This window comes from Cornus florida, unplaced genomic scaffold (assembly GCF_030987335.1).
Source record: "Cornus florida cultivar Cherokee Brave unplaced genomic scaffold, ASM3098733v1 CherokeeBrave_3.0.0_Hap2_Chr07, whole genome shotgun sequence".
Lineage (NCBI taxonomy): Eukaryota > Viridiplantae > Streptophyta > Magnoliopsida > Cornales > Cornaceae > Cornus > Cornus florida.
The window spans coordinates 68,872,437-68,944,525 of NW_026775577.1; the positions used below are offsets into that span (position 1 = coordinate 68,872,437).

General features: G+C 35.6%; 4 protein-coding genes across 4 annotated transcripts; 3 read left to right on the plus strand and 1 right to left on the minus strand.

Moving 5' to 3' along the window:
• Positions 1–15,940: 15,940 nt before the first annotated feature.
• On the plus strand, positions 15,941–16,732 carry LOC132267686 (egg cell-secreted protein 1.4-like). The gene has a single exon (XM_059768805.1). It carries the CDS (start codon positions 16,209–16,211, stop codon positions 16,608–16,610), a length of 402 nt encoding a protein of 133 aa, XP_059624788.1. The 5' UTR covers positions 15,941–16,208; the 3' UTR covers positions 16,611–16,732.
• Positions 16,733–17,978: 1,246 nt separating this feature from the next.
• On the plus strand, positions 17,979–18,401 carry LOC132266287 (egg cell-secreted protein 1.1-like). Its single transcript, XM_059767139.1, has one exon. It carries the CDS (start codon positions 17,979–17,981, stop codon positions 18,399–18,401), a length of 423 nt encoding a protein of 140 aa, XP_059623122.1.
• A 1,596-nt stretch (positions 18,402–19,997) lies between these two features.
• LOC132266288 (egg cell-secreted protein 1.1-like) lies at positions 19,998–20,439 on the plus strand. Its single transcript, XM_059767140.1, has one exon. It carries the CDS (start codon positions 20,020–20,022, stop codon positions 20,437–20,439), a length of 420 nt encoding a protein of 139 aa, XP_059623123.1. The 5' UTR covers positions 19,998–20,019.
• A 254-nt stretch (positions 20,440–20,693) lies between these two features.
• LOC132267285 (uncharacterized) lies at positions 20,694–21,895 on the minus strand. Its single transcript, XM_059768422.1, has one exon. It carries the CDS (start codon positions 21,715–21,717, stop codon positions 20,821–20,823), a length of 897 nt encoding a protein of 298 aa, XP_059624405.1. The 5' UTR covers positions 21,718–21,895; the 3' UTR covers positions 20,694–20,820.
• Between the last annotated feature and the right edge of the window lie 50,194 nt (positions 21,896–72,089).

Below are 72,089 nucleotides of genomic sequence, written 5' to 3' on the forward strand. Positions count from 1 at the left end.
TAGTGATAAATATAGCTTTGTCACAATTGAGGGCATTATAAAGACAAAAATTGTTGTCGCTACAAACAACCTTCTAGCGACAAATGATGCATTGTCGCAAAAGATTGAGTTATTGTGACAAATATAACTTTGTCACAATTGATGGCATTTTAACGACAAAAATTATTGTCGCAATAAACAACCTTCTAGTGACAGATGATGCATTGTCACAAAAGATTGAGTTATTGTGACAAATATAGCTTTGTCAAAATTGATGGAATTTTAACGACAAAAATTGTTGTCACTACAAACAACCTTCTAACAACAATTGATGCATTGCCGCAAAAGATTGAGTTATTGTGGCAAATATAACTTTGTCACAATTGATGGCATTTTAACGACAAAAATTGTTGTCGCTGCAAACAATCTTCTAGTGACAAATGATGCGTTGTCGCAAAATATTGAGTTATTATGACAAAACTCACTTTGTCACAATTAATAGACTTTTAGTGACAACATATTGTCACTAATTATTATCATTTAGCGACGATGAATTTTTGTCCCAAAAAACTACACTCTAGTGACAAAAATTGTCTTTGTCGCCATTGATAGATTTTTAGTGACAAATTATTTGTCGCCAATTTCTATCTTTTAGTGACAAAGGATATTTCGTCACAAAAGAGTAAATTCTTGTCACAAATTGGCCTTCTATCACCATATACTTGTTTGGGAAATAATAAGAAAAATTAAAACTTATCATAAGATATATTTTTAATATATAAAAGTGTGTGTATATATATATAAATATATGGTAAAGTGCAAAAAACTTCCTGAACTATGTTTGAATTTGTAAATAACCCCCTTGAATTATATTTTGTGCCTAATACCACCTATTGTAAAAAATGCCCCAATGTTCTAATAATAAGTTAATCATTTTATAAAATGGTAGTTATCATTTTTTTTTTTAATGATAAATTAATTCTAATAATAAAGTTAAGGGGTAATTTGTATAATTCATATTTAAATTTAAATAAGAGAATATATATATAAAGAATTTATTAATTGGGATTAATTATTTTTATTTTATTTTTAAAATGATTTGTTTTATTTAATTGAGTGCTTAGATTAATTATCTTATTTTAATTAGATTATATTTCATTAGTATATTTGTTAAATTGATATGGTGTTTTGCTTTGTGGAATGTTATGATTAAATTGTCTATTTGATTTATGTGTATTTATATTTACGTGAATTGTTTGTTAATTATTTGTAATTATTAGATTAAATTTAATTATTTTATTTTAATTGGATTGGGCTTAAGAGGAGTGTGACCAATGGATATGGTCTTGGGCTTGAAGGAAGCCTTGTTGGGTTAATTAATAAGGGCCCACGGTTTTAAAGATATTTAAATAATTATCTTTACATAATTATATATATATATATAATTAATAATTATTGTGGAATGATATATATATATATGTGTGTGTGTGTGTGTGTGTGTGTGTGTGTGTGTATAATTTAATTAGTTAAGGATTATCATAAAAGGAAATATATGTATATATTATATAATATATGTGTATATATATTATTTAAGATAATAATTATTTCTTGTATTTGGTAGTCCTAGTAAAAATATGATTTTGATTTAATGTGTATAAATATACACATAAGGCTATGGGGTTAAAAGTTTACATGAATAAGAGAGGTAAAGAGAGAAGAAGAGAGGGCTGACAAGGATGAGGGTCGAATCTGAAAAAGAGGACGTCAGAATTAGAAGAGAGAATCAATGCTTGAAGGGTCGGTTTCAGTTTGAAACCTTCAGGGAAGTTATTTTCTAACTCTGCTCTTAGAGCTCATAAGGATTTCACCTTGAGTATCAGTATTTAGATTAATTTTATTTGATTAAATCAGAATTAAATCGGAGTATTAAAAACATGTTTTATTATTATTTTTATTTTTAGAATTGTTGAATTTTAATTATATATATATATATATATATGTTGTATATATTTAAAATCAACTATATGATTGATTTGTGACCCAAGAGGGTTATTTAGGATTTATAGAATTTTTGGGAATTTTCTGTAATTTTTTAGAATTTTCTGGTATTTTTCTATATTTTTAAAAATTTATTATACTTTATTTTCCTATAATTGTTGGAAAATTATATATAAATATATACTATTTATATAGTATTATATATAAATATACACACACTGGCGTATTATTTTATTTTTATATGAATAAAAAAATATTTTTATATTAATAATTCTTGTCTAATTAGATTTTCTTTTATTAAAAAATTCATAATAAATAGATAAATAGGTAATTTGTGTTACAGTTTTATAGAAATTCTTTTTAAAAAAAATTTTATATCAATTAATAATTATTTTTAATCATTCTTGTCTAATAAGATTTCATTTTATTAAAAAATTCATAATAAATAGATAGATAGGTAATTTATATTAATTAATAAATATGTTTTATATTTAATAAATTAATACTTGAAACACTGAAACTCTTTATACTTTTAATAATTTTTATATTTTATTCATATGTATTATTATACATATTATATATTTTCTTTAAGTATATCTTTTTTTAATGTGATAGAGTTTTATAGAAAATAAAATAAGTAATTTGTGGTACAGTTTTATAGAAATTATTTTATTTTCTTTAAATATATTGTTACCTAATTAGATTTCCTTTTATTAAATAACTCATAATAAATAGATAAATACAGGATATATGTGATAGAGTTTTAAAGAAAATAAAATAAGTAATTTGTGGTAGAGTTTTATAGAAATTATTTTATTTTATTTATATATAATCATAATAAATAGATAAATACAGGTTATATGTGATTGAGTTTTATAGAAAATAAATAGCTAATTTGTGGAAGAATTTTATAGAAATTATTTTATTTTCTTTAAATATATTATTGTCTAACTAGATTTTATTTTATTAAAAAAGTCATAATAAATAGATATTGGGATAGAGTTTTATAGAGAATAAAGTAGCTAATTTGTGGTAGATTTTATAAAAATTAATTTATTATATTATTAAAGTATAAAGAGTTTCAGTATTTCAATATTTAATTATTTATTAATTAATATAAAAAATGTTTATTAATGAAGTAAAGATTGAATCTTTAATTGAAATTACCTCAATTATAGTACTTATTATGTCACTAGATCTTTTTAATGAATAAAGATTAAATATTTGAAAGAAATAAGAGTTTTGAGTTAAAACTTATTCGGGAATCTCCTACTACCACCACCCCCCTCTCCACCAACCACCATATTTATGGACGCATATACCTTGGTAAGGCTATGCACCTAAAACTATATGTATAAATCTAATTTGAACAAGAACCAATATATCCACGCAAATACACTCGTAAATAAAAATATATATATATAAACATATGTATAATCACACATTGTTCTTCTTTGTTAAAAATTCTTTAATTTTTTTCAATTAATTTTCTTCATGTTGATTTATTTTGAGAGCTGATTAATATTCCAAAAAATGCAAAACAGACTATTTAAAGGAATGGACAAATAACACCTTAATTAGTTTAATGTGACCGCCAACTATGCCTCCAAATATTAACGTTTTAAGACACATGATAGGTATTGTGATTTCCACCACAGGACATAGTATTTTGTCATGGTTAGTATCTTATACAGTTAAAATTTTCAGACTATTTTGAAATATTCATTTAATTTGGGAAATCTATTTTTTTAAAATTTTTTAGTAAATAGATTAGTTAATTGTTGTTTGTAATCTACGGATTTATAATCTAAAACATAGTTGTTAGATATATAAATTTATTTTATTAAATCATTTAGCTATAAAACTAAATTCATTATGAAAAATTCAGAATTTTTAATTTGCCCACCCCCCCCCCCCCCCCCCCCAAATTTTATACCGTGCAACTTAGAAATGAAATTTTAATTTGCGGCCCCCACCAAATGTTTAATGGCGCTCCTTAGAAATTCTAAGGCTATGACTTCATTTCTACTGAGACGGCTCCCCATGTTTTCCTAACTCTCGGTATCACTCTCAAAGCGGTTCTCTCACTCTCTCAAAAACCTAATCACCATTGTATCTGGTGTGGTACTGTCGCATGCACCAACAAAGTTGCAATAAAAGTGTGGCCAAGTTTAAATTTATAAGTGTCACTATTACCTCTAACTACTAATATAACTAGGGTGAGTAGGGATCGTCCCAAGGGATTGGGAGCTATGTTAATATAGAAACAAGGTTGGATTGGTAGGTCGAGTGATCAAAAGATTGTTTGTTTGGTTAATTAAACTAGAATGTAAATTAATTCAATACTAAACAACTAAAATAAATAAAATGGTAGAGAACAAGAGAGAGAGGTCTTGGGATCTAGAGGTCACCACTAAACATTACCATTTTAGACACTCAATGTATAATGAATGAGGGGAAACATGTGTTGCAATACAAAGAGGTGTGATTAATTGAATTAACAAGCATGGATTGACTAATTAAGTATATAATGTCTAGACAACCTACTGAATAGCACAATATATCAAACTAAACCATTATTCCTTCCTTTAAGCTCACAATCAACACACTAATAAGTTAGAGAATTATACTACTTGCATTTATAAGTATGAAAGATCAAACAATAAGCATGGATTGTCCTCACATCTAAGAAAGTAAAGCAACTACACTACTTCTAAGCTAAGGACATTAAAATTAAACTAATTAAACTAATGTAGAGACAGAATCCATCAAGAAATGAGTATGAACCATCAAATAAACCACAAGAGTATTCTATTTAATCACTATGCCTTGACAATCTCTAGATTCTTAGCATCAATACACATAGATATGCATCAATATTACAAAACCAAGAGATAAACATATGAATATCTACTTTAGCATACATAGACATATGGATAGAATGAAATGATTAATTAGAAGTATTAATCAACACAAATCATTTTAAGAACAAGATTCATATATAAATCAAGTGTCAAGACAACATTACAACACAAATCCCCTCAAAATACAAAGCATTAAGGTCTAGAAGGCATGTTTAGGGCTAACTCTAGCCCCAAGAAGATGTTTAGCCACTCATTGATGTAGTCATCCAATCCTTAAGGATCATCTCCATGGTAGAAATGCTTTTCTTCTTAATGGAAACCCTAGAAGAATAGAAGAACTCCCAAAAATAGTGTATGTATCTCTAAGCTCTAGCGTCCTTTCCAAGATATGTGATATGAGATGTATTGAGATATATGAGTTATGATATAAAAATGGCTCAAAATCCTTTTATAAGTAGCTCAAGTGTTACACTCAATGGTCAGGTCTCGTGCACTAGGGTCCCTTTAATGATTGCACCACAAGCCATCTTTTAATGAGCTGGACTCTGTTTAATTTCGGACTTGAGGAGGTTCGATCGATCGAATTCAGATGAGATCGATCGAACTGTGGCCAGATCCATCAAAGTTAGGCCAGATCGATCAATCCTTGGCGGCGCCTTTTTAGAATAAGACAAATTTGAGATATTTTTGGGGAAAAGACAAAAGTGGTAAGTAAGGATAAGATCAAGGAAGTTCGATCGATCTGAAGAAAGTTGGATCGATCGAAGATGGAAATTCTTTGAGGTTAAGGACAAGGGGACTGATCCATCTTGGTGAGGTGAGATCGATCAATGTGAGATCGATCGAAAGTATTCCTGATCGATCGAAGATTGCTGATTTCCACCACTTTGCTTCCACTTTGCTCAATTCTTCCATCAGCTTGATATTACTTCTTTCATGCTCTAATTTGGCTGAATTGACTCATTTTAGGGATAAGCACCTGAAAAGGGTAATAATATGAAATTAGTCTAAAACGAGAAAGTAAAATAGATAAAGGTCCTAGAATACTCGATCTTAAGGGGTTTAAATGCGCACTTTTCAGCACTCATCAGTGTCCATCAAGATGAACAGGGATTCCAAGGCAATTTTGGAGAGACCCAATCACCCTTGTCTCCGTTAAGGTCACCAGCGAGTCAAAGGCTAGTCGTATGTTCTCTTTACCGGTCGCAAAGCGAAGCTTTTGACAGTGGGTATTCAACTACGTAAAGGGGCGATTCAAAGATGTTTTTGGAATTTCAAGCACAAGCAACTTCAATCGATTTATGACTCCTCATTACAAGGTTGGTATTTCAAAATATTTTCTAAATTTTTTGGGTATATTATTTTTCCTAAATTCAATTTGAAAGCAAATGTAGAAAATGGTTGTGATTGCTGCTTTGGTCATTCTTATCATGTGCTTGAACTTGTATATTTGCACTTGTTTGAACGATCAGTTGGGTATTATGAATTCATTGGTCACTGATAACCAACAATAATCCCTTTGACCATAAAAAAATAAGTTGGGGGTATGGGAATGAAAAAAATAACGAGGAAACATGTTAGATAACAGTTTCTAAGTTTCTACCATTCATCGGAACGCTTAAATGTTTTTCTGGGGACCAAAATAAATTTTTTAAATGAAATTGTTGTTTTGTACAATAATTTTTCAAAACAAAAGCATTTATATTGAGACATATTTATACAAACAAAGTTGAAACAGTACTAACATATAAAGATTTGAAGTTGGTCAAAGGGACAGGGACAGAAGGTCAACATATTTCCATAGAAACTGCTGAACTCATTGCTTTATAGTTTATAAGGTATATATAAACCAGTATGACACACACACACACATAGGAGAACTGTTTTTTCTTTGTATGGTTGTTGTTTATAAGACTAAAACAGTAGTGCAATAACTCTTTTTTGTTTACAATGTTGAAGTACCCCCGTAACCTTCCGTTAATTAAGGCGACATGTTTTTCCTTTGCTTATAGCATTGTACTATATTGTTCATATCTACATTTTTTTTTTTTTCATATTACCCAGGGAAAAAATACTAAGAATTTGCCTCCAATCCCTCTCTCCAAAATTAAATTTCACCAAATATTCCTTCTATCTGAGTGTATGAGTATCTATTAGAGTCACCGGGCCTCGGAGAAGAAATTTTTGGTTCGCTAATATCAGGATCTTACCAAATATAAATCTGTCTACCATTGCCATCCCTCAAAAATAAATATTTTTTTTTCACAATTTCTGTCTACCATTACCAAATATTTTTTTCACAATTTTTGATTTGCTAATAAATAAGTATTTAGGAAGAGACTTGAATTTTTTGAGGGAGTACTTGATGAACCCAACTGTTTAGTTTTGTTTACGTGTGAAGTTTCTAAACTTTAAAATTGGAAGCAAATAATGGTCACTCTAGTTTGTTAATTTAATGGATAATGTACTAACTTGTATTTATGGAATATTTGAATTATATTATTGTGATACTGGATTGAGGACTAATGGATAGTCATCAATTTACTTTCTATTCTGATGGATCTCTTCTATGTAACACATTCCTATGATTCTTTGTGGTTTATTTGCTGAAGTATAAAGAATTGCTGAGTAATAAGTTTTGAATTGAGTTGGTCTAGGTGTAAACCAAACTTATCTTTAAGTCAAAATACTTTTCGGATTCTCCTAATGTTTGTTACCTTTGTTACAAGATCTATAAACAATGAACCAAATAGATAAGATCTTTTAAATCAAATAGACAAGATCTTTTAAATCTAACCAATGAAAATTATGTTTAAAGCTATTATTGTTTTGATTTTACAAATTCAACTTACTCAAACTGTTCAATAGGATAAAGTTCAGAATAACACCCCTTTCAAACTTTTGATTTAAAAAAATTTTTCATCATTTACTAAATGAATAAATATTTGTAAACTATCTAACAATGTATGTAAATTTGAATGAACACAAACATAAATAAATGACTCAAAGTGAGAGAGCCCCCACTCATCACTGCTAGGCAATGCCTTCAACTTTTCTCTATAACGAAAATGTTTTCATATCATTAATTACACACTTTGACTTAAGTCCCAAGTGGATTTGATTTAAAAGATCCTATCTGTTTGGTTCAAATTTAGTTTACTAAAATTGCACAAGTAATTTGGAGTCTTGAGAAAAACAAGCTGAGTGTTGTACTATATTTTTTCACTTATATGCTCCCCCAGTGAGTTACTCCATTGCAAATGCCTTTCATCTAGACCCAAAATAAGTCCAGCATTCTTGTCTGTCCCAAATCTAATTGTTAGTTAATAGTTACATTTGGCTAATATGTGCAATTCGTAATGGCCTGAATTTGAATTGCCCCTTTTTTTGTTTCATTTTATTTCTCATACTGGAACCACCTCTACGTTTGGCTTAGATGAAAACAATGGAACTATTCAGTGATACCTGTTTACAGGCCTAAAGTGAAATGCACATCACTTTAATTAATACAAATGCCTTGTTATATCATTTGGGGTTACAAAAAGGCATACATAAAACAAATTTAACTTGTTATTTGGGAGCAATTTCAAATTTAAGAAACCATATATTCCAAGATTCTATGATTGGTCTCTCTCTCTTTCTCTCATCTCTACAACTCAATTTCTTTTGATTTTTGTATATCTTGTTATTTGATATAATGGGTTTTGAATCTGGGAGTTTTGCTCTTTGATTTACATCATTAGAAGATTTATGTAGTCATGCATCATGAGTTACTCAATCTAGGAGTCTTGTTATTTGTTTGTTTGTTTATTATTATTTCTTTTTTTTCTATTTTCTTTTGAGTTGCTTGAATTTTTTTTTTTCTTCTCATAAAAATTCTAAATTATTGTATTCTTGATATAATTAATCATTCATTCGTGCATTTAACCTCAGGAATAAAGGCTATGCATTCTTGAATATGATAAGACCACAACACTGCTGTTTAACTTATGGCAAGGTGATGGATCGAAGTTGGATTCAAATTAAAGAATGGAATGGCCTTGATGGCCTGTTCCAAGGATCCTATTAGAAAATCTTCCAGATTCTATTTTTACCTTAAGAGCTGCTTACAATTGCATATATACTTGCGTAGAATAAACTGTTGGAAAAGAAAAAACAAAAGATGAAGATTTTACTTTTATGCAATGATTGATTTTTATGATATTCATGGTACATATGAAACTTTGGCCTTTTTAAAATATTTAGATGATATTTAAGCTATTTAAATAATTAAACTATTTTGTACTAAAAATTTTTATAATTAAAATTTTTTATTCCGCATTAATTTTATTTTTTCAATTTTAAAAGGCACATCTGATTGTAATATCACAATAACTAACTGGTCTTAAATTAAAACAATTGTAAGAAATATTTAATGGTAGTTATCTAATTTATCTTTATTTTTTTTGTTTTTGGGTGTTGTCCTTAACCCTATCTCTCTTTTTAAGAATATTGCTAGTCGAAATTCAAAGAATATTGCTGACTGAAATTCAAAGAATTGTGCATGGATTCGGGAGGCACCTACAATACCTTTTGGGGAGAACGTTCTAAGTCATCTAAGAAATTAAGTATATCTAAAATGTGAATATAAATGTGAACATGGAGACTTGAACTCAAATAACTTTTCAAATCAAAGTACTAAAATCCAATTGCTCCAAAAACTTGGTTTTAGAGTTATTGTTAAAATGGTTTTCAAAATATTGGTTTACATGGTCTTAGGTTCAAGACTCTTTAGTTTGATTTTGTTTCCAATTTTTCCTTCACCTTGATGATGTTTGGATTTGTAGTTGTTTGATTTTCAATAATTTTTTAATGTTATATTTTGAGTGTTTTTATGTATTTTCACAAAGCAGTGGTGGTGATTTCATCCATGTATTGCACTAGAATTCAAAAACAAAATTGCTTCAATGTTCCTAGTGATTGTCTAATAAACTTTAGACACATGTTTAAAGTATACAAAAAATTCATCTTAATGTCTTTGAGGTTTTGGCCATATGATAAATGTTGGGGTTGATAATGAAAGCATTGAAAATGAAAGCATTGAAAAGTTAATTGTTATGTGGACTTGGAGTGTCATCTCTATTGATAAAAAATAAAAATAAAAAAATAAAAAAAAAATAAAAAAAAAGGTTACATTCAATCAGTATCATAGAAAAATATTTAATAATAGTCAAATTCAATATTTTATTGGAGTGCTAAGGTTTTTTTTTATCTTTTTTGAGGAGGGTTTTTTTTTTTTTTCAATGAAAATAGTGACTAACAGTCAAATTCAATATTTTCTTTGGGTGCTAAGGTTTTTATCATTTTAAAGAAGATTTTTTGGAATTCGGAAACTAGGAATCTAGAAAAGAAAGGAAAGTATTACAAAAAGATACTCTCAGTCTATTGTGAATTTTTGAAATCTTGAATGCTATTATTAACTGTTCATGTCCTTATAGTTATCTTTGAAAAATTAGGGTATTTGAAATTAAACAGAAGAAAACAAGGAAGAATTTAAATTTGATAGCATTCTAGACTTCTAGTTGAGGTAAGGTATTGAATAAGAAAGAAGGTAGCTGGATTAAGCTTAAAGATGCTTCTGAAGAAGAAGAAAATTTTATTTCTACTCACGTTAAAATGGATATATTGTAGGAAGAATAGGAAACAACAAACGGCCGGTTCAGAGCCAAAAAAATATAAAAGAAAAACAAAAGGCTGATAGAAGACTTGGTTTTGAATCTTCCATAAAGTGTGAAATAATAAGAATCAACAAGGCATTTGAATCAAGGAATATCATTTGTTTCTTTGTAAACCAAATTTAAAAGGTAAAACATCTTGATACCTTTTTATATTGGTTGCGTCAACTTACAAACACCATCAAAACACTAGCTTGTGCTGAACTGCATAAACCATATACGTAACATGCATCTAATGCATTTTGTGCATAGACATATCAACTCATCAAGTGATATAGCACGCCCACTGCTAATCCATTTAAATATAGATAGTGCAAATAATACATGCTTTTTTAATTAGAGAAAAGTAATTATCTACATGCCTCAAGTCAGTTTCAGTCTTCTATACTTGCAAAATCAATTTTTTATTTTTATTTGATAAGTGTGTACTTGCAAAATCATTATTATTTTCATTTAAAAATTCAGTTCATTTACTTATTCTTTCACTATAACTGCAATGGTTTTGTTTAATATTTAATTTCTTGTAAGGGTTATAACTGTTTTTTTTGTTGCATTTACATATGGGGCTTTTCCTTTTGAAGCAACAGAACCTTGGATTTCTTGATAAAGATCAATGTATTCATCTGTTTGAAGAACTGGTTAAATACAGGTATTGCTTGTATTTCACTTTTTCTTATAGGCGTTTAGGATTTTTTAGAACTTGTTACATTGTTGCTGGAATTCTGTCATAAGACTCGTAACGGAGGATGAAACAGAAGCTCAGCTTCAGTTCGGAGAGGGGTTGCAAAAACTTAAAAGTTTGAAAAAGTGATGGTATTTTATCTTTTAGGTGGATAGTTCCAGAATGTCTTGTTGTATTTGATTGAAATCTTGAATGCTATATGTATACTCTTTAATTTCCATTTCCTGTAATGTTGCTAATACTTTCTCCTGTATAACCAATTTGACATAGTTTAATCAGAAAGCATGGGTCATACTAAAGAAACAAAGAACACGTGTAAATTTCTTAATTTCATGATAACTCCAACGCAGATTATAATAACCCTAATTCCTGCATTATTGACCTGCATAGCAGTTAATTTTGCACAGAATACGCATTAGCAATAAATTTGGTAGCCAAAATTTCTTATACACACTATACAGTCTCGTTGTTCAACTCTTCATTTGTCTATATGTTATCAAATTGAATACATCATACTAAGTTGTGTGTGTGTGTGTAAATTGCTTAGTATAATAAGAAAAGCCAAGTCACTTAATTCCAAAGAAATGTCTTGTTCTCACCCGCATATAAAGTTTTCTAAAATACTCTTTAAAAAATTTATTTCAGTCTTGAAATTCTAATCTCAATTTTTTTTCTTCTAATTTATTTTATTTTAGTTTGCAGGTTTCACATTGATTGCAATTTGGCTCCCCTTTTGAATTCGGATCTTAGATTTTTTTTTTTAATTTTGATATGCTAATATGATTAGTTGTGTAATATTGGATTTGGATATTAGCATTTTGATATGTGCTGGAATTATCATTTTAGATTTTGGATGATTTGTACATTTTAATATCTAAATTCTTAATGGAATGTGTTTTATATTCTATGATTGATTATCAAATATATTGATTTTGAGTGAGATGCTTGGATTTTAGTTTAGATTGTTTAGTTTATTAATATTTTAATTTAAGTTACAGGTTTCAAATTTTATGCTTCAAATAGATGAAAACAAAATTATATTATTGTATTTGTTGCAGGACATGTTATTTTGTCACAACAAAATAGCTTATAGTGACAATAATTTTGTCGCAACATGTTAAATATATTGTGACAAAAGATTTTGTTACAATAAAATAGCTTATAGTGACAATACTTTTGTTGCAATTTGGCACATTTATTTTGATAAAATACTTTGTCACAATAAAATAGCTTATAGTGACAATAATTTTGTCACAATATAGAACATATATTGTGACATTTTGTCAGAATAAAATAACTTATAGGGACAATATTTTTGTTGTAACATGATATGTTTATTGCGACAAAACATTTTGTCACAATAAAGGAGCTTATAACGACAATATTTTTGTCGCCACATAATATGTTTATTGCAACAAAACATTTTGTCATAATAAAGCAGCTTATAACGAAAATATTTTTTTCACAACATGGTATATTTATTGCGACAAACATTTTGTCATAATAAAGTAGCTTATAGCGATAATATTTTTGTCGCAACATGGTATTTTTATTGCGACCAAACATTTTGTCACAATAAAGCAATTTATAGCGACAATTTTTATCACAAAAGAGTACACAAATAGTGACAAAAATTCTTTTCGTCACAAAATAATGATGAATAGTGACAAATTTCATAAGTCTTAGGGGGTATAAGGCGACAATTTTTGAATATTTTACAACAAATGTTTTATCGCAATTTTTACTCATTTTGTGACGAAAGTAATTTGTCACAATATATCATACCTTTAGCGACAAATCATAATTTGTCACGAAAAACATATTGTTATCGGCTTCTAGTGACAACCTGGTGACAAAATTTTTTTTGTTGCGATAATATTTTAGCGACAAAATATGGACTTTTAGCGACAAACTCTATTGTCGCCAAAGACCAAATTTGTTGTAGTGATTCCTACTAAATATGTCCTAACGTCAGTAACAATGGTAAAAATTCATACATCAATCTGATGAAGATGCCGATTTCCTCTCCACCACCACGCTGTTGAAGACGCCAATTTCCTCTCCACTACCACACTGAATCAAAGATCAACTCTAACCTACACTTTGAGACCCAAAATCACAATTGGGACAAAAATTTGATGACCATCACCTACAATATTTAGTGTCAATCTGCAATTCGACCCAATCAAGCAAGAACACATACAAATCTCCATAAGTCCATGACCGCCACCTACAACAACCTAACACCATCTCAACAGTAAAATATCTCCCTCTCTCACACGCACACATCTACAATTCACTACCTTTCCCCTCTTATCACCAGCTAGAGATTTGATTAGTCGGCGATATCATTGGCTGCCGAAGAACAAGAGCGCAGAGTGGGAACGGTGTTTATATATATATAGATATAACACATTTAATGCTCATGATTGACCCTCCGACATCAGAACTGAAACGATCTGAGTAGTTGAAGGGGTTTCCACGGAGATTGCCATTGCCTACCCAGCAACGGTGGCATCATCCAACCGATGAGTTTCAGAACAATGATTAAATCGTAAAAGCTTTTGTACCCAATTGTCAGCTACACATTGGTAAAGCAAACAGAAAGAAATCCGAACCCCAAATCATTCGTTTGAGGTTTTGGATGATGTTGGTTGGTGGAGAGGATGGAGACGGCTCAACGATTTGGACTTTGGATGATGTCAGATGTGATGGACGGCGAGTGGTGCAGCGGCGGTGACGGACCGACGAGAACATCGACTGACGACATGCTCGGTCTTCTCATTGACCGACGATTTGCTCAGTCGAACCACACACCACAAGTCGTCAAACCCTCTACCACCGTCAATCTCAGATTGAAAACGAAGAAGATGATGTTCGTATTGCCCGATTATGTGCTCGGTCAAACCCGATACAACCCTTGGAAATAATTCATACCCAACCTCACCACACGCCGTCAAACCCAATTGAAACCATAAACCCTCTGCCTACTCCTGCCACCACCATCATCGCCTCATCCTCACACATATATTCTTGAACCCAACAAGCCCGATGCCTCTCCTCCTCCAGTGCTACCATCGGTGTACCTTTTCTCTCTCTCTGGTCCCTTCTTTCTCTCTCTGTGTGTCTTTACTTTGTGGTTTGGTGAGGGGTAAAATGGACTTTTCTAATTTTCGGTGATATGAAATGACCGGAATAACCTTCTTTGTCCTAAGACTACACCAAGACCATAGTTGAGAGGGGTTATTTGTAGTTGAGGGGGTTAGTTGCACTTAGGTTATAGTTGGAGGGAGTTTATTGCACTTTACCCTTTTTGTTATTTGCCTTTTGGGCTTGTTTGGCTGTTGATACGTTGGCCCTTGGGGTATGCACCAAGTACACCTATATATTTTTAAGTTTTATTACATAATTACCGAAAAAAAAGGAGTAGTGATACATACACTTGGAAAAAAAGGAAAAAATCCTCTCCATTTACTCTCTCGACGTTGCAGTGAATTGCCTAACAGAATAATGTTTAATTGGCTATTTATACCAAATTTCACTTCCTTATTTGTTGCATAATTGACTAATTAAAAAAGTAAGTCTAACAATTCACTGCAATTATTAGATGCAAGAATCATTTTCTAAAAAAAGAAAACACTTTAGTTTTTCCTTCTTCCTGGTCTCTAAAGACTCGTCGACGGAGATGAACATATAAATACCCAAAATAAACACTAGCTTTAGTTTATTTTAGATATTTTTCCTTTTAACATAATCTAACAAAAATAATTGATAAGGAGGGTTCATGAATCTTTATTAAATATCGTTTAATCGATATTATACATGTATAATATATGCAATATAAATATAATAATGATATATTATAGGGGGGTATTATTTATTTATTTGATTTTAGCTTCACAAGAAATTCACTTGCCTATTTTATAGGACCCTCTATCTTCTCCGGAGCCCGTTTGATTGTTAAAAGTGCTTTTATGATGCATTATATAAAACACTTTTTATATTTAAAACACTTTTAAAATTGTTTGGTAACAGTATTATTTAAAATACTTTTATTATTAATTTTACTATATTACCTATACAGTAATAAATGTGTGCATTACCCAAACGTAATTTCTCATTTGACAGCATTGCCATCATCATGATCACTAGAATGTGGTGGCGAGAGAGGAGAAGAGGCGACATAATATAAATATTTACAAAGTATTTAAAGATATTTTAGTTTGTTTATCTAATTCTTTAAGGTTAAAGAGTCATTTTTAAAAAGTCAAAGGGAATTTAAGTCATTTTATATGGTATCATTTGTAGGTAACCGTTGGAGTGTAAATGAAAGACGAAATAACGTTTGTAATGTGAGTGATCTGTAAGATTTGTCTAAACTTTAATGGATGTCAATGAAATTAACTCTTTTATTAAACCTGTAATTCTTAAAAGCGCGATTATTTTTTCACCAAACACCACTCAATACTCTTTTTAAAATTAAACGCCTAAAAGCGCGATTATTTTTTCACCAAACACCACTCAATACTCTTTTTAAAATTAAACGCACTTTCTTAGTAAGGTGAGAAACTACCACTTCTATTCTCATTTGTTATTCGTGGCAACAAAATTCTGAATACTAGTTTTGGGGAATCCACCCAAGTATAAGTGCATTTGTGTGTGTGTGTTTTTATTTTTATTATTAATTTTTTATTTTTGGGTATCTCAAATATAACATAATGCACACAATCCCTTCCTCATCTTGTTTTATGGTGAGTAAATTTCATGGTAAAATTAATACAGAGGCAATGACAATTTTGGAACCCATCTTTTCATATGCCCTCTGGATTATGCATAAATTCCATTGCAATTCATCTTTAGTAATAGTCCTCACTCTCCTCCTTCACCACTCTATAAATTCATTTCCTACCTGCAACTTAACCTCTCTCTGTGTGTGTAGTTTATCTCTAATTAAAACAATCATATTATACTATGGCTCTCAGATGTGTTGTTTTCTTGCTAACAACCACATGCTTCTTCCCGGCAAACGCGCAGCTCCCAGTACCACCCGGATTCAACGTCACGGCCAGACTGAAGAGCAGTCGAGGATCAGATGACTACTGCTTGAACGCGCTCATAGAGATAAGATCGTGCTCCAATGAAATTGTTCTCTACTTCGTTAACAGCCAAACTGATATCAGTCCGACCTGTTGTCAAGCCATCCAAACGATGATCACCCATCACTGCTGCTCAGATATGATGACTTCCCTCGGTTTCACAGCCGAAGAAGGCCACATACTAAAAGAATACTGTGATGAATCATCATCCTCTGCTCCTGCTCCAAGCCCTTCTGCACAACCTGTGTCTATGGCAAATTTGATGGAGATGGTTTAGTATGGGATTGTTTGGTCCTCTAATATTTTTAGTCTCATCAGTTTAGGTTAAATTATGTCTGTTCTGGAGTTTTTCACTAGTCTTTTTTATTGTTTTTTTTTTTTTTTTTTTCCTAGTTGGAACTCACATACACTGCCTCCACTGAGGTTCGAATCCCTGATCTCCTTTTAGGAAGTAAAAGCCTTATACCGCTAGGCCACAGGCCTATTGGTCACTAATCTAATCAGTGTGTTGAAATTTTTCTTCCAATGTGTTATTTGTGGATATGAATGGCTAAGTATGAAATTTGGTTAAATCTCTATGTGCCAAAGCAGGATAATATTTTCATTAATGTGGCCAAAATATGGTCATAAAATGGCAAATAGCAAGTCAGGACCAAAAAATTCAAAGATCAAGACAGTTAAAAAAACAAATATAATAATAATTTACCCTGAAATTGATTAATTAATATTGATGAACTTTGGTGGACAAGGTCCCAGATAAAGGGAATAAATAAATAAATAAAACTTGGCAACCAACGTATGTACCATTTCTTATCAGAAAATTAGCTTGGAATGTGTTTAGAATTGCAAGTCGACTAAGCTAAGCAAATGTGAGTCCAATTGTAAACCAAACTGTAATTGAGCTCATTGGAGATCAACCGAGCCTAAGAACTTCAGTCGAGGAAGCTAATATCAGACCAAAGGTACTATCAGATCGAGCTGAACTGATGAGGAATCTGATTTTAGAACTAAAGAGAAAAAAATTTAAAAAAAAATTGCTTTGAAGACAAATGTTTCATATATTAAACTGAATATATATATATATATATATGAAGAAGAGGTAGTTAAAAACGGAATAGAATCACAGAGTAGCACAAGCCATATTCCCAATTGGCGTGACCACTAGTCCTATATCAATATAGATAACAAAGACCATTTAGAGATTTAAATCATATTTAATACAAAAAAATAATAATAATAAACATTACTGAGCAACTAGTTCAATCAAATAACAAGTATAGTGCATAGTTTTATAATGCAGACCATTTCTTATCAGGCACTCATGTAGCTTCCTCGTTAGAATTAAACACATCTTATAAAGACTAATTAGTGAATAGTTATTTATGCCAAAAAAAAAAAAAAAAAGAACAACATAATATTATTAGCACATAGCCATGTGCATTCAGTTACATCAACTGTTCATCTAACAACTCGAGCTAGACATAATGTGCAAACCTCTTGGGTTACCCAATTGAATTCCATTGCCTCTTGAGTCTTGACATCCCCTAAACATAACGTGCCACAGCCCCTTCTCTATATAAACAAACACATGCCTCCTGTGTGCTGCCACATTCACACCATCTCTCAAAGACAGGCACTCACGACAATGGGTTATTCGTTGAAGCTCATTATCACAGTTTTGGCACCATGCTTCATTGCGTCTATGGTCATGGCACGACCAATGAACTCCAAATCAACCCTAATGCCTCGACTCAAATTAGACGAAGAGGGCTCATCCTGGTGTTGGGACTCTCTGTATGAGCTCCAATCCTGCACTGGTGAGGTCATCCAGTTCTTCCTAAATGGCGAGACCTATCTTGGCCCGGGCTGTTGCCATGCCATCCATACCATACAACACCAGTGCTGGCCTAACATGCTTGGTTCCCTCGGCTTCACCTCCGAAGAAGGGGACATCCTGCAAGGCTACTGCGACGCCACAGAAACCAACTCCAACTCTAACTCTACCTCTATAGCACCATCACCACCACCACGAACTGTTAATCACACTATGCCCATGTCCCACAACTAGGTTCCCTAAATATGTGTTACTTATGAAATCAAAATAAAAGAGACTCTCTGGCTTCTACTATCTCAGTGTCATGTGTTTCGAGTCTGGTTGGTCTTCAGTGATTGTTAATTGAAGCCTATATATATTGCATCAATATGTGTTTCTCTGAGGTTTTTTATCAAATGATTATACATCAATTTGTTTACTTTCCTCTGGAATGTGAAGTTATACCAAAATGTTCTGTTGAAATTTATGGAATGGCATACATTGAGAAATTTGATTCATCAGTATATGCAGTTCAAATCAAGATCAAAATGGGTTTATCAAAGGACTAACGTGTCAATTGCTCTGTACGTATACCTAACAAGAACTGTTGAGGAATCTGTAATTGAGATAATTGGAGCTTAACTGAAATCTGAAGAGCTTATTTAGAACTAAAGAGAAAAAAATAAAAAATGCTTTGCAGACAAATGTTTCGTATATTTAACTAAAAGTATATATATATATGAAGAAGAAGTAGTTAATAATGGATCAGAATCACGGAATAGCAGCAAGCCATATTCGCAAATACGAGTAAGAAAAGTGAGGTTTTCCAAACTTTTAGTCCAATGATGCCCAAACGAGTTTCTAGTTAAGAAGTAGGAAGCTCAATAGCCTCAAACATCACCATTGTAGATATTTCTTAAAGAAAATACTCATGTAATGAGTTTCCTAACCTTACTAAGAAAAAGAGATTAAAAGAATTTAAAAAGAACAGAAAAAAGGCTACTAGTCGAGGTAAAACTTAGCCTGAGATTGAGCAAAGGCCAAAATAGTTGAGCAATCTTCAGCACAGATCCAATATCAATATAGTTAACAGTGAGCAATTAGAGATCTAAATCATATTTAACACACACACAAAAAAAAAAAAAAAAAAAAAAAAAAAAAAAAAAAAAAAAATCACCGAGCAACTAGCTCAATCAATGACAAATATAATGCACACTGATAGATTTATAATGCAGATACTTTCTTATTAGGCACTCAAATAAAGCTTCCTCGTTAGACTTAAACAAATCTTTGTAGACCTATAATAAGTGAATAGTTTTATTAGCACATAGCCATGTACATTCAGTCACGAGTCTATGAGAATGCCAATACACAAAAGCTCAAAATAAACAGATCTTTTTTCATAGCATCCTTCAGGACTGGTTTCATGTGATCCATCCAGTACTGGCCAATTGGTCCGACCACTAATCGAATATCAATATAGTTAACAAAGAGCAATTACAGTTCTAAATCATATTTAATACAAAAAAACATTACTGGGCAACTAGCTCAATCAAGTGACAAATATAATGCAGACCTTTCTTATCAAAATAACTGGTTTTCCATATAATTAAGTAGAGGCACTCATGTATTAAACATATCTTTTTAAGACTGTAATTATTGAATAGTTATTAGCATATAGCCATGTACATTCAGTTACATCAACTGTTCATCTAACAACTTAAGAGCTAGACAAAATGTGCAACCTCTTGGGTTACCCAATTGAATTCCATTGTCTCTTGACATCCCCTACCCCTTCTCTATATAAATGAAACACACACCTCCTATGTTCTGCCACATTCACACCATCTTTCTAAGACAGGTACTCAAGACAATGGGTTATTCACTGAAGCTCATAATGACAGTTTTGGCAACATGCTTCATTGCCTCCATGGTCATGGCACGACCAATGAACACCAAGTCAACCCTAATGGCTCGACTCAAATTAGATGAAGAGGGCTCATCCAAGTGTTGGGACTCACTGTATGAGCTACAATCCTGCACTGGCGAGGTCATCCTGTTCTTCCTAAACGGCGAGACCTATCTTGGCCCGGGCTGTTGCAGTGCCATCCATACCATCCAACACCAGTGCTGGCCTGACATGCTTGGTTCCCTTGGCTTCACCTCCGAGGAAGGGGATATCCTCCAAGGCTACTGTGATGCCACGGAACCCAACTCCAACTCCACCTCTATAGCACCACCACCACCACCTCCACAAAATGTTAATCACACTATGCCCATGTCCCACAACTAGGTTCCCTAAATATGTGTTGCTTCAAAATAAAAGACTGTCTCTCTGGCTTCTACTATCTCAGTATTGTGTGTTTCGAGTCTTGTTAGTGTTCAGTGAGTGTTAATTGAAGCATACATATATCGCATCAATATATGTTCTCTGAGGTCTTTTATCAAATGGTTATGTATCAAATGGTTATGCATCAATTTGTTTACTTTCCTCTGGAATGTGAAGTTATACCAAAATGTTATGTTGAAATTGATGAAATTTATACATTGAGAAATTTGATTCATCAGTATACAGTTCGAATCAGATCAAAATGGGTTTATCAAAGGACTATGTGTCAATTGCTCTGTGCGTATACCTAACAAGAATTGTTGTCACAACAACTGCAATTACATATCAAAAGTCATCTGATAGGTGACGATTGAACTTGGAAAACTTACTGTGTCGAGTCTGACGATCGCCGACCTCCTTATCGACCTTTTTCCGGTGACCGTGGACTCTGCGTTTTCCATGAGTGTGATGATGACCCTCGTGCCTTTTCCCGCGGTTTCTGAATCTTGAATTCCGTGAGCTCTCTGGCGTAGATCTTGACATGATCACCACATTCGGAGCAAACGGAGGTGAATTACGAGAGATATACTGCCCAGACCCAATCGGCGGTAACGGCACAAACCCTAGTTCGCCGTAAAAATCGGAAAACTCGAATCTGGGTGCAAGAATTCCGTCGAGTCCATGGACGGCGATTCTTGAGCCGATGTAAAGATCCGGATGTGCGATCCGGACTCCGTCCACGGTAACATCTCCATCCACGGTGACATTGTTGGAAACTCCGTCGTCTGGTGGCGGCTGAGAATGATCTATCAAGAGGCTGTAGTGAGGAAGGAAAGTCTCGACGTAGATTCCGGGAGAGGAGAGGTTGCGGAGATCGGCGACGGAGAGGCGGACAGGCACGACGTGGTAATGGAGGATTTGGATATAGACGGTGGCGTCGGAGGCCATGTCGAGAGAGAAGACGTTGGGGTCGCGGGGAGAGAAGAAGGTGAAGAAGTCACCGTCGGGGATCTGGTACCGGAGGTCGGTGGTGTCAATGGCGTTGGAGAAGAGATTGTAGCCGTTGGATCGCAGAGCTGCGATCGCGTTCTGGAGTTCTTGGTCTAGGACTCCGCTGGCGACGCTGTATGCCGTGGGGGTGGCAGCGGTGGCTGAAATGAGGAGTAACAGAGCAATGAGAATCACCAGGGCTGAGAATTGGCCGTGCAATTTGGCCGGATATGGCCAGAATTGTTTCTCCATGGGTGAAGAAACAGAGTCAGAGAGAGAGAGAGAGAGAGAGAGAGAGAGGGTTGTGATTCAGTTCAAATTGGTTCTCTTTTCAACGGAGAGTGAGGAACGAAGGTGCAAATAGGGCTGAGTTGGGCCGAAATAGATTTGCAAATATACTGGCCAGCATACTCGGGTATAATTTTGGGCTCCATTTCTTATGTCATAGATAGATAGATATATATATATATATATAATATTATTTTAAGAAATATATATACATATATATATATATATAATTGGTTTTTTTTTTTTTTTTTAATTTACTCTATTTATTCAATAATTTAGGACATAAGAGCTAAGTCACATAAAGCGGAGCGAGAACAAATTCGAGAGCGGGAAGGTGAAAGCCGCAGAATTAAGTCATAAATAGTGAGAATTAAGTCATAAATAGTGAGAATTTGAATTAAAGCGCACGCGGAACGTGAGAGCGGGAGCGCGCTCAAAACGTGAAAGCGACACCCACTGCACTCCGAGTGTGAGAGCGACACCCATTAAAAAAGATTGTGTGACTTAGCATAGGAGGCAAGATGGCGTTATTTTTATTAATTTTGTATTAACCCATATATGATTTAAAATAATTGGAATTCCCTCCTTTTTTAACCCCTTGTAGCCAATTGTATTCCTATTGCGGTTCTATTATCAGAATCAGTGGATCAGTGGAATAACAGGTAGATGACATTCTCTTGGCAACACATCTTTGTGTATCTTACCCTTTATTTTGAAAGAGTGACCAAAGTTCAGAAAAGATCAGTTATAAATCGTTCAGACCACCATAAAATATAAAGAGCAGTTTTGATGAGCGCGTTTTGATCCCAAAAAGAACAATTTTTTTTCAAAATCAGGCCAACTCGTAAAATAGTAACTATGTTGTTGAAGTAATCTGTTTTTTAAATTTCATGTTCGTTTAGTATTTCAAAACTATTTTTTCCATTATGTTGAATATTTAGAAATTTTTGTTAATCTGTTTTTTGAATTTAATGATTGTTTAGTATTTCAAAACTATTTTTTCCATTAAGTTAAATATTTGAAATTTTTTGTTAGAAGTCAAAACAACTTTCGTTATTCTATTAGATTATCTTATGCTATTTCTTTTATATAAATACATTGTGCAGGGGTAATTATGGGACAAGTGCATAAAACACCCTTAAAGTATACTCCACATAGCACATTTACCCTCTATTTGAAAAAGTGTGCAAAAAATACTCCTAATTTTTTGACATTGTGCAAAAATATCCCATCTGCCATAAATTAGTGTTATAATACCCGTTTTGTCCTTTTATTCTTCCAAAAATATCCAAGGGGGTATATATACTTCTAATCTAATAGTATAGGGGTGTTATATGCACTTTACTTTGTATATATATATTTTTGAAACTTTTTTTTATCTATATATATCTCTAAACAATGTTTTTTTAAAAAAAATTTTGAAAATTTGTAGAATAAGGATTCGAATTTTTTAAGATTTCAGTTTACTCTTTTCTACTAATTTTTTTCTTTATTTTAATTTTTTTTGTACCAACACTGTTAAATAAATAAATCCCAAGTGTGCACTGGTTTTCGGAGTTTGAAATTTTTTTGTTTTCTTTAGTTTGCACTTTATTTTTGTTTTTTATTTTCTATTTTTATCTTTACTTTTCTATTGTACTTTTATTTTTATTTTATATTTTTATCTTTACTTGTCCATTGCCGACGTCCTCCAATAATGTCATTTTCGGTCATTTTATAAATAAATAAAAAATTATTTTGATATATTTTATAAAATAGTTCAGTAAGGGTAATTTAGTCAATTTAAGATTTAAATTTGTTAAAGGGACCTATTTGCACCAAATTGAAACTTTAGGGGTGTTTTTGCACTAAAGGGGTATCTTCCATTAATATCCTTTTCGGTCTATTTTACAAAATTATTTATTTTTATATATTTTGTAAAATGATCCAATAAGGGTAATTGTCACGACCCTAGACCGTAATCCAGGTTGTGAACATAAAACAGAACAAAGAAATACTCATATTCAGAAACGTCTGACCGAGTCCTGGAATACTGTCCAAAAATTTTAGATAAAACTTTAATACCCAAGGCTGATAATAAGAAAATCTCTTGTTTCAAAAGTCATTTTAAATAATGTATCATGTCCTAGCATGCACACACAAAGTCCATTTCCCTGTTCACACATTATCTGAAAATATAAAAGTAGGTTTCATAATTAAAATCCCATAACCCTTTAATTACAATATTTTAACACGATTTGTTTTGGAAAAATATTTACAAATATACATGTTGGTCTCAAAATATACATTTCCCATTTATACAAAGATATATAACCAAATAGAACCCAACATCCATCCATGGCTGTGGAGGAATTCCCTCCACGACCTCTTGTCCATAACTTGAAAAAAATGTATATATAATAGGAATGAGCAACCACAGCTCAATAGGAAATGCCTAACCACGACTCCTTAATACCCCCATGAATCCAAACAAAGAATAGGAATCAGAAAGTGAGTCATGCAAATTAGGGGAAAAATAATCATCACATCATCATGCTGTCTCACAAAACAGTCAACACAGAAGAATATGAAGTACCATATACATAGAGTCTAAACCATTTCCCTTATTACAACTTTCTATACAAAGAATCACATTTCTCATTATCACAACCATCAGTCTAAAGGTATGCCCCTATACTGTGAAAAGACTACCCCTCTATTAATACCTAAGGAACCCTTTAGTATTAATGATTTACTGCACCTAGACAAAAGGATAACTACTCATGTCTAATCATAAACACAAACTGAGAATATCCATCTCTATTACTCCATAAATACCACATTCTTTCCAATCAATATCTTAGATGATCCTATGCTATGCCGGGAGAAAAATAACCACAATATCACATTTATAAATCAAGTCATGAATGGATATGTCATGCAATGGGTGCAATGTTATCCGATGTCGCTCCCCATTATTTTTTCCAAAACCAACCGTCACTTTTCAAACCGTTAATGTAACCCTCTTCATTAACCCCTTATATGACGACCCTGGATTTTTCAACCCGGTGTGTCTAGTGATGAACCAAAAGATGACCCGATAATGGATCAGAAATGCGGAAGCGAAAGAAGCAAAATGGTCTCAAGAGAAATACGACATCCCTAAGGCACCAAAGTGACTCCCCATGAAGCCACGGAACACAGTTGAGCCAACAAATGAAACAAGAATGCCAACCCGAAAAGAAATAAGCCAAGAGAAACTGGAAGGGGAAAGTCCCAGGGAGAATCGGTCAACCGAAAGTGCATCATCGGCCGGCCGAAACCCATTGTTAGCCGGCCGAACCCCCATGGTCAGCCGACCGAAATGCCAAAAATCCCAAAAAGGCTACTGGAATAGTCTCGAGGGCTTTGTCAGCCAGCTGATGGAGCTTCACTAGCCGACTGACACATCTGTTGCAGCTATGAAAAGCTGCTGCAATGTGTGGAAATGGTGCTTGGGCCAATCCTAGTGTTCTACATGCGTTCTACATAATCCGAACAAGTTTTAAAACACTTTCTAGGCCCGTTCAAACATCAAAAACATTACAAAACAAAGAGGAACTCAATTGACAACCCAATGCAAGGTTTTCGCATAAAAAGCTTATGAAATTACCCAAAAATAGTTCCAAAGTTGAAACTTAAGAGTTTTGTGAAATGTGGACACGCACGTAAACGTAAAAAGACATTTAGGACGCGTCCCAATGCTCCGCGGCCTCAAAATGACCCCAATGCAAAATATGACATCTTAACGGCCAAAAATGCAATAAATGGAACTCAAATGCAAAACCTAGAACGAAATGGTATTTGGCCCTTGGCCACACCTCATACATGATCATAGAAACCCTACGAAAGAAAAAAAAAAATGGAATTCCCACATCCGATGCAAAAGTTATGAGATAATGACTTAGCATTTTCTGATATTTTCATAATGAACCTTAAAAACAAAAGTGCATGGTATACAAGATACATGTCATTGGCCTCCGGCCTCATCTTATACATGTCAAATACATTAAAATGAGTGTAGTTATGTACACTTTACATATACAAATCAAAGAATATGAATTTAGACAAATAAGGCTACAAAATGGCATTTCATGCCAACTTTTACAAGAATTGAAAACCTTCAAGGCTACAAATCATCCAAGCAATATGAGAATCTCGAACCTTGATTCCTGTACCTTGAAAAATGTCCCCACTACGTGGGTGAGTAACATAAAGCTACTCGTAGGAGATGAGCATGCATCGACCTAACATTTTACAATTTTATCACCTTAAGGTGAAACATGTTAAAGGGGCTCATGCCACCTAACGCCTATGTCAAAATGAGACTCTGGGATCATCTTAAGCTACTCATGTAATTGAAATGAACAACGACATACAAGTATATATGCTCAAGCACTAAACCGTATTAAAACATAATACATGACATACAAGCATACATGCTCAAGTACCCTAAATCATGTTAAACAAGTTATGCAGTGTCTAAGCATGCATATACAAACATACAATTAACATGGAAAACTCATAAATCAAGTATACAGGCACAAGTATACTAAGTTAAATGAATTACGCATAAGACAAGCATATACGACACAAGTACACATAATGGAGTCCGATTGCACAAATCAAACGTACAATGCGTAAGTATACTATCTAGGGTTTAGATACACAACCAAAGATACAAGTTCAAGCATGATACATGAGATCTAAATACACAAGACAAGTATACAGTTTCAAGTATACAAAATAAGATCTAAATACAAGGAGCAAGTATACAGTTTCAAGTATACAAAATAGGATTCAAATACCCAAAGTAAGCATCAATTCTCAAGCTACAAGTAATCCATGATTAACAACTTGAAATCAAATAGTGGAAAGACTAGGATCCTTGGCTGCAGACCAATCAAGTTATTCCGGGTTACTAGCCTGCAAGGTACTAGCTAGTGTGGACGTGTATAAGTTATTCCGGGTAATTACAACCCACAAGGTACTACCTACTGCGCACTTCATATGACTTAGGAAACTCACGAATCCGTACTAGGGCCAGACCCTAGTCATCATATGAACATGATCCTTACAAGCCTCCAAAAATAATAAGTTTAAAACTTATGCAACATCAATAAGTTAAACCAAACTTATACATTTCAAATAATGTCTAGGAATCAATTTACATGCACAAGTAAGGTTGAATCTACACAAACCAGGTCTTAAAATTCAAGCCTAAATAGCATATGACGTGTTAAGTCTCCATTATGCAATTTATACACAAAGTAAGAATATTTTACAACAATTGAACCACATTACCATCCTAAGCCATAAGTACTAAATAAGCTACAATTTAGTAACAAGCTCCCAAGGTAAGCAATTGTAATATTCTAACAAGTTATATACCTACACAGGATATATTTAAACGAGCTATTCAAGACAATGATATCACCTATCATGCTAAGTGAAATTACTATCTTTAGGGGCTACAAGTACTAATTCTACAACAAGTTAGTAGCATGCTCACACGGTAATTAAACGGACTACATTTCAAGGAATTATCATCCTATTACATCCAATATCAATTTAAGTGACTAACACACTTAGAACAAAATTAATTAAGCTAATTAATTAATTTTTCTCTAGATTTTCAAACATATCCAAATATCCTCAATTTAATATATGTTAAAGAACTCACCAAGGCCTACTTTAATATCATATTACAAGTTGATTTCATGCTTGATACAACTATTTGAATTAATCCTTCACTAAAGATAAATATTAAATAAATTTTGCAATTCTTAATCAAATGCCCCAAATTTAATATATGTTACATAACTCACCAATGCCTGATTTACTAGCATGCCACAATTTAATTCTAAACTATATACCATCATTAGAATTAAATCCTAAACAAAGAAAATAAATAAATTAAATTCTAAAAACTTGAACAAGGCATGCTCACAAGTTGTATATGCTTATAAAATAATCAATACAACAATAATATAAACCTAAGACATCCCCTACGTCAATTTGAGATGAAAATCTCAAAAGCCCACCGAAAAAAAAATGCTTCAAATCAGACGATACCGAAGGGTTTTGTCGGGGACAACACGATCTACATGAACCCATAAGAAGCTCCATCAAAATCACAACTTGACTTCAAACCTGAACTCAAGAAATGGTCAGAAATGAATTCTAATAAGGGGAAAAGGTAGAACACGTTGAGCGAAACGATAAACGTTAAGGCCGAAGAGTTTCCACTAAGGAAATCAAGTGGAGGAGAAGAAAGAATGAAGGAAGCCCCTTGGGCTCCCATGGCTGCCGGCCAAGAGGGTGAAGAAGAAGAAGAAAATATGATTTTTCTTCTTCAAGTCACTTATTTATAGAAAAACCCTAAAAATGCCCCGAAAGGGCCCCGCCGGGTCCGGAAAAGTGGAATTTGAGCAGATGTGCTCAAACGGTGAAACTCCGTGAACAAAAAAGATTCAAAATGAGAAAATATGAACAACAGAAGAAATGGTGTCAAAACCGAGTCTCGAACAGAGAGATATGCCCCAAACAAGTTTGGCGGCAACTGGGTGCAGAAACCCTGAAACTGGAGAAAAATGACCAGAAGGAAATTCTATGAGTACACGACTCGACGAAATGTGAAAATGAATTCCGTACGAGAATCCAAGCCCTAGACGAGATATTTTGCAATAACTTTCGTTAATTGCACAATAGTCCCTCCAAAAAGGGTTAACTGCAAAACTACCCCTGAATGAAAATATCTTCCAAAAGATATTTTTTTAGATACCCCGGAAATAAAATATCTTCAAAAGATATTTATGAAAAATACCCCAATAAAAGAAAAAGATTCTAAAGAATTGTGCATCCATGCCCCTATGGACTCCGGGAGCAACTAGAGTACTTTTATGCAAAAGTAAAGATACGTATTTCATGGAAACCACTTAGAATGATGATACATGAAATCAATAACCAACTCCAAACACAAGGAGTGAGGTTTTGCCAACAAAGTGACAAACTGGGAAAAGACAAAATAGGAAAAATGACAAAACAGGGAAAAGGACGAAAGTGAATAGTATCAAAAAATGAAAAATGTGAAAATGACTCGGTCCTTAGAGGAAGTTGTCAATCCAAAGGAAAGAGTCTCGGAAACCATTTTCGAGCACTTAAGATGACACTAAACGATGAGAAACCAAACTTAGAAAAGGAATTTCAACGAAAAAAAAATTAATCTGTAAAATTCTGAGGAAAAGAAAAGGAAGGAAATGACTGGGTCATTACAACGTACCCTCCTTAAAGAGATTTTGTCCCCGAATCGGGAACATTGGCAGAAGAACCGAAGAAGGATCGTGCACAAGGTCACACCAAGGAATAGATCATAAAGTACCCAAGGACAACTCTAGATGTCTCGTGATTAGCGAAGAGATACGAAACCGTGAATAGTGAGACACCTCTCCAACGAATTGACATACTAACCCAATGTCAACCACCTAAAGGAGATCAAGGAAACTACATATCGAAACAAGGAAAACAATCAGAAGTAATATGGCAGCACGAATACTGACTAGAACCCACCCACAACGTACCCAAGGTGTGGTAGCATCCACAATGTCAAGTGCCCGCCCACTGTAATGACCCGGTCATTTGACTCCCTTTCTTTTTTTTTCCTGAAATTTTACGGATGAATTTTTTCCGTTTAATTCTCTTTTCTGAGAATTGTTTCTCATCGTTTAGTGTCATCTCGAGTGCTCAGAATTGGCTTCTGAGACTCTCTTGTGTGGATTGACAACTTCCTTTGAGGACCGAGTCATTCCCGCATTTTCACTTTTTGGGACACTATTCACTTTTGTCCTTTTCCCTATTTCGTCCTTTTCTCTATTCTGTCTTTTCTCCGTTTGCCAGTTTTTGGCACAACCTCACTTTTCGTGCTTGGAGTTGGTTTTTGACTTCACATGTCTTCATCTTCAATGGTTTCCTCGAAATACGTATCTTTACTTTTGCAATAAAGTACTCTGGTTGCTCCCGATGTCCATAGGGGCATGGATGCACAATTCTTTGGAATTATTTTCTTTTCTTGGGGTGTTTTCATAAATATCTTTTGAAGATATTTTATTTTAGGGGTATCTAAATAAATATCTTTTGGAAGATATTTTCATTCTAGGGCAGTTTCGCAGTTAACCCTTTTTGTAGGAGCCATTGTGCAATTAACGAAAGTTATTGCAAAATATCTCGTCTGGAGCCTGGATCCTCGTACGGGATTCATTTTCACATTTCGTCAAGTCATGGACACTTGCAATTCTATTCTGGTCGTTTTTCTCCAGTTTCAGAGTTTTTGGACCCTGTTGCGCCGAACTTGTTCGGGGCATAACTCTCTGCTCGGGACTCGATTCTTGATGTTGTTTCTTCCGTTATTCATTTTTTCTCATTTTGAATCTTTTTCGTTCATAGATGTTTGCCGTTTGAGCGCGTTTGCTGAAAATCCACTTTTCTGGATCCAGCGGGGCCCGTTCGGGGCACTTTTTGAGATTTCTATAAAAGGGCGATGAGATATTTCATTCTTCATCTTCCCTACTCCCCTTGCACGACCTGAAGCATCCATGGATGCCCATGGAGCTGCCACCTTCTCTCTCCTCCTTTGATCTACTTTTCCTAAGTGAAAAGTCTTCGGCCTTCACATTTTTTGTTCCACTCGATGTGTTCTACCATTCCCCCTTATTAGAATTCATTTCCGACCATTTATTGAGTTTGGGTTTGAGTTCAAGTTATGATTTTCATGGGGCTTCCTTCGGATTCATGTAGATCGTGTTGTCCCCGACAAAACCCTTCGATTTCGGCAGTTTCAGAACACTTTCCTTCCGGTGGGGATTTGGGGTTTTCATCTCAAATTGAGGTAGGGGGTGTTATAATTTAATTTCTTGTATATTACATGCTTGTGATGCTTATACAACTTGATTACATGCTTGAATAACAAAATTTAGAGATTTTATTATTTATTTTTCTTGTGAACGATTTAATTTTTTCGGTTGCCCATAGCTTTGTTTAAACATGTAGCATGATAGAATATTACCCCTTGATATGTTGATTGACATATATTAAATCTAGATTATTTGGACAAATATTGAAGATTTTATTTAATATTTATTTTGAATAAAATATTAAATCATGTGGCCTTAACTAGCTTGAAATCAATATGTGTTAGAATATTATATTAGGCCTTGGCATGCTTTTCAACATAGGTGAATTTGAGAGAAATGGGAAGTGTTTTGAAATCTAGTAATATTTAATTAATTAGATTAATTAAATTACTCCAAGTGTACTATTCATCCCGTTGAAATTCTGACTTGAAATTCTTGATGTGCATGGCATGTAGTTTCATATATATTAAATCTAGAATATTTGATTAGGTTTTGAAACCTTTCAATTATTATTTTTGTAGTATTAAGGTTTAATACTCGTGGCCGTACCTTGCATGAAATGTACTTGTATTGTGTTCTTAAATCAAGTTATGACATGTTGTATAACATATATTAAACTGAGGTCATTTGGATGACTTTCAAAATCTAGGGATTTTAATTAAATGAAATAATTAAAATCCATTCGATGGTTCTATGCACTTGATTAAGTTTCTAACCTTGTATTCATGATTTCCTTGATAAGTTTCTTTACATGTATTACATTGAGCATAATCGGATAAATTTTGAAACTTATATTTATTCATTTCTCTTGTATGGAACTTAACTCACATGGTTGTGTCGTGTATGAAATGAACTCAAAACTTGACATTGAACTTGGCCTTGACATGATCTTTGACATAACTTGTTCGTAGAATATTTGGACTTGCCATGTAACCTTGATAATTTAATCCCTTAAGTAGATTAAATTTCCTTTTATGTCTCCCTCGAGTTAATCACGCCTTGATATCATGTATCTAGACTTCTTGTATCTTGGTTTCATTAATGTACTTAATGAACATGCTCATTTGTCATGGAACGGTTTATATACACATATGTTGTTTTGTATACAATTGAATCATGTATCGTATACTTGTAGTATATTTGCTTCGATGGATTTCTTGTGCTATATATCTTGGTTCTAGTTTATATAGATGTACACTTTGACTTCTTGACATTTCTCATGCCATCATAGTTGAGAACTTAGGGTATGACTTGTGTGTTCCAAAATCTTGGTTGTGGATGATATGTAGTTAATGTATTTCTTGTATTTTGATATAATCTTGACTTGCACAACTTGTTGATTTTGGGACTTGGGATATCAATCAAGAATTGTCATGGCTAGGACTTGGTTCTAGTACGGGGGATTGTCTTCCTACACTATAGTGCGTACTAGGGGAAAGGTAACTATAGGTTAGTAGTCCTAAAGTGATCTCAAGAGTACGGTTTTAATCCGGGCGATATCCGAGTTTTCACATTGGTTTATTTCGCTCTTTAAATTTCAAGTTGCTATTCCTTGAAGATTTAAACTTGTCGTGTTATGTGAAATGCACCAATCTTGTTAAATCGCATAGATTTTATGCTTTGATCTTGATTTTATGTATAATTCATATCTTGTAAGTTGGAATGCTCCAATCTTGTTTAATCACATAGATATTATGTCTTGTTCTTGACTTCATGTACTATTCCTATCGTGTTAATTGGAATGCTCCAATCATGTTAAGTTGCATAGATTTTATGCCTTGCTCTTGATTTCATGTGTTATTTTCGTCGTGTTAATTGGTATATACTAATCATGTTAATTGCATCGATGATGTAATTCTTGTTAACTTGTATTTAAGTATCCTCCTTATCGTGTTATACAGATTATAATAAACCTTGTTTAATTACATTAATAGCGTGATTCATGTTAACTGTAAAATTGTTGTATTCAGTGGATTGTTCCATTCTTGACTCGTTTCATATATGTATATGTATCATGATTCTTGTTGATATTGCTCCATGGTAGCTTAGGATGCTCCCTGAGTCTAACCTTTGACATAGACGTTAGGTGATGTGATCTTTTTTTGAAATGATTCATGTTGTGTAAAAATCTTAAAGAAATTGAGTCATGCATGCTCATCCCCTACAAATAAACTTGTTAGACTTGTTTATTCACCCCGAAGTTACTGGGTGTTTTGTAGGTAAAGAAGCTTTGTTGTGGGATATACAACACTTTTAGACATGCTAGAAGTCTTGAAGTATTTTTTATAACATTGAATATGCACATGTTAGCATATCATGTTTACTTTTGTTTATTTTCCTTTTGACACTTTTTGATATGTATGTAATGAGGCCAATGGCCAAAGATACTTTTATGCCATGTATATTATTTCATCTTAATAGTTTGTATGTGGAGTTTAAGGAATTTCATCCATTGAAGGGTCATATTTTGCATATGACATGCCATGAGGCCGTAGGCAATCCTAGCGCGTCTAAATCATCATTTTACACATGCGTGCATGTTCATATCTTACAAAATACATTAATTCCAACCTTTGAACTATTTTTGGAGGATTTTATGAACTTTCATGAAAAATTCATGCATTGGGCTTCATTCAAAGTTCTCTTTTGATTTGGCATGCAAAGGTTGTTCATTTAAGGTCCAATGTTGTTTTGAAGCTTGTTTGAATCAATTAAAAAGCATGCATAACCTTAGAACTGATCCTAGCATCACACACACACATTGTAGCAGCTTTTCTGAGCTGTAGCAGATGTGTCGGTCGGTTGATGAGGCTTCATCGGTCGGCTGACGATTCCCTCGAGACCATTCCAATAGGCTTTTTAGGAAAAACCTTGTTTCGGTCGGCTGATGATTGGGGTTCGGCCGACTGACGGTTGAGTTTCGGCTGGCTGATGGTTGCATTTCGGTCGACCGATCCTCCCTGGAACTTCCCATTTCAGTTTTTCCTTGGTCAGTTGTGTTGCATTGACTTTAGAAGATCATAACTCCTTCATTTCAGATCCAAAATTTGGTCATTCTTGATTCTAAGTTCAAGAGCTCGAAGTTAGCTTTCCAACGGTGCCAACCATTCATCAAAACTCCACCTATAGTGTGAGTCATTCCAATTCTAGTGTGATAGGTTCGTGGTAACTCTAAACGGAGGAAGCCACTTTGTTTTATTTCATAACCTTTCTGTCCAGACTCCGAATCAGATGATTATTGAGTCTAACTTTGTTCATTTTTCATTGTCTTTCCAATGGTGTGCACGGTGGCACCCATTTCAGTGTGAAATGACTATTTTGCCCTTGGTTAATTTCTTTTCAAGTTAGGCATTCTTGCTTCATTTCTTGGTTCATTGTGTTTAATGACCCCATGGAAAGTCATCAAAGTGTCTTAGAGGTATGTTGTGCCTTGGAAGACCGTTGTCTTGTTTCTTTTGCTTCCGCATCTTAAATCCAGTTCGGGTCGTCACAGGACACACTGGCTTAAAAACCAGGGTCGTTACACCCACACTCACATTACTAGCTAGGTAATGTAAGGTAGCATCGACGGCAACTAGCACTCGCCCACACACAACTTGTACGGTAGCCTGACAATATAAAGCCCTAATTCATCACCTGCCCCCAACAAGCTCACCCGTGAAACCTATCGATACAAATGACATCAATGTCAAACAATCATTACCAAAAGTACCACGAAAACCAGGTATTTTGTGAGAGTTGCGATATGGTCCAAAATGTCCGGCCGGACCATTCTGGCCAATCCAAAACCCTGATAACAATGTCATAGGCACCGCTACGCTTAAGGCCTTAAATCCTCAATACTGGAGAAACTGACAATCCCAAGTCTCAAAACACCATTGTCAGCCACATCAGTCACAAATGCAAAGCCTGACAAGTCTATGCCCTCAAGCCAATGGATCGGACTCTATAAAATCAAACAACATCACCTCCACCCTAGTCACAACAACTCCCAACAAGGCAAATAACCCAAAATCCTCCACCTCATCCTAAAGCTAACCTACTACAAGGCTACGCCTAGGAATCCAGACATCGGATCATGCTCACACACACAATCCTGACAACCAAGGTCATACAACCCCTAAGCACAGTGCGGAATGATAAAAAAGGAATGAACAACTAAGGGAATTAATTAGTCATGAAACATATGTATATCTATGAAAGTATACGTTCACAAACATACTAATAAATGTCAAAATGGAAACGCAATATGTGTATATGCACAAGTATACACTCATAAGTATACTAAGCAGTACTAAATCCATGGTAAACAAGTATATAGGCTCAAGTATACTAAAACCAAAATGAATTGAAATATACAACGCGCAAGCATACTAGGTACAAGTATACTAAACGTAAACAAAAATCCACGCACCAAACAACTAAACATATAGTGTACAAGGGTAATCAAATATGCTACCTATCATATAGGGGTCCAGCATCAGAGACGAGCTACACATCACCTATGACGCTAGCATGACAAACAAATATAATAAGTGGAAAACATATCATCTATATCAGCAAATAACTACCAAATAGTCACATCCCCTAAACATGTTTCTAAGGCATGCGCAAAACAACAAGGCATATAAACATGTAATGCCTCTCAAAAGGACAACTCACCAAAAGTGAATCCCAAAAACCTAGATAGTCCCAATCTCTCACCGTAAGGAAATAAATCATCTCCAAGAACGAACACTAAGGTTCCTGAAACAAAGAGTCTACAAGTCTTTCCCAAGACTGGCTCAAACATAAGGTAGAATCCTAACGCCACACAAAACAAACAACGATGTAATGGATAGTCCCAATACTAACCATTACGAGAAACCAACAAGAGAACTCAACCCAAGATGCTAATGAGTTCGATGAAAACTCTACAGGATCCTATCGGAACCCTAAACACAAAATCCCAAGTTTCCAAGGATAAGGGAGAGTAATTAATTGCACCAATGCAATTAATTACACGAAACCACTCACGCCCCAACCTTAGCTCGTAAGAGCTGTCCAAGGCAAGACAAAAAGAATCCTAGGTTAATGCACCTATCTAATCCCTAACCATCACTCTAAGAAGAAAAGATACAAGAAGGCTCACGAAAACAAAACTCCCAATCCCCAAGCAAGGACTTGAGTCAATCTGACCTATCGTCTTATGACACTAGAAATAAGATACCAATGACGTCACCACATCAAGGTCACCGCGAAACCCCAAATGATGATGCCCTAGCATCAATCTCAACCAATTAAGCTGGAACAACCCACAATGCCTAAACAAGACATAAAAGTAAGCAGTTGACACGTAACATAGCAATAGACTAAATACTCACACAAGTAGTAAGGTCATTAAGGCATGTCCATGTATGCATCATACAATCAGGCTAAGGATGACAAGCACATGCAATATGCTAAGGCAAACAGGCACATACTATGTACTCAATGAGATAAGCACAAACAATATGCTAAAACCTACAAGTATATACAATGTACTAAAGTAAACAAGCACATATCATGCTGAGACAGTCGAGTAAACTTCTAAACATACGTCCACATAAGCACGTATACATGTTATCAAGAAGCAACTAAACACATAGAGCATGGCAACACAAGCATGTTATGCACCCAAAACTCATCATCCTAAGGTTTTCGAACCTAGAAGCTCTGATACCACCTGTGACGACCTTGGATATTTCAACCCAGTGTGTCCTGTGATGAACCAAAAGATAACTCGATAACGGATAAGAAATGCAGAAGCGAAAGAAGCAAAATGGCCTTAAGAGAGATACGTCATCCCTAAGGCACCAAAGTGACTCCCCATGAAGCCACGGAACACAGTTGAGCCAACAAATAAAGCAAGAATGCCAACCCGAAAAGAAATAAGCCAAGAGAAACTGGAAGGGGAAAGTCCCAGGGAGAATCGGTCGACCGAAAGTGCATCATCGGTCGGCCGAAACCCCATTGTCAGCCGGCCGAACCCCCATAGTCAGCTGAACGAAACGCCAAAAATCCCAAAAAGGCTATTGGAATGGTCTCGAGGGCTTTGTTAGCCGGCTGATGGACCTTCACCAACCGACCGACACATCTGTTGTAGCTATGAAAAGCTGCTGCAATGTGTGGAAATGGTGTTTGGGCCAATCTTAGTGTTCTACATGAATTCTACATGATCCGAACAAGTTTCAAAACACTTTCTAGGCCTATTCAGACATCTAAAACAAGCCAAAACAAAGAGGAACTCAATTGACAACCCAATGCAAGGTTTTTGCATAAAAAACTTATGAAATTACCCAACAATAGTTCCAAAGTTAAAACTTAAGAGTTTTGTGAAATGTGGACACGCACGCAAAGGTAAAAAGACATTTAGGACGCGGCCCAATGGTCCGAGGCCTCAAAATGACCCCAATGCAAAATATGACCTCTCAACGGCCAAAAATGTAATAAATGGAACTAAAATGCAAAACTTAGAATGGAATGGTGTTTGGCCCTTGGCCACACCTCATACATGATCATAGAAACGCTACGAAAGAAAAAAAAATGAAATTCCCACACCCGATGCAAAAGTTATGAGATAATGACTTAGCATTTTCCAATATTTTCATAATGAACCTTGAAAACAAAAGTGCATGGTATACAAGATACATGTCATTGGCCTCCGGCCTCATCTTATACATGTCAAATACATTAAAACGAGTGTACTTATGTACACTTTAGATATACAAATCAAAGAATATGAATTTAGACAAATAAGACTAAAAAATGGCATTTCATGCCAACTTTTACAAGAATTGAAAACCTTCAAGGCTATAAATCATCCAAGCAATATGAGAATCTCGAACCTTGATTCCTGTACCTTGAAAAATGTCCCCACTATGTGGGTGAGTAACATAAAGCTACTCGTAGGAGATGAGCATGCATTGACCTAGTATTTTACAATTTTATCACCTTAAGGTGAAACATGTTAAAGGGGCTCATGTGTAACGACCCGATCATTTGCCTTCCTTTCCTTTTTCCTGAATTTTACGAATGAATTTTTTTCATTTAATTTTCTTTTCTGAGCTCTGTTTCGTGTCACTTAGTGTCATCTCAAGTGCTTAGAATTGGTTCCTGAGACTCTTTTCCGTGGATTGACAACTTCCTTTAAGGACTGAGTCATTTTCACATTTTTCGTTTTTCGACACTATGCGCTATTTCGTCCTTTTCCCTATTCTGTCTTATCCCCGTTTGTCAGTTTTTGGCACAACCTCACTTCTCATGCTCAGAGTTGGTTTTTGACTTCACGTGCCTTCATCTTGAGTGGTTTCCACGAAATACGTATCTTTACTTTTGCAAGAAAGTACTCTAGTTGCTCTCGGTGTCCATAGGGGCATGGATGCAAAGTTCTTTGAAATTATTTTCTTTTCTTGGGGTGTTTTTCGTAAATATCTTTTGAAGATATTTTATTTCAGGGGTTTTTAAGAAAATATTTTTGGAAGATATTTTCATTCTAGGCCATAAGTGCAGTTTTCACTTTTTGGAGGGGCCATTGTACAATTAATGAAAGTTATTGCACAATGTCTTGTTTTGAGCTTGGATTCTCGTACGGGATTCATTTTCATATTTCATCAAGTTGTGTACTCTTGGAATTTCCTCTTGGTCGATGTTTTCCAGTTTCAGGGTTTTTGGCTCTAGTTTTCGCCAAACTTGTTTTGGGCATAACTTTCTGTTCGGGACTCGATTTTTGACTCCGTTTCTTCCGTTGTTCATATTTTATCATTTTGAATCTTTTTTGTTCACAAAGTTTTGCCATTTGAGTGCGTCTGCTCAAATTTTACTTTTTCGGACCCAGCGGGGCCCGTTCCGGGCACTTTTTGAGATTTCTATAAAAGGGGGGTGAGATATTTCATTTTTCATCTTCTCCCCTCTTCATGCATGACCTGGAGCTCCCATGGCAGCCCAAGGGGTGCTATCATCTTCTTTCTCCTCTTTTGGTTCACTTTTGTTTGATGGAAAGTCTTCGGCCTTAACGTTTGTTGTTCCCCTCGCCGTGCTCTACCTTTCCCCCTTATTAGAATTTTGTTTTGACCATTTCTTGAGTTTGGTTTTGAGGTCAATTTATGATTTTCATGAGGTTTCTTGCGGATTCTTGTTCACGGTGTTGTCCCCGACAAAACCTCTCGGTATCGTCGAATTCGGAGCACTTTTATTTTGGTGGGCCTTTGGGATTTTCATCTCAAATTGAGGTCGGAGATGTTTTAGGTTTAAATTCTTGTTATATAGTATGCATGTGATGCTTATACTACTTGTTTGCATGATTAAATATAAAATCTAGAGATTTTATTATTTATTTTTCTTGAACGGGATCTAATTTTCCCGGTTGCTCATGACTTGGTTTAAACATATAGCATGATTTTATATTGCCCCTTGATATGCTCATTGTCGTGTATTAAAATTGGAACATTTGAATAAGTATTAAAGATTTTATTTAATATTTATCTTAGGTGAAAGATTAATTCACATGGCCTTAACTAGCATGAAATTAATATGTGTTAGCATATTATATTAGGCCTTAGCATGCTCTTCAACATAGTTGAATTTGAAAGTAATTGGAGGTGTTTTGAAAATTAGTAATTATTAATTAATTTGATTAATTAATTTGCCCCGAGTGCACTATTCACTCCATTCGAATTCCGACTTGATATTCTTGATCTACTTGCCATATAGCTTCACATATATTTGATTTAGAATATTCGGTGAGGTTTTGAAACCTTTTATTTAATTAATTTCCTTGTTTAAGATTTAATCCTCATGGTGATATACAACTTGGAATTGAATTGTGGCATGCTAGAAAATTAAGCTTTGGTGTGGTTGTTCACATGTATTAAATTGTGATTAATTGCATGAGAATTGCAACCTTTATTTTATATTTAACTTTAGTAAAAGTTTAATTTACATAAGTGTAACTTGCATGAAATAAGCTTGAAATGTGATATTACATTAGTCATTGGCATGTTCTCTAAGATATTTTAAATTGAGAGCATTTGGTTAAGTTTGAAAAATCTAGAGATTTTAATTAAAAGAATTAATTAAAATATATTACGTGGTCCCATTAGCTTAATTAAGGTTTTAACTTGATATTTGTATTGGCTATGACTTGTTTACTAGTATATATTATTTTGGGACTATTAGAAGTTGTTTTAGAACCTTCGGATTTAAATTAGCATGATTTAATTAAAGTTCTACTTTGTTGTTCTAACAACCTAATTGAGTTTTAGAATGAATATAGGTGATGACCTTGCCATGACCTTTAATATGTATTAAATTGAGGTTAATTGAAATTGAATCGGAAATCTAGAGAATTTAATTGTGTTTATCTATTTAAATTCTATCAATTTGCTCCATGATCTAGTTGTGTTTTAGAAGTGGTTTCTATATTCAAATCATGGACTTAGACTTGTTGTATATTCATTTGGTTATGTTTTGAACATTGGATAACATAGTTGCTATGTTTGTATTCATGAGAATATGTTTTCCTTATTGAATATATTGTTGCCTTGTGTAATGATTTGTACACTTCGTATTTAACATCATTCATATATAGCGTGTAACGAATCGCACACTGAAGATTCGACATTCATCACATCATATTAGTTGTGGACTTAGAGCATGGATTGTATAGGTTTCCAAATTTGGTTGTGCTTGGTAGATAGTTAATTATCCTGCATATTCCTGTTGATATATGCGTTGTTGCACAACTTGTTGATTTTGGAAACTTGGGGATGTCGTTGTTTGACTATAGCTAGGACGTGGTTCTAGTACAGGGGATAGTCCCTCTATATATAGTCTAGTGCGCACATAGGGAGGTTACCCATGGGCTAGTAACCCTAAAGTAACTATGTTGTCGGTCTGATCCGGCGTGATGTCCGAGTATCCACTTTATTTGATTTCGCATTTCATTTTCAAGTTGATAACTAGATGATGTTGTAACTTGTTGTTTCTTATTTGTCGTTCCATTTTAAGTTACAGGATGTTAACTTTGCGAAATTGTGCTTTATGCGTTGTATTGAAAGTTCTAATGTTGGTTAAATTGTATCGATATTGAAAATCGTGTTTTGACATTCTAATAAAGCTTAGGATTGATCATATTGATTCTTTTATAACATAGACGTTAGGTGGCATGAACCACTACTGTTATTTTGTGCTTTAGATTCAAAGTTAATGGCTTTGAGAACTTAAACCTTCTATTGTATAACATGCTCTTTTGTTGTTGAATTGCATGGATAATGTGATTCTTGTTAACTTGTATTCAAATATGCTTTTTTCATGTTGTATGGATTACTCTAGACTTAGTTCAATTGTATTGAAAATGCAGTTCATGTTAATCTATGCTCAAGCATTCTTCTTGTCGTGTTCTTTGGATTATCCCAACCATGATTCGTTTCATACACGTATGTATATCATGATTCTTGTTGCTTAGACTCTAAGGTAGCTTAGGATGCTCCCCGAGTCTCACTTGGACATAGACGTTAGGTGGCATGAGCCCCTTTAACATGTTTCACCTTAAGGTGATAAATTTGTAAAATGCTAGGTCGATGCATGCTCATCTCCTACGAGTAGCTTTATGTTACTCACCCCTATGATACTGGGGCATATTTTAGGTACGAAGACTTGGTTCGTGAAGCCTAGCATTCCTTGGATGTCGTGTAGCTTTCAAGTTTCCATTTCATGCAAATGTTAGCATGAAATGTCATTTTGTAGACTTATATGTCAAAATATGTATATTTGATTCCATGTATGTAATGTGTACTTAAGTACACTCCTTTCAATGTAATTAATATGTATGAGACGAGGCCGGAGGCCAATGACATGTATATTGTGTTCTATGTACTTTTTAACTTCATGAAATATTTGTGAAAATCTTGAAAAATCGCAAGTCATTGCTTTACCATGGTTGCATCGGGTGTGGGAATTCCATTTTCATTCTTTTATAGGTTCTTATTAATCTTGTATGAAGTGTGGCCAAGGGCCAAACGGTCATTTGATCCGGTTTTGTATTTTTGGATTCCGAGTTTTCATTCCAAGTTCCATTTTGCCTTTTTGCCCGTTGGGGGGTCGGGTTTTGTATCGGTGGTATTTTTAAGTCATGGACCATTGTAGCACGTCTAAATAGGTAAGTTACGTTTGCGTGCATGGTCGTTTCCGGGCAAAACCTTATCGTTTGTGTTTGAGCCTCTTGTGAATTCATTTCGCATTTTTTTTGCATATTCTGATCTAGGGGCAGTATGGACCTTTTACGGTGGTTTTATTTTCTTCTTTCAATATGGTTGAATAAAAAACATGATTTTAGGGGGGTTTCTTTTCTGTGTTTTTCCAGAAAATGTCATCTTGGCATCGGAAATCGCTTACGAAGTTCAGCTTTCAGTTTTCTATATAGCAGCTTTTTCGATCCTCTGGACCAGATTTCTTGGGAGGGCATTTTGGGCATTTTACATTGCGTTTTTTTTTTTTTTTAATTCTCTCGTGAGTCACGTAGAAAGCTCAATTTTGAGGGGGGTTTCTTCTTTGTGTTTTTGCAAAAAAATTCATCTAGGCCTCCAAATTCAGCCTCTGTTCAGGATTTTTCTGGAAAATAAGCCCACAGCAGCTTTATGGGCTGCTGCTGCCAGCCATGGTGCACCCAGCGCGCGCGCATGGGCATGCATGTGGGCTGTCATGGCCACCTCGTTGGGCCGCCGCGACGTTAACTCTTCTTTTGGGCTTTTCTCCTTCGTCCGAACTCTGATTCAAGTGAATTTTTTTTTGAACTTGACTAATTTTTTGCTGTCTTTCCAACGGTGTTCTCGGTTGTACCCGGTTCTTCCTGAATAATTACCAGTTTACCCTTTTTGCCTTAAGTGCTCGTTTTTCTTCGTCATGCCGTTTCTCCTTTGTTCGGACTCCGAATCATGCGATTCTTGAGTCCATCTTGATTAGTTTTTCATTGTCTTTCCAGCGGTGTACTCGGTAGCACCCGAATTTACAATTTTTAGAAATGACTATTTTGCCCCTGGGGGCTTATTTGTCATATTTTTGATCTTTTGCTTCCGCATCAGTTCTTGTTGAGTTCCACGACCTCATGGAAGGTCACTTTGACTTCTTAGAGTCTTGTTTTCTGTTTTCGCTTCCGCATTCGGATCCGTTATCGGATCATCCTTACGGTTTATCACAGGACACGCTGGCCTAAAACCAGGGTCGTCACATCATGCCACCTAACGTCTATGTCAAAATGAGACTCTGGGATCATCCTAAGCTACTCATGCAATTGAAATGAACAACGACATACAAGTATATATGCTTAAGTACATTAAACTGTATTAAAACATGATACACGACATACAAGCATACATGCTCAAGTATCCTAAATCATGTTAAACAAGTTATGCATTGTCTAAGCATACATATACAAAAATACAATTAACATGGAAAACTCATAAATCAAGTATACAGGCATAAGTATGCTAAATTAAATGAATTACGCATAAGACAAACATATACGACATACGTATACATAATGGAGTCCGATTGCACAAATCAAATGTACAATGCATAAGTATACTATCTAGGGTTTAGATACACAACCAAAGATACAAGTTCAAGCATGGTACATGAGATCTAAATACACAAGACAAGTATACAGTTTCAAGTATACAAAATAAGATCTAAATACAAGGAGCAAGTATATAGTTTCAAGTATACAAAATAGGATTCAAATACCTAAAGTAAGCATCAATTCTCAATCTACAAGTAATCCATGATTAACAACTTGAAATCAAATGCGAAATCAAATAGTGGAAAGACTAGATTCTTTGGTTGCAGACCAATCAAGTTATTCCGGGTTACTAGCCCGCAAGGTACTACCTAGTGCACACGTGTATAAGTTATTTCGGGTAATTATGATCGACAAGGTACTAGCTACTGCGCAGTTCATATGACTTAGGAAACTCACAAATCCGTACTAGGGCCAGACCCTAGCCATCACATGAACATGATCCTTACAAGCCTCCGAAAACAATAAGTTTAAAACTTATGCAAAATCAATAAGTTAAACCAAACTTATACATTTCAAATAATGTCTAGGAATCAATTTACATACACAAGTAAGGTTGAATCTACACAAACCATGTCCTAGAATTCAAGTCTAGATAGCATATGACGTGTTAAGTCTCCATTATGCAATTTATACACAAAGCAAGAATATTTTACAACAATTGAACTACATTACCATCCTAAGTCACAAGTACTAAATAAGCTACAATTTAGTAACAAGCTCCCAAGGTAAGCAATTTTAATATTCTAACAAGTTATATACCTATACAAGATATATTTAAATGAGCTATTCAAGACAATGATATCACCTATTATACTAAGTCAAATTACCATCTTTATGGGCTACAAGTACTAATTCTACAACAAGTTAGAAGCATGCTCACAAGGTAATTAAACGGACTATATTTCAAGAAATTATCATCTTATTACATCCAATATCAATTTAAGTGACTAACACACTTAAAACAAAATTAATTAAGCTAATTAATTAATTTTTCTCTAGATTTTCAAACATATCCAAATATTCTCAATTTAATATATGTTAAAGAACTCACCAAGGCCTACTTTAATATCACATTACAAGTTGATTTCATGCTCGAAACAACTATGTGAATTAATCTTTCACTAAAAGATAAATATTAAATAAATTTTGTAATTCTTAATCAAATGCCCCAAATTTAATATATGTTACACAACTCACCAAGGCCTGATTTACTAGTATGCCACAATTTAATTCTAAACTATATACCATCATTAGAATTAAATCCTAAATAAAGAAAATAAATAAATTAAATTCTAAAAACTTGAACAAGGCATGCTCACAAGTTGTATATACTTATAAAGTAATCAATACAACAATAATATAAACCTAAGACATTCCCTACCTCAATTTGAGATGAAAATCTCAAAAACCCACCGAAAAAAAAATGCTCCGAATTCGACGATACCGAATGGTTTTGTCGGGGACAACACGATCTACATGAACCCACAAGAAGCCCCATCAAAATCACAACTTGACTTCAAACCCGAACTCGAGAAATGGTCAGAAATGAATTCTAATTAGGGGAAAAGGTAGAGCACGTCGAGGGGAACAATAAATGTTAAGGCCGACGAGTTTCCACTAAGGAAATCAAGTGAAGGAGAAGAAAGAATGAAGGCAGCCCCTTGGGCTCCCATGGCTGCTAGCCAAGAGGGTGAAGAAGAAGAAGAAAATCTGATTTTTCTTCTTAAAGTCCCCTATTTATAGAAAAACCCTAAAAGTGCCCCGAAAGGGCCCCGCTGGGTCCAGAAAAGTGGAATTTGAGTAGATGCACTCAAACGGTGAAACTCTGTAAACAAAAAAGATTCAAAATGAGAAAATATGAATAACAAAAGAAACGACATCAAAAATTGAGTCCTGAGCAGAGAGATATGCCCCGAACAAGTTCGGCGGCAATCGGGTTCAGAAACCCTGAAACAGGAGAAAAATGACTAGAAGCAAATTTTATAAGTACACGACTCGACGAAATGTGAAAATAAATCCCGTACAAGGATCTAGGCCCTAGACGAGATATTTTGCAATAACTTTCGTTAATTGCATAATGGCCCCTGCAAAAAGGGTTAACTGCAAAACTGCCCCTGAATGAAAATATCTTCTAAAAGATATTTTCTTAGATACCCCTGAAATAAAATATTTTCAAAAGATATTTATGAAAAACACCCCAAGAAAAGAAAAAGATTCTAAAGAATTGTGCATCCATGCCCCTATGGACACCGGGAGCAACTAGAGTACTTTTCCTCAAAAGTAAAGATACGTATTTCGTAGAAACCACTTAGAATGATGATACATGAAGTCAAAAACCAACTCCGAACACAAGGAGTGAGGTTTGGCCAACAAAGTGACAAACTGGGAAAAGACAAAATAGGGAAAAGGATAAAACAAGAAAAAGGACAAAAAATGAATAGTGTCGAAAAATGAAAAATGTGGAAATGACTCGGTCCTAAAGGAAGTTGTCAATCCAAAGGAAAGAGTCTCAGAAACCATTTCCAAGCACTCAAGATGACACTAAATGATGAGAAACCGAACTTAGAAAAGGAATTTCAACGAAAAAAAAAATTAATCCGTAAAATTTTGAGGAAAAGAAAAGGAAAGAAATGACCGGGTCATTACACCTTAACGACGAGAGAAGGATTGGCTATTGTTCCTGACCTTGGTACCCCCGCAGCATCATTTGGGGCCCAGATAGCTCAATCATGCTAAGGCGATCTCCCTAGTTCCCTCTAGACTACATTAATGCCACGGACCCTCGGTACCCCCTTGGCGTCCGGGTTTTCACAAGATTCATTTTTCAAATCTTTTTCCCAACACCCCTTTTTCATTTCAAAACATCTTTTTCCCATTTTTCTTGCCCAATGCTATACATGAATGCACATGCTTCACAATATTATAATACCATATCATTACTCATATCAAAATCCAATTCTATAGACACACTTTGGCAGCAAATTTATCATGCCAGCATGTTTCAAGGACAATGTATCATTCAGTTTTTGAACACCAATATAACACCAAACTTATAACAAAACAACCCATAATTGAAGTGAACTAAATATATAATTTCCAGCTTGTCAAACAATAACAATACAACCATTGTGATTACTAGAATTTCAGTTTTAGGTACATAAACACCAACAACATTTTAAGAGCTCAAATTCCATATTTAAAACACATAACACATCATTTCTGTCTAAGCTACAAAATCTCAAATTTTTATTACACAACATGCTTGTAAAGAAAGCCTAATTCAAATCATATAATGATTCAATTTAAAAGATTTAATTCACAAGGAAACAAAGGGTGTGAGGGTTAAAACAATCCCTACTAATTGTTAACAATTCATACGCAGCTTGTTACCTCCATCTTTGAAAATTCATAACAATTTCAATTCTAAGTCAAATTAAGTGATTCCAAAGCCTAATGAAAGCTTAAACAATTTACTTTGAAACTGTCAATTTAGTTTAACAAAATCCCTTCCCAATTGGAACAGTTTAGACCCAAAATTCGAAATAAAATTTGTCCAGAAACTGATTTCCAGCCTGCAGCTTCCATCTTTGAAAAATCATAAAAAATCCAATTCTCATCCAAATTGAGTGAATCCAAAGGCCACTGAAAGTTCAAAGACTATATTTTTAAGAAAAAATTTTATTTTACCAAAATACCTTACCATTTAAAGCAGGTTTGATGAAAAAGACTCGGACGAAATCTGCCCCAACCAAGAATTTCCAGCAAGAATACTCTTACTTGAAAAATTCATAGTAAATTCATTGCTCAACCAATTTATACGAAACCAATTCTCAATGAAAGCTAATTAACTATATTATTATAATATCAAATCATCTCTAAATGATAAATTATGAATTTACAGGAATTTGAGCAAAACAGTAGCATGTAATTTCAACCAAACAGTTTCTGCATGCTTCAGTTTCATTTTTATACACTTTACAACTTAAATTGAAAGAGATTAACTCACTAAAGGCAAATGAATTGAAGGTTAGACAATCCTACCTCAAGGGAGTTCAACCCTTGGCAAAACCACTCCAACGCTACCCAAGAGATGATCAAACCCACCAACAAGATGATGAAGATGAAGAACTCTCCATTGAAGCACAAGTAAGATCCTCCTCTTTTCAAGGCACTTTCTGAAACCCATGGATTAAGGAATGGCCACAAATAATATATCAATGGAAACCTCATTCCCTCTAGGTCATTTTTCATTCACACCTCAACATCAAACTCTCACTACAAGTCTCTCTAAATGGTGCTTCAAAAACCCCTCTAATGGAGGATGAAATTGGTTAAAGGAAGAAGAAAATGGAATTAACATGAGGAACCCATCAGCTAAAGTTCTCTTTTACGTGAGGAGTCATACAGATTGTGGCTAGAAACTTGCCAAGTGCATGCTTAAGTGTCAAACTCACAAAGGGTCAAAAGGTGGACCAAGAAAATGACCAAAACACCCCCACCCCTTCATTAAACTATAACCATGCCATCACATCATCAAATGACCATTCCACCCTCATGAATTATATAAATGACATCCAAGAAAATTATTTTTCAATTAAGAAAATAACTCCAAAACCCAAAAATTCTAGCGTGGGACTGACAGGAATCGCTTGGCCCAAAAATCCATAAACTATCCAAATGGTTCAACTAGCATATCCATGCTTCCCAAACTCCATGAAACACTCCAAATCACTATAAAACCTTCGTGACATGCAATCACAAACATGGCACACAACCTGAGGTAATGAAATAAACACTTATGCCGAAAATGACAAATGCTTGAAAAAGTAATGGACATCACCATAATTTAGTCAATTTAGCATTTAAATTTGTCAGATGGACCTATTTGCACAAAATTGAAACTTTAGAGGTGTTTTTTTGCACGTGAGGGGTGTGATATGCACTGTAAGCATACTTTAGGGGTATTTTCTGCACTTAACCTGGTAAATTATTCCATCATCATTAATAATATATTAGATCAAAGTCTGCAACTCGAATATATACTATGTCAATACTAGGAGTGACAAACGAATTTGATCAGTTTTATTTTGTGGACATATTTTGTACTATGTTTACATGCTATGTATTAGGCATGTTTGATGCATCAATTTTGGACATGTCCTAAATGGATGATATGATGTATATATATTTTTTAAAGAGAGAAATGGACTAGGAACTCAATTGCATCTTTTTTAGTTCATGAGTCATTTATACTAAATGTAATGAGGCCAAGGGCCATTTCTATTCAATGTATGTCTATAGTTCATAGATTGCACACTTGTATGACTATATTTCCATACACGCACCGTTTATGATATAGGAACAGGTTGTCGTGCTCCTAAGGACCAATTTGTATTCAAGGGAAGAAAGAAAACCCAAGTTTTTTGAAAATTTTGAGGCTATGGTTACTGTTCACCAAAGGGCTTCAGTTAACTCCGAGCACTCACAAACTAGCTCTGAGGGCTCGAAGCTTGTCAGGCCCATGTAGCCTTGTGCGCGCACAGGAACTCGTAAGACACCGTGCAAGTGCTCACACAGTGCCTTCCAAGTGCTTGCAACTCCTTTTTAGGCACACCTTGGACTCTTCGATTTAAACCCAGAAATTAATGCTTATTTTCCCCATTCATGTTTAATAATGACACATGAGCCTATTATGGACCTATTATCAGACATTATAATGTCAAATGCCCATTTTAACCTTAGCTTTTGCATTTTGGACTCGGTATCAAGTTGGAGTTTCGGACCACTGTAGTTAATGCACCGGATTATAGGATTTGAGCCGTTACATGCACCCCGGAGCACCTTCGTCCCCTCTTGCCCAACCCAAGATAATCCTAAAAATTAACATCTAAATCACCATATAACATGTAGTGATAATTACCACATTTATACCACTACTTCACACAGGCATTCAAGTAATGCTTTAAAAACTCAAAACTTACTCTATGTTATGCTTCTACTATGTTAAGTCATTAATGCATGGCATGATCATCCATTATCATTAAGCTCATTAATGAAAGGAAAACATCTCTTGTTGATTTCATCAAACACCTAGTGTTCACACACACACACACACACACACACACACACACACATATAAGCATCTTGCATCAATAATTAACTTCACCTCAAGAATATGGAACATTACTATACATTTGAACATCATTTTATAGCAACTTTAAACAACAAATTATAGTTAAATGACATAGAACATGAAAGCCATCATATATGGCACATCAAGATCATTATATAAGCATGTTTGACACCATAATACATATACATAACTCTAAGAACAATTAGGGTAATAAGTTTTAACACTCCCCTACTTCAAATGGAGAAAACTCCAAATTCCAACCAAAATGAAAAAGTCCAAAATTAGAATTTTCAAATGTAGATTCGTAGAGAATTTTGAGGAGATTAACTTTCTGCTTCTTCAAATTCCATTTCTAAGTAGATCAAATCATAAAGAGAGAGTGTGTATCTATTGATGACTTGGGTGTGTAGAGAAAGAGAGAAAAAAGGTGTGATTTGTGGCGCGAAATGGGCCAACTCCCTTCTTTTATACTACCCACTCTGGAAAATTACAAAGTTAACTTTACTTTTCATTTAAATCCCTCCCTTGCACCATGTAACTTCATGAAAATTATGAAAGAGCATTCCATCTTGTCACTATTAAGGTTTCACACACACAATTGGAAAATATAACAGATAAAAAATCACACACAATCAAAAAATGAGATTTATGTGGTTTGGCAAATTGCTTAGTCCACGGGCGAAGAACAACTAAATTTACTTCAAAAACTTGATTATACACTATTTTCTCTCTCACAATCTCAACTCTCTTTTTCTCTCTACAATTTTCTCTCTATCTCTAAATCTCTTATCTCCATATCTATTTATAGAGTCTTCAAACTAAAATCCATGCTGGACAAGGATTAACTTGCCTACAAGGAGTTACCATATCAGACACCAACTCTAAAATAGATGTACAACTTCTTCCCCAAATTGTAATGTTACCAAATTTTTTTTTTCCTATTTTCTAATTTTTGAAATTTATTTGATTTTCTGGATTATTTTAATACTTTCCTCATTTTGCGTACCACGCGGGCCCGATGGGTATTTTGTTCATTCATTGAGCTGAGGGTTTTGGAAATTTATTTTTAATCATTTTAAGTCAATTAGAAGTGACGGTTACATTTTTAGAATTTTTCAGAAGTTGGGACGATTTCTGGGCTCGGAAACTTCTCCCAGTTTTGTCATTTTAAGAAAGGGCATAATGGACCTTTCTCACATATATGTATATATCTATATCTATATATTAGAGGTAGATATTTATAGGGCAAATGAGGCAATGTATGGTTTGAAGGAGGGCAAGATTGTAACTTTGCACAAAATTAGAAATCAACCAAAAGTTGGCATATGGCAAGCTAATGACCAAAAGTTGAGATTTTTATCTTTCCATCACTTTTCCTCCTCCACCATTTTCGGCACTACGCTATTTCTCTCTAACCATTCTCTTCTCTCTTTATATCTATCTATATTCACTAAATGTCTTCCACCTTTTGATCTTGATTTTGGAAAGGTTTGAGTTAGATTTTGAAGGAGAGGAAGGAGAGAAGTTGGAGAGTTTGGCATGAGCTTCAAATTGAGGCCAATATTGCTAGGGTTTAAAAGGATTTTAAAATTTAGGGCTTTTCTTCTATTTGAGGTAGAGTTTGTCTAATTGTCAAATTCCTTAGTTGTGGTAGCTAATTGGATGTTTTTCCCCCTCTCTAGCTTGTCAATTTGAAGTTAAAATGCATGATTAGATTTTAAGGTTTTTGGTTTGCACATGAATTTGTGAATTGAGGTGTTTTTAAGTGATTATGTGTTTATCTTGTGTTTAAATTGCAAGTGACATGTTGTTGAGTTTCTATAAAATGATTTATTTATTTCCTCTCATACGGTTGTTTTGATGTTTTTGATTATGTATATGCTAGAGAATACTTGAATGTTCTAGTATGCAAAAATTGTCAAATTATCTTGTTGAGGCCCTGGAAATGTTAATTGTATTATGAAAGCATGATAATAATTGAATAATTGAATTTGGACATTTCTATATGCATGGCATAATGTTGTTCTTGGGTACGAGGGTGGTGTGGATGTGGTGGAAGGGTATGTGAGGGCATGGTTGTGGTGGATGGGTGCATTGAGCATTTTATACAATTATTGCATATAAATAGAAATGATGGTTATGGAAATCGAATGTGTTGCATGTGAACCCTTGCGTGATCCCCGACTTTTTTTCCTATTCATTGTTTGTAAGGCATGTAATTACTTACCTTACTCGAGGAGATGCCACTTAGGCATTCTCTACTGGGCCTTGTGCTCACTCCTCTACTTATTATTTTTCAGGAATTCGGAGATGAGCTGGTGAATGATATGCATCCATGGATATTGATGTAGATAGGAATTTATTTTATTTATATTAAAGATATGTAATTTTGGCCATGGAGGCCTCATTCTTTGTATTTGAATTCATTTGAAATTGTAGAAAATGAGATTTGTGTAATTCGGCCTTTAAATGATGTATTGAACTTGTATTTTGAATGCACGAGAGTTTAATTATGTTTTATGCACTATCAATTGCATGTTTGGGAACGAGATTAGACTTTAAATAAAGTTATTAAGGGACCAAGGGTGTACCCATGTACACATGTGCTTAAATTTAGGCTTTTCTTGGCAAATTTCAAGGTTCTGGACTTTTCGTACTTGTTCAGCTTTCAGGGAACAAGTTCAAAGGGTATTTTGATTCACGTTTGTGTATTCTACCCATTTAGAACCTGTTCCAAATATTGGGATCAGGTTCAAGATTCACGTTTGAGCATTCTGCCCATTTGAAACCTGTTCTAAATATGAGGATCAGGTTTAAGTCCTCCAGTGGGCTTTTTGCCCCTCACAGTTCTATTAGCTTTATTCACTGAACTTCATTTAACTAGTTTAGAGACAGATTACCTTATCGTATTGTAAAATAACTATTTTACCCCTAGTGTGTCATCGGGTTCTGTTAAGGACTCGGTTAACGATTCGGACCCACGGGTTCGGGTCATTACAAAATTGGTATCCGAGCTTTAGGTTCGAAAACCTAAGGACGACGGGTAGGGTTGACTGACCGGTCCTTTACAAGGGTCGCGATACTAAGTCAAGCTTAAAGAGTTGTGAATTTAGGAGGTGGCCAAGTTTTACATTTATAGAAAGCCACTACTACCTTTCTCTATATAAAATATAGATAGGGCGAGTAGGGATCGTCCCAAGGGATTTGATGGTGTATCGAATTGTGAAACTATGGTAATTAGGGTTAGTAGGTCGAGTGATCACACAATTGATTGGTTGGTTGATTATACTAAATGAGCTAAACTATAATAAAGCAATGCAATAAGATAAAGAGTAAGTAAGAAGGAAAGGTCTTGGGGTGTAGAGATCACCACCAAATAATACTATTCCAAACCATAATCAAGTGACTAATGAGGGAAATGAATGTGTTGCAACAATGTTGTGTGTGTAAAAGACATTCAATTGGTAAGGGTGACTCAACAAGTGCAAATTGTCTCAATCAACATGTGTGAGGCCACAATACATCTATTGGTAGAGGAATATATTGTCTAAACATCATGTGAAGATAACAAAATAACAATTCAAGTCATTGAACCTTTCATTAAGCTCATAGTCTAAGCAATCCATAAGGATGATTTAGTTAAACATGCATTATCTAAACATCATGCGAGAGGTACAAAATATCTATTGGGAGAGGAATAAATTGTCTAAACACATGTGAAAGATACAACATATCATAACTAGTCATTAATCCTTCATTAAGCTCAAAATTCCATACACCACAATATTAGAGCATATGCTTCTTGCATTCAAAAGCATGGAACATCAAAGAACAAGCATGAATTGTTTCCCCAACTAACACTACACTACTTAAAAGAGAAGCACAATCCATCAAGGAATAAGTATGAACCATCTAGAGACATAACAAGAGCATTACATTAAGAACTTCATATTTTGACAATCTCAAGATTAAAGGCATTAATACACATAGACATGCATCAATAACATTAAATCTAGAGATGAGTATCTACTCTAGCATACATAGACATATAGATAGAGAAAATGATCAATTAGAAGCATTAATCCATAGAACTCAATGAATAATCAAGATCTTCATAAGTTCAAGAGTCAAAATATGCATTACAACACAAATCCCTCAAAATTACACAAGATTAGGTAAAGAAAGTATGTTTGGGGCTAACTCTAGCCCCAAAAGGATGTCTAGCCACTCATGATGATGAAGCTCCAACCCTCAAGGGCTAAATTCATGGTGAAAATCTGCTCCTTGATGATGAAGGTCTCCTCCAAAGGTTGATCTAGCTTCCTCCCTTCTTCCTCTCCAAGAATAGCCTCCAAGATGATTTTCAATGTGTGACAAGAGACTCCCTCAAAAAGTGTATCATATTCCTTATATAGGTAGGTCAAATACACCCCATGATGAGCTGTGGTCGTGCAAGGCATATTCTCCAATCATTGGATGAAGGACGGAATAAATGAGCTGGACTTTAACTTTTTCTCGCTGGAGGAAGTTCGATTGATCGAACCTTAACTTGGATCGATCGAAAATAGGTTTGATCGATCGAACTGCATCTTGGATTGATCAAACCTTAACTTTGATCGATCGAAAATAGGTTCGATCGATCGAACTGCATCTTGGATCGATCGAACTGGTCTGACTCCTCCGGATAATGACAAGGCTGGGATATTTTCAAGATATTTATGGGGAAAAAGACAAAAGTGGTTGGTAGGTGTACAACTGTGGATAAGATCAATCATTTGAATGGGACAAAATAGGGTTCGATCGATCGAAGGTGATGTTCGATCGATCGAACTTGGAATTTCAGCAAAGGCCAAGGTTGGATCTATCGAGAAGTACTGTGATCGATCATAGATGTTCGATCGATTGAACTCTAAGTTGGATCGATCAAACTTTTCAGCTGCACAACTTGATTCCTTTTTGCTCCTTTCTTTCTCCACTTTGCTCCCTCATTTGGTTTATCTCAGGATTGATTCAATTAAGCTCTTATTTGTCCGAGTTAGCTCAATTTTGGGATTAGTGCCTGAAAATATAAATAACACGTAATAAGCCTAAAACGGCAAAGTAAGATAGGTAAAGGTACTAGAATGCTTAAGCTTAACAGGTTTAAATGCGCACTTTTCAGTGCTCATCACACCCCCAAACTTAAATATTGGTAGTCCCTAGCAATGAACTAAGAAGTAAAGGAATGAAATAAACAACTATACAAGTATAAACTGGAAAGCAAGTAAAATGATAACACCATTTTCGTAGGGAACACGATTGCATTTAGCATATGCAACAAGCCTTTTAAACCCCTAGGTTACCCCTAGTGGACGAGTAAAGTCTCGTGAGGGTTTCCAGAAATGGTACCCATAAACATTAAGCTCATTCTTTCAAAAGAGGCACCAATATTGCAAACAAGCATTGGGAGAAAACTACCTCAAGTATGCAAATTTTCAACCGTTTCTAAGCAATCTCCCAAAATTTCAATATCAAGTAAGCAAGTATGGTCCTCCACATATCAAGAAAATGATCATGAAAATCGAAACAAGTCTAGAATCCATGTGAGAGGTCCGACATCAAGTGTGTTGCTATCTTAGCCAACTAGAGAAGTAATCACATCCTTACCCTCAAACTAGCACATAAATCTAGTACCGATCATCAAGATAAGAGAGTGGACCTTTTATTAAAGCTTTATTGTCCTAGGTGCGCTTATTCTTGTCACTCATTTTCTTCTTTTTTTTTTTTATTTATTGAGGATCAAAGATGGAAATATTGTGCAATGTGTTGATCTCTTAAGCTTTCTAGAAGATTCATGTAGCGAGCTTTAGGTCAATGTTTCCCAAACTAGATGGCTTTAAGGCATTAGGTGTTAAGACACCCCAACGGACTTACAAACTCAAATCAACTAGGCTACAAATCAAGACAACAACCATCTAATCATTTCCCACTTCTTGCCTTTTGGGAGAAGTCCTCACTTTTATTGCTTTTGCAACTTTTTTTTTTTTTTAATCAATTATTAACCTAGAGTTTGGGCCCTCCACCTTTCGGTGCGAGAAGTTCACTGCTTAATGAGGCAAGAATCCCGGACACTCAATGAAAAGGGGTTGTTATCTACTTTTATCAAAAATGAAAGCTTTCAATGCACTACTAGCCCAATTGGGATATAACCAATTCAATAATCAACAAAGTATGTACCCCACAATTGAATGCTAGCATGCGCCGGTGCTAGTGTAGAATCCTAGAATGAATCTCAAAACAATCACAGAATCAATATGATGTGGACCACAAGTGCAAGCATGATATTAATTTTTTTTTTTTTTTTTTTTGAAAAATTTACTCCTAAATGGCATTCAAAAGGCATACAAAGAGTATTGGACTCTCAAGTCAAACAATTTTTAAATTTTAAGCAATATAGTCCTCAAAAGATCAAAATCATAGCTAGAAATGGACCAAGTATAGAAATATCCCTCAAATACACAAGACATGCTCAAAATTTGAATTTTAAAGCAACACTGAAACATACACCAATACCCCCAAACTTAAACTGCGCATTGTCCTCAATATGTGAAGAGAACAAAGGAAAGAGTATACCAGTGCTTTAGACATAAATGATCGGGATAGAAGTATCCAAAGTGGGTGGCATGGCCCCCCCAAACTTGGGATAAACTGTGGTCCTGAAAAGTTTGCACTCGGATAAACTCATTAGATAACAAAGGAGGATAATCAGTGCACAGTGGACATGCAAGTGTAAATGGGATGAAAGATAGAGAATAGAGAGAGGTGTAAGGTGGTCCTGAAAAATCGGGTGGTACTCTCTCACTGAAATGATTGGGATGCACCTGATGGATCAAACAGTGATAGATCAAGATAAAATCATAAAACATCCATAATAGATAAGAAATGATAATAAAGTGTAATAAATCCAGAGTCAAAGTCGACAGGTCTGGCTGCAAAAATAAAAGTATCACAGATGTGGCAGAGGCATATCAGAGATATAGAGCATAGAAAGATATCAGATAGAGGGAGCGGGATGCGTAGGGTGGACTGTGCGGATTTCGCTGGTGAGGCCCTCAATAGCAATCAATATCTCTCTGCGCAGGCAAGCAATTTCATTCCTGAGGGCAGCCACTAGAGTCAGACGAAGGGTAGCAGAGTTAGCTCTAAGGGCAACTAGCATATCCTCAAGAATCTGAAATCGCTCTTCAAAGCGAGGCATCGGATCATGAGGCTTAGAAATGGCAGAAGCAGAAGAAGTGGCATTTGTATCCATGGTCTGCAAACAGAAAAACTTGCAATGGAAATCAGTACCAGAATAAATAATTTGAAGCATAATATAGAAATATTCATGTCAAATAAGATAGACAAAATATGGATGACATGAATCTATGACAGTGATGAAATGTGAATCATGCTAAGCAATGTAAGTATGAAATGCATCCAATGTGGAATATCACAGGCATTGTGCATATAAAGATAGCATGAAGACGACACAAGATTGGATCGATCGAAGGTAATGAAATGAAGTTCACTACTTCGATCGATCGAAGCACAAGTTCGATCGATCGAACTGTACGAATGCCAAATTTGAAAAGTCACAGATCTGTGAGATTTAGAGTACGGGGCCCACACAAACATGTTTGTGGGCCCATCTACACACCATTCATACAATCAACAACACCCAAACACTCCCCAACTTCAAATCAAATCAAAAACCCCCAATTTTGGTTTGGCCGAATGCATGTGTGTATGTATAGCATGTAATCATGGAATTGAAGCTTCAACAATGAATGATTCATACATATTGGATAGGATTTAACATAAACAATCAATAACATGCATCAATTTAAGCTTGGAATCAAGAAAATTGCATTCGGTTTACCTCTAAACTGAGAGAGATGAGATGAGATGAGAGAGAAGGGGCAAAGCCGCGATGAAAATGGAGCTTATCCTTGGCGGAATTGGCTCGCCGGAGATGGGGAAGATGATTGGGATGGAGGTTGGCCGGATTGAGCTTGAGCTTGAGAGAAAGGGAGACTTAGGGTTAGGGTTTGTTTCGAGGTTGGATCGATCCAAGTGTATCGATCCAACTCGGTTTTATTTTAAAAACACGATATGCAGAGTTCGATCGATCGAACATTAAGTTCGATCGATCGAACCTAGGTCTCCATTCTAAATTTTTTTTTTTTTTTTTTTTTTTTTTTTTTTAATTTTGAATGTGAATTTTGAATTTTGAAAAATCAAAGGAAATTAACTTAATGAGATGTAAATTTCGATCGATCGAAGAAAGATTTCGATCGATCGAAGAGGATAAAGAATGTACAAGCTTAAGGGCTCAAGAGTTGACACGTGTTGGAACCTTGGATCTATCGAACTTAGAATTCGATCGATCGAACATGAAAAATTTTGAAAAGTCCCGAGAGTATACATTTTTGAAAAATGGATGAGGCCTGAAAATTTTTCTAAGTGTTGGGACTCATGATCGATCGAACCACATGTTGGATCGATCGAAAGGTAGTTCGATCGATCGAAATGGTTTACGATCGATCGAACTTTTGAAAATTTGGAGATCCCGAGAGCATGCATTTTGGAATTTGGATGCAGGTCCAAAATTTTTCTAAGTGTTGGGTGCAAAATGAGAGCTGGATCGATCGAGTCCATAGTTGGATCGATCGAACCAATGTTCGATCGATCGAACCAAAACTTGGATCGATCGAAATTATGCCTAAATGCTCAAAATGACTTGAATGCTCATGCAATCCCTTACGCAGTTCCTTCCAATGTATATGAACCACAAAAACAGTATCTAGACTTCGCAAGAATCAAAATGCAAGATAGAAATGAGGGAGGAATAGGGTTTTGACATCTTACGAGTTTCGGTGCTAGTCTTTAACGTCTCTAGCAAGACCTTGGGCTCTTTCAGCCTGGATCAAAGATTTTGTGATGCATCCCCTCCTTTTTGGGTTGAGAAATGTTTTGAGTTCCACCCAACAAATGGTTCTTGGAAGAACTTGTTGGATTTAACTCAAAAGATGTTTTTAAGTTCTTATCAAAATCTTCATCAATATGTTCATACACCGGGTTAATAAGATTTGCAGCCTCTAAATGTCTTTGAAAGACTTGACCCTCTATATATGGTTTCAATTTTTGCCCATTCACCTTGAAGATGTTCCCCTTCTTCAAGTCTTGTACCTCTACCGCTCCATGCGGTGCAACCGAGATAATTTCATAAGGACCTTCCCACTTAGTTCTCAATTTGCCGGGAAAGAGTTCTAATCTAGAGTTGAAAAGCCAAGCTTTTTAACCGGGTTCTAAGGACTTCTTCACAATATGCTTATCATGGAAGGCTTTGATTCTTTCTTTGTAGAGCTTGGCATTATCATAAGCATTGTGTCTTTGCTCTTCGAATTCACTTAATTGAAGTAGCCTATTCTCTCCGGCTTTGGCTAGGTCAAAATTGAGCTTTTTAACTGCCCAAAAGGCTTTGTGTTCTAGCTCAACCGGAAGATGGCAAGGCTTCCCATAAACAATTCTATAAGGGGACATGCCAATGGGAGTCTTATATGCCGTCCGGTAAGCCCACAAAGCATCATTTAGCTTTCTTGACCAATCTTTCTAGGTGGTGTTAACCGTTTTCTCAAGGATATGCTTAATTTCCCGGCTAGACACTTCAACTTGTCCACTTGTTTGAGGATGGTAGGGAGTGGCTACTTTGTGAGTGACGGAGTACTTAAGAAATAATTGCCTCAAGAATTGATTGCAAAAATGCTTTCCTTCATCACTTATCATAGCCCTTGGCATACCAAAACGAGCAAAGATATTGGATTTAATGAATTGAATGACCACGGAGTGATCATTCGTTTTGGTAGCACAAGCCTCAACCCACTTAGAAACATAATCAACGGCAAGAAGAATGTATTGATAACCATATGACATGGGAAATGGACCCATGAAATCAATGCCCCAAATATCAAAAATTTCAACAACCAATATATTGGTTAATGGCATCATATCTCTTTTAGACATTGTTCCCATCTTTTGACACCTCTCACACGACTTGCAAAAGTTGTAGGCATCTCTATGAATAGTGGGCCAAAAGAGCCCACTTTGAAGAACCTTTAAGGCGGTCTTCTTTGCACTAAAATGCCCACTACATGCAAGTGTGTGGCAAAACACTAGGACACTTGGGATGTCACTCTCCGAAATGCATCTTCTCACAATTTGATCGGGACAATAGTGGTATAAAACAGGGTCTTCCCAATAGTAATTCCGGATGTTGGCAAAGAAACGATTTTTGTCGTTCTTTGACCAAGAGGTTGGAAGCTTGCCTATTGCCAAATAATTCACAATATCAGCAAACCAAGGCATTATTCCATTTGAGACTTGAAAAAGTTGTTCATCCGGGAAGGAATCATGAATTGGAGGACTAGGGAAAGGCTCTATTTGTAATCTAGAAAGATGATCAGCAACCACATTTTCGGTGCCCTTTTTGTCCTTGATTTCAAAATCGAATTCCTGGAGGAGTAAAATCCATCTAATCAATCTAGGTTTTGTTTCCCTCTTTGTTAAAAGATGTCTCAATGCAACATGATCAGAGTAAACAACAACCTTAGATCCTAGCAAATAAGAGCGGAACTTATCAAGAGCATATACTACAGCAAGTAATTCCTTCTCGGTAGTGGAGTAATTCAATTGAGCTCCTGAGAAGGTTTTGCTTGCATAGTATATGGCATAAGGGAGCTTACTTACTCGTTGGCCCAAAACTACCCCTATGGCATAGTCAGAAGCATCACACATAATTTCAAAGGGCAAAGACCAATTAGGAGGTTGCATGATAGGAGCAGATGATAATGAAGTGCGCAATTTATGAAAGGCATCTAGGCATGCTTGATCAAAGATGAAAGGAGTATCCTTGGCAAGAAGATTGTACAAAGGTCTAGAGATTTTGCTAAAGTCCTTGATGAAGCGGCGATAGAAGCCGGCATGACCTAGAAAAGAGCGAACTTCCCTCACCGTTGAAGGTGGGGGTAGTTCAGAGATGAGTTCAACTTTCGCCTTATCTACCTCAATTCCTCTTCTAGATATGATGTGACCCAAAACAATTCCCTCTTGAACCATGAAATGGCTCTTTTCCTAACTAAGAACAAGGTTTGTTTCACGGCATCTTTTAAGCACTAAGTCCAAATTTTTGAGGTAAGCATCAAAGGAAGACCCAAAAACAGAAAAATCATCCATGAAGACCTCAAGATACTCTTCCACCATATCCGAAAAGATAGACATCATACACTTTTGGAATGTAGCAGGAGTATTGCACAAACCAAAAGGCATCCGTCTATAAGCAAATGTGCCAAATGGACATGTAAAAGTGGTTTTCTCTTAGTCTAATGGGTCAAGGGCCACTTGGTTGTAACCGGAATATCCATCTAGGAAGCAATAGTATTGTTGCCCCGCCAATCTCTCTAAGATTTGATCAATGAAGGGCAAAGGGAAATGATCCTTTCTAGTGGCGGCATTCAATTTTCGGTAATCAATGTACACACGCCATGAGTTGGCGGTGCGCATAGAGATTTCTTCACCTTTAGCATTTTCAACCACGGTAATTCCCAACTTCTTGGGAACTACTTGTGTAGGACTCACCCATTTGCTATCGGAGATTCGGTAGATGATTCCGGCATCCAAAAGCTTCACTACTTCTTTCTTAACTACCTCTTTCATGTTAGGATTCAATCTCCTTTGGGCATCCCTAAAGGGTTTTGTATCCTCTTCCATGAGTATACGATGCATACAAATGGAAGGATCAATTCCCTTAAGGTCCGCCACACTCCACCCTATAGCTTCTTTATTTTCTTTAAGTACATTAAGAAGAGTATTTTCTTGGTCCTCATCTAGGCTTGAAGAGATGATAACCGGAAGAGTGTCGTGAGGACCTAGAAATGCATACTTAAGATTAGAAGGCAAAGTTTTTAAAATGCCCTTTCCTGGTTTAAGCGAAAACTGACCATACCTTACTAAAACATGAATAACTCCCACTGTGATTGGAATATGAGAATGGCATAGGTACCATTGGAAAGATGACTCAAAATGTTAGGCTCAAGAATCACCCCATTTGGATTAGAAATGAAGGAGTTATGACCCTTTGAAGTCGGAACTTCAGTGTTGAAACAAATCTTGGAAGGTAAGTGCATAAGGGCTATTTTGGTCGACCGAAATAGAGTTTCGGTTGACCGAAACTCACAAAAATTTTGCTGAAATCATGATTTTAAGGGGAGGTTGGTTCGGTAGACCGAATTGGGCCATCGGTCGACCAAAATAGGCCATTGGTCGACCGAAATGGTCCTGAACAGTGAAAAAGCCTACAGGAATTGATGATTTACTGTACAATGAAACTTCTAAAAGCCATCAGTCGACCAAATTAGAGTTTTGGTCGACCAAAACACCTTAAAAACCTGTTGTAAGACTTGCTAAATGTCCTATGTGTTGAGGTTTAACCCATGCTTTAAATCCCCTTATGAATTGGTTCAAAATGAAAGTTTAAAACTGATTTTTCAATGAGATTTGAGTATGTGAGCATGTCAACAACCTTTAAAGGAATAAATGGATGAATTACAAAAACTTATGGCCTTATACATGTTAATTACAAGAATTCCACATTTCAAATCCCCAAGGTTGGTTAAAATACATTTTTTGTAGAAAAAGTTGGCACTAAATGAACACAAGTGCTAAAATAAATGTGCTTGGCCCTTGGCCTCATTGGTTACATGCTTATATTATCAAAAGTAAGTACTTAGGTATCATTACACATTAAGATAGCTACATTACCTTTTAAAATACCATACATCTACGGTATACAAAATATGTTATCCAAAAATAAAGCATGCTAAACGAGTGTATGTCCATATACAAAAATGCTTCAAATGGCCCATGAGCCTCTAAGGATGATGAGGATCCAAAAACATTATCTCCTTACCTGTAAAACAACCCAAACCACTAGGGTGAGTAATTAAGTTATTCGTAGGAAGAAGCATATGCGTATACCCTAAAGTTTCAATATCATTGCAAGATTAATATAGACGAATACAAGGGAGCATTCCACTTAACGTCTATGTTCAAGGTATTCTAAGGGATCACCTTAACCTAATGCAATGATTACATCACAACATAATGACAATATCAATGTACTTAACAACATAAATTCGCCAATGACCAAAATCACAAGTCACAATTAAACATTGGTTGTCAACTTGAAAAAGAATGCGAAATCAATTAGTGGAATGCTTGGACATCAAATTTCTGATAAAGCCAAGACCTAAACGGTTATTTCGGGCATTAGCCCGCTGGGAATACCACCCTAGTGCGCACTATAAATGGGGAGAACTCATACCTCGCGCAGTAGAGACAAACTCTAGCCATGTCACTTGTAACAATGTCCTAAGATAATCCAAAATATAGCAAGTTCAAAACTCATACATAATTATTAAGGCATATACACCACCTTCCATGCACAAGTATTTTGAAACCACACAAACCATGTCTTACGGCTTCAAATTCTTGAATGGCATAATAAATAACAAGTACTCATCATGATATAATGTATAAAACAATATCACTAACTTATCAATTTAAACCATGCCTCAACAATAAGCTTTATATACTAGATTACAACATTTTAGTATTAAGCTTCTAAAATAATTACAATTACCAATAGTAATTTACTAAAATGTAGGATTAACATCACAATAGTATAGTAATTCAAATCAACAAGAGTTCTATACAACATTAATAATCCTACACAAGATACATACACAATATACATGCTTAAATCAATAAATCCTAAGTCAATCATAAGGATTTCTGATAGTATGCAATACTACAATTCTAAAAGCATGTACACAATATATATTAAACACCAAAGGATTATAAAACACTTAGAATATAAACATACTACCACCCCTACGTCAATAGAGAATTGAATCTTTATAATCCAAGCTACCAAGCTCAAAATGGAAAACAAGTTTAGGGTTAATGAAGAGGAGAGTGAGAGGAAACTTTTATCTTCCAAGGTTTATCGTCTAAGGTGAATGGAATGAAGCCAAAAATGAAGTCAAAGCTATTAACCAAGCTTTTCTCCAATGGTGGCTAGGTTAGGGCTTTTGGAGAACAAGTGAAAATGAAAAGGATAAAGTGAAAATGGTGAGTGGAAGGTCTAGAAATCCTCCACTCATTATGTGTTCTTACACTATCTATCACACACACACAATGCAAGACTAAATGGTGAACCTACACTTATCAGAAATCAATGGCTCCCTCCTAGGCTTAATCTTAAGCCTACACTTGTTAACCATCCAAGCCAACAAGTGCACCAATCCTAGGCTAACAAGTGGATGAATCTCCACCCTCCAAATGTCAATAGATTATGCTCCCAAGTCTCCCCACCCAAATGCCACCAAGTGGCACCATGAGAATGTGACACTTGGCATTTTTTGTAACAATTGCAAAAAAGTCATTTTTCAAAATATCTTAGAAATTAAATTACAAAATAGTCCCTAAGAAAAAAAATAATTATTTTACATAATTACGCTAGAACCCCAAAAATCAAGAATAATTACATTAAAGTATATATTTATGCCCTTTATGAAAAAAGTAAGCAACTACAATGTATTTTCTACAAAAGTGAAAATACAAATGCTATGGAAATCAAATATCATGAATGCATGCAAAATCGGAATTAAATCTGAGCACAAAAAGTGAGGTTATGTAAGGAAAAATGATAAACGGGAAAAAGATGAAATAGGGAAAAAATAAAATAGGAAAAAGACAAAAAAAGAAAATCACCGAAAAAGGAAAAGGAGGAAAAAGACCGGGTCATTACAACCTACCCTCATTCAATGGATTTCGTCCCCGAAATCAAGTTGTACCTGAAAGAGAGAACAAATTAGGATACTGAGAGCGAACCTCCTGTTCGAGCTCTTAGGTAGCCTCCTCAACCCCGTGATGTCTCCACAAGACCTTAACCAATGGAATGGTCTTGGTTCGCAAGACCTGCTTCCGTGAATCAAGAATCTAAACTGGACCCTCCTCGTAGGTCACATCCTCATCAAGAACAACATCTGCCCACCGTAGAACATGCGATGGATCCGACTCGTACTTCCTCAACATAAAGACATGAAAGACGTCGTGAACCCTATCCAGGTCTGGTGGCAATGCCAATTGATAAGCAACTTCACCAACGCACTCTAAAATCTAAAATGGTCCAATGAACCTAGGAGATAACTTGCCCGTCTGCCGAAGCCCCTTCCGTGTAGAAATCTTGAGAAAGACGTGGTCCCCTACCTCAAAGGACAAGGATCTCCTCCTCTTGTCAGCATAACTCTTCTGCCTGCTCTGAGCCATAGCCAACCACTGCCAAATCAACTTAATCTTTGCTGTAGTCTCAAGGACAATATCGGGACCTAAGGCGACTACATCACCTACCTCGGTCCAACAAACTAAAGATCTGCAGGTCTGCCATACAACGCCTCAAAAGGTGCCATTCCAATACTAGTCTGGTAACTGTTGTTGTAGGCAAAATCAACCAAGGGTAAGTAGTCTTCCTAACTACCCCCAAAATCTAAAATGCAAGCCCGTAGCATATCCTCCAATATCTGAATGGTACGCTCCGACTGACCATCAGTCTGAGGATGGAATGTTGTGCTGAAATGAAGCCCCGTATCAAGAGCCTCCTGAAAACTCTGCCAAAAGTGAGACGTGAACTTAGGATCCCTATCCAAAATAATGGATACCGGAACCCCGTGAAGCCTGACAATCTGCTCCACATACAGTCCACTAAGTTTCTCCACGTCATTTGTACTACTATAGGCAAAAAGTGAGCCGTCTTAGTCAATCTATCAACAATGACCCAAACGACATCATTCCCTACCTTGGATCTCGGAAGTCTCATCACGAAATCCATAGTGATGTGCTCCCACTTCCATTCTACCACTGATAGTGGTTACAACAAACCTGCTGGTCTCTGATGCTCTGCCTTCACTTGCTGACAAGTAAGACATTTAGCCACGAACTGAGAAACATCTCGTTTCATGCCTTTCCACCAAAATTGTCTCTGCAAATTGTGATACATCTTTGTACTACCAGGATGAACTGCGAGTCGAGACAAAGGAACAAATCTCCTTCCTTTGTACCTGAGACCACTGTTTGAATGCAAGGTCCAACCCTCTACATTCTCACCACCTGAAATTCGATCGTGGATGGACTTCATCTCCGCACCCTCCTGATGTGCCTCAATAACTCTGTCAATAGGAGTCAGTTGAGCCACAAGGCTAAACAAGAAAGCCGGTGAAACATCCTCATACAACTATAAATCAAGATCTGCAAGCTCTTCTAGCATCTTCCATCTGTGGACGGAAATACTGGCAAGAGTACCCCATGACTTCCTACTCATTACATCGGCCACCACATTGGCCCTTCCTGGATGATATTGCAACTTAAAGTCGTAGTCCTCTATGAACTCAACCCATTTGCGCTGTCTCAAATTCAAATTCTTCTGAGAAAAGAGATCTTTGAGACTCTTGTGGTTGGAGAAAACCTCAAACTTCTCCCTGTACAAATAATGTCTCCACCTTTTCAAGGCAAAGATAGCTGCTGCCAATTCTAAGTCATGTGTCGGATAGTTCAACTTGTGAGTCTTCAACTATCGAGACCCATAAGCAACCACCCATTTAGTCTGCATCAGAACACAACCCAAACCTTCTCGCGAAGCATCACAATAGACCACGTAACCCAAACCACGTTTAGGTATGATCAAAACTGGAGCCGATGTCAATCTGACCTTCAACTCCTGAAAAGAAAAATCAAAAGCCTCATCCCATATGAACTTGACTCCCTTGCGAGTAAGTCGAGTTATAGGTGCTGCTAAACGAGAGAAATCCTGTACAAATCTCCTGTAGTAGTCATCTAGGCCAAGAAAGCTCCGAACCTCAAATACTGTCTTTAAACGCTCCCAATCCATCACAGACTCAATCTTCGACAGATCCACTGCAACATCGCTCATTGACACGACGTGTCCAAGGAACTTCACTTCCAGAAGCCAAAATTCACATTTCTCGAACTTGGCATACAACTGATTATCCCTAAAGATTTGCACCACTGTCCTCAAATGATACTCATGCTCCTCTACCGAAGCTGAGTATACGAGAATGTCATCAACGAACACCACCACAAATCTATCAAGATAGTCACTGAATACACGGTTCATCAAATCCATGGAAGCTGCTGGAGTATTGGTCAAACCAAATGGCATCACCAGAAACTCATAATGGCCATACCATGTGTGAAAAGCGGTCTTGGATATATCCTCATCCTTAACTCTCAACTGATAGTATTTCGATCTTAAATCAATTTTTGAAAAGCATGCCGCCCTCTTCAACTGATCAAACAAGCCATCAATCCTAGGTAAAGGATACCTGTTCTTATTCGTAGTGTGATTCAACTTACGATAATCGATGAAAAGTCTTAAAGACCCATCCTTCTTCTTCACAAAAAGAACCGGTGCTCCCCACGGTGAAGCACTAGGACGAATAAAGCCCTTAGCTTTCAAATCATCTAATTGAACTTTCAGCTCATCAAGCTCTGCCAGTGCCATACGGTACGGTGCCATAGAGATGGGTGCTGTACTGGGAATGACATCAATGGCAAATACAACTTCCCTTAAAGGAGGTAACTCTGTCAATTCCTCTAGAAAGACATCAACAAAATCCTCAACAACTGCCGGAAGAACACGGCCTAAACTACTATCCTCGTCAACTAGCAAACTAGCCATATAGGATCTGTGGCTACTCCAGTCACCAATACTGGAAACCATCACCGAGTGGGAATCACTCTGATCTCCCACAAAATGGAAGCAATCTCCCTTGGGAGTGCAAACGGACACCCTCCCGCAGAAGTAATCGATCGTAGCCCGAAAGACTGACAACCAATCCATCATGAGAATGACGTCAAAGCTCGTCATGTTGAGAACAACGAAATCAAACTCTAAGGTCCGCCCAGCTATCTCAATAGTACAACACCGACAAACATGATCCAAGGACACTAGACCCCTAACTGGTGTGTCAACACAAAGAAGATTATCTTGAAGTGTGACCTCCAGACCCAATGAATGTGTAAATGATGCAGAAATGAAAGAATGTGATGCACCTGTGTCAACAAGAACTCGTGCCCAAGAACTGAAAACTGGAAAGATACCTCGAACTGAAGAGGTGCTTGTAGAAGCATCTGCCTGAGGAAAAACGTAGGCTCGTCCTTGAGTCCTTGAGCCCTACTGTGAACTGCCCTGATAGCCTGACTGATGTGTAGATGCAGTAGGTGTAGAAACCCTAGCTGGATAAGTGCCAACTGGCGCCACTGGCTGTGGTGCTTGAGGAACTCTGAAACTAGACTGAACCACTGCAGACTGAGCTGGTACCATCTGTGAATCTGTGCCACCACGTGACTTATTCAATAACTTTGGACAATCCTTCTTGAGATGGCCTGGTTGCCTGTAATAGAAGCAAGCTCCTTACCCTGCTCTCATAAAAACTGATGTCTGACTGGCCTATGGTGAAGCTATGGGCAGCGAGGCTTGATATGCCCCGGCTGTTGACAATGGTGACAAACAAAGATGCGGAAACTGTGGGTGCAAAACGATTCTGCTACGGTGTCCCCTATGAGTGTGTACCGTTTCCTGCCTTAGCCTTCTTCCACTGACTCCCAGAAGATGACGGAGTGTCTCCGTGAGTCTACTTATATGAACCCCTAATCTGTAACTAATCCCGTTCTTCTACCTTAGCTAGCATAGCACTCTGGACCACTTCTCTGTAAGTCCCCAAATCAAGAATTGAGACCCGTGGCCTGATGTCAAGATGTAACCCATCCTGAAACTTCATTGCCCTGGCCTCATTTGTGGCCACCATATCCTCGGTATAAGAGAGAGAGAAGTAAATCGTGTCTCATACTCAATGACACTCATAGTGCCCTGATAAAGACCTGTGAACTGTATCCTCATTTCCCACCTCATAACCCTAGGAAATAAGCATTCAAAGAACAAATCTCTGAACTCATTCCAAGTCATCAACTCAATATTGTGGACATTGGTCATAGACCTCCACCAAATATCTGCATCTCCTATGAACATAGAAGCAATCAAAGAAATCCTCATACTATCCGTGGGTACCGCTATACTGTCCAACTTGCGAACCATAAGGTCTAACCAAGCTTCTGAGACTAGCGGATCTGAACTCCCCGCAAATGGATCAATCTTAACCCTCTATAGTCACTTAAAGTACTCCATTGCCTCATTCACTACTGGTGCCGGTGCCAGTGCCAGAATCTGTATCCTTACCACCTGCCTGCATATCAACTCCTGTAGGGATTTAATGATCCCCTAATTGATTCCCTGAGCAACCCGCTCCTCGTCAGTCGGTGCCTGTGGCAGATTAGCATCCACGCCACGAACTGGAATCCTGGGCCTCCTCGGACCCCTTGTGAACTCGGTGTCAGCCACCTGCTCCTCAATACCCTGACGTGAAGACTCTCCATGTGTGACAATCATGATGCTAAACGGACATAAGGAAAGAGGTCAACAATAACACAAGTTATTATGACATAGTGTAACTCACACTATGAATGCATAAAACACGAAGCAAGACAAGATGTGCAACATACGGTCATGCTAAAGTAATTAAAAAAGTTGTTTAAATAATTAAGCACTTAAGCACATAAGCATACATTTCAAATAAGAATGCTCTTAAGGATATAGGCATATAAGCATAAAGACATGTCATACTATCAAACGCGTTACCAAGAAACACATAAACATGTTATCAAAAGAATGTGAATATAACAAAGTAGATCAATAAAAGTATGATATGCACCCAAAACCCGTCATCCTAGGGTATTCAAACCTAGGAGCTCTGATACCACTTGTGACGACCCAAGTTTTTCAACCTGGTGCGTCAATGATGACTCGTAAGTTGACCTGATAACGGATTCCAAATGCGGAAGCAAAAGATAAAACCATAGTATTTTGAGATATAAATCATCTCTAAGACACCAATGTGACATTCCATGAGGTTACGGAAGTTAAAAGAAAGCGAATGAGTAAACGAGAGTCAAAACGGGCTAAATCTGCCAATAAAGGGCAAAATGGTCAATTCACAAATGCAAAGAGAAAATTGACTCTAAATAAGTCAAACAAGGTGAATACAACCTAATCTAATCATTTCACAACATTCCAAGAGGTGCTAAGAACTTTGGACAAGAATCCCACAAAATGCCATTTCCCGGTTTAAGCAAAAACTGACCCTACTTTACTAAAACATGAATAACTCCCACTGTGATTGGAATATGAGAATGGAATAGGTACCATTGGAAAGCCAACTCAAAATCCTTGAGTTAGGCTCAAGAATCACCCCATTTGGATTAGAAATGAAGGAATTATGACCCTTTGAAGTCGGAACTTCAGTGCTAAAACAAATCTTGGAAGGTAGGTGCATAATGGCTATTTTGGTCGACCAAAATAAAGTTTCGGTCGGCCAAAACTCACAAAAATTTTGCAGAAATCATGATTTTAAGGGGAGGTTGGTTCGGTAGACCGAATTGGGCCATCGATCGACCGAAATAGGCTATCGGTCGACCGAAATGGTCCTGAATAGTAAAAAAGCCTACTGGAATTGATGATTTACTATACAATGAAACTTTCAAAAGCCATCGGTCGATCGAATTGGAGTTTTGGTCAACCGAAATACCTCAAAAACCTGTTGTAAGACCTGCTAAATGCCCTATGCGTTGAGGTTTAACCCATGCTTTAAATCCCCTCATGAATTGGTTCAAAATGAAAGTTTAAAACCGATTTTTTAATGAGATTTGAGTATGTGAGCATGTCAACAACCTTCAAAGGAATAAATGGATGAATTACAACAACTTATGGCCTTATACATGTTAATTATAAGAATTTCACATGTTAAATCCCCAAGGTTGGTTAAAATACATTTTTTGTAGAAAAAGTTGGTACTAAATGAACATAAGTGCTAAAATAAACATGCTTGGCCCTTGGCCTCATTACTTACATGCTTATATTATCAAAAGTAAGTACTTAGGTATCATTACACATTAAAAAAGCTACATTACATTTTAAAATACCATATATCCATGGTATACAAAATATGTTATCCAAAAATAAAGCATGCTAAACGAGTGCATGTCCATATACAAAAATGCTTCAAATGGCTCATGAGCCTCTAAGGATGATGAGGATCCAAAAACATTGTCTCCTTACCTGTAAAACAACCCAAACCACTAGGGTGAGTAATCAAAGGAAAAAGCATATGCGTATACCCTAAAGTTTCAATATCATTTCAAGATTAACATAGACGAATACAAGGGAGCATTCCACTTAACGTCTATGTTCAAGGTATTCTAAGGGATCACCTTAACCTAATGCAATGATTCCATCATAATATAATAACAATATCAATGTACTTAACAACATAAATTCGCCAATGACCAAAATCACAAGTCACAATTAAACATTGGTTGTCAACTTGGAAAAGAATGCGAAATCAATTAGTGAAATGCTTGGACATCAAATCTCAGATAAAGCCAAGACCTAAACGGTTATTCCGGGCATTAGCCCACTGGGAATATCACCCTAGTATGCACTATAAATGGGGAGAACTCATATCTCCCGCACTAGAGCCAAACTCTAGCCATGTCACTTGTAACAATGTCCCAAGATAATCCAAAATATAGCAAGTTCAAAACTCATACATAATTATTAAGGCATATACACCACCTTCCATGCATAAGTATTTTGAAACCACACAAACAATGTCTCAGGGCTTCAAAGTCTAGAATGACATAATAAATGATAAGTACTCATCATGATATAATGTACAAAACAATATCACCAACTTATCAATTTAAACCATGCCTCAACAATAAGCTTTATGTACTAGATTACAACATTTTAGTATTAAGCTTCTAAAATAATTACAATTACCAATAGTAATTAACTAAAATGCTGGATTAACATCACAATAGTATAGTAATTCAAATCAATAGGAGTTCTATACAACATTAATAATCATACACAAGATACATACACAATATACATGATTAAATCAATAAATCCTAAGTCAATCATAAGGATTTCCTATAGTATGCAATACTCTAATTCTAAAAGCATGTACACAATATATATTAAACCCCAAAGGAATATAAAGCACTTACAATATAAACATACTACCACCCCTACCTCAATAGAGAATTGAATCTCTATAATCCAAGCTACCAAGCTCAAAATGGAAAACAAATTTAGGGTTAATGAAGAGGAGAATGGGAGGAAACTTTTATCTTGCAAGGATTATCGTCTAAGGTGAATGGAAGGAAGCCAAAAATGAAGTCAAAGCTATCAACCAAGCTTTTCTCCAATGGTGGCTAGGTTAGGGCTTTTGGAGAACAAGTGAAAATGAAAAGGAAAAAGTGAAAATGGTGAGTGGATGGTCTAGAAATCCTCCATTCACTGTGTGTTCTTACAATACTTCTCACACACACACAATGCAAGACTAAATGGAGAACTTGCACTTGTCACAAATCAATGGCTCCTTTCTAGGCTTAATCTTAAGCCTACACT

Bases quoted from the DNA above. Each gene is read 5' to 3' on its own strand.
- LOC132267686 (XM_059768805.1), top strand. From the start codon at position 16,209: ATGGCTCTCAGATGTGTTGTTTTCTTGCTAACAACCACATGCTTCTTC.
- LOC132266287 (XM_059767139.1), top strand. From the start codon at position 17,979: ATGGGTTATTCGTTGAAGCTCATTATCACAGTTTTGGCACCATGCTTC.
- LOC132266288 (XM_059767140.1), top strand. From the start codon at position 20,020: ATGGGTTATTCACTGAAGCTCATAATGACAGTTTTGGCAACATGCTTC.
- LOC132267285 (XM_059768422.1), bottom strand. From the start codon at position 21,717: ATGGAGAAACAATTCTGGCCATATCCGGCCAAATTGCACGGCCAATTC.